General features: G+C 36.8%; 2 protein-coding genes across 2 annotated transcripts; one reads left to right on the top strand and one right to left on the bottom strand.

Annotated features, from left to right (window-relative positions):
- Nucleotides 1-37,024: 37,024 nt before the first annotated feature.
- K441DRAFT_60373 (uncharacterized protein) lies at nucleotides 37,025-40,314 on the bottom strand. The gene is made up of 2 exons (XM_067645315.1): nucleotides 39,816-40,314; nucleotides 37,025-39,770 (listed from the first exon to the last, which is right to left on the bottom strand). Exons 1-2 carry the CDS (start codon nucleotides 40,197-40,199, stop codon nucleotides 37,476-37,478), a joined length of 2,679 nt encoding a protein of 892 aa, XP_067505328.1. The 5' UTR covers nucleotides 40,200-40,314; the 3' UTR covers nucleotides 37,025-37,475.
- Nucleotides 40,315-57,527: 17,213 nt separating this feature from the next.
- K441DRAFT_657772 (uncharacterized protein) lies at nucleotides 57,528-60,298 on the top strand. Its single transcript, XM_067648239.1, has 5 exons — nucleotides 57,528-57,555; nucleotides 57,614-58,802; nucleotides 58,856-59,195; nucleotides 59,248-59,523; nucleotides 59,578-60,298. The coding sequence occupies exons 1-5, from the start codon at nucleotides 57,543-57,545 to the stop codon at nucleotides 59,809-59,811; spliced, it is 2,052 nt and encodes a 683-aa protein (XP_067505327.1). The 5' UTR covers nucleotides 57,528-57,542; the 3' UTR covers nucleotides 59,812-60,298.
- The last annotated feature ends 11,791 nt before the right edge of the window (nucleotides 60,299-72,089 follow it).

The raw sequence follows: 72,089 nt of genomic DNA, 5'->3' as shown, positions 1-72,089 counted from the left end.
TTTACTAACTATATAGGTTACCTAACTCGATTACGTCCGACTAAGGTATATAATTTAACTCTAATATATAGAGACAAATCTGCTAACGCCTTAGCATCTCCGTTAAAATATCTATATCCTTCTACTATAAAACTACTAGGTAACTGGAAAACGCTAATGCTAATATAAAAGCGTACCTATAATAGGTAGTCGCCTATAGTTAAGATAACTAGGTAAATTACCTCTTACTAGGTAAATTCGCAGCGAATAACTATATCTTAACTACTATAGGACTTACCCCGTTCTTCGCAAATAAGGGTTATTACCCCTAATCTAGCATAGAGCCACCAGAACCTATTAATAAGAAACTACTATATAGAAAACGCCTTAAGATGCTACTTGCCGACTAGTATATAGACCGTATAAGAAATCTACTTAACTACTATAAGGGAGAAATGGCCTAGGCTTAAGCAAAGTAGGCCTACTTTACTAACTATTATAGAACGCCACCACCGGAGATACGTGTTAGCGACTAGGTATAGCTAAATATACGTAATATCTTTATATAAAGGCCTATAAAGTCACTTAATTATAAGAACCTTAGCCCCTATTTAATTAAACAAGTTATTAATAGGGGAGCCGTATATAAGCTAAAACTCCTACCTACCCTAGCTACCCGCGGAATATAGCCTATATTTTACCTATAGCTACTACACCTCTATTAGCCCAACCCCTTACCGGGGTAGATATAGCCTAAACCCCTACTAGTACTAATCTAAAATAAGAATAAAGATAAGAACTATAAGGAGTGGACTATTAAACAAATTATTAACTCTAAATACTTTAGCAAAGGCAAAGGATAACGGCTCTACTATAGAGCTATATATATAGGATTTGATATAAATTAGCCAGAATAGTAACTATAGGAAGACTTTAAAAATACAAAGGATCTAATTAGCGACTTTTACTACGCGAACCCACAGAAACCGGGCTTAAGTAGAAACTTTATACCTAATCCTCTATAAAAGCCCTTATAGAGTTAAACCATTATACATTACCACGTAAGGGTAAATTGCCATTAGATTGCTATTAGATTGCGGTAAAGTGCGATTATATAACCGGAATATCATTAAGATATTTAGGAACTTTAACCAACGGTTAAAGTTATCTAATTAGTCGGATTTTTAGATGCCAAGCCCTATTATATAATGTTGTTTTAAGCCTTTAGTAATACCCCCCTTTTCTTCTTTTCTATACCTTAAGTGTCCCCTTTATATATATATAGTAACCATAGCGTCGCCGGAGCTCCACCTCTATAAAAGGGGGGGTAGTATTATAGAACCCTACCGTAGGGACCTCTATAGAAGAGCCCCGTGCTCTCGCGTACACCTCGCGTACAGCTTATGTTAGCTACGCGTAGGTATATCACCTCCTTACGCCCTTGACCCTTACGATTAATCGCGTAATGTTTTGTAGACTCCTTAAATACATACGCTTTATAGCCACTGCCCCCGTCCTATGACATTAATTAATTAAATAGATTATAATTAACGAATACCTAAATAACGAGTTTATTTAAGAGACGCTTAAGCTAATCTATAATGACGTTAGACGCTTTAAAAAGATCTTTTTAAGTAAATATAAAGCTTATAAAAACCACTTATATTACTAGAACCGTCTAGTTATCCCTAATTATAATAAGCTTAAGCTTAAGCTCCTTAAACACGTATATAACCTACTAGTAGCCGGCTACCTAGGCTAAGGAAAAACTCTAAAGCTACTCTAATAGGAATACTACTGGCTAAATATATATAATATAACACGAAGGTACGTCTCTAGCTACTATATCTACTAATAAGCTAAAGCTTCGTATAAGATATATAACGGCCTTTTAAAGCTACTGCCTATTCTAGACCAAAGATAGAAGGATATCTTAATTGACTTTATTATTAATCTCCCTATAAGTAAAGGCTATATAAATATTATAGTAGTTATAGACTAACTATCTAAAATAAGACACTTAATCACCTATCATAATATATTAATACCTGCCGTCGCTTAACTCTTCCTAGACTATATATAAAAACTCTATAAACTCCCTAAAACGATTATCTCTAATAAAGGCAGCTAGTTTGTCTTTATATTTTAGAAAAAACTAACTACCTAACTTTATATTATTATTATTATTATTTATTGCTTAACGTCCGATTCGGATCCCTATTAGGCCTACGCGGACTACTCCTTATATACATATAGGGAGAAAACTCTATTTAAGAAAACCCCATAATCCATTTCCCCGTCTTTTAGGACTCGCCTATAAGGCGCCTATAAGGCGCCTGCGAGTTACCTATAGTGCTTTACTACCTTACTTTTTAACCTCCTTAGGAACCACTGCTGCCGTAATAAGCCTATGGACGTGCTAGTATCGCAAACTTTACTCTACTACTGTAGAGTTATTAGGGGGCGCCCGTTGCTCGCCCCCCCCACCATTTATTACTATTTCCCTTATAACCCAGAACTAGTTTAGTATATTTTAGCTAATAAGCTACTAGGTAACCGCCTTAAGGCCTTTTTATATTGAGAGTAGTGTATTATAGTTCTCTGTGCTAGCTACTAAGAGTATTACTTCTTAGTTAGTGCGTAAGGGGTATAATAGTATTACGTATTTTAGTGTCTGTCTTAGCTAGCTATATTTATATCTCAGGCTACCTACTAGGACACCCACCTAGTAGAGCCAGTCTTTTAGTCCTATTATTCCTATTCTTAAGAGTGTTGCTATTATATTTTCTGCCTTTATTAGGCCTTCTTGGAGCCTTAGAGTGTTTACCCCCTATAGTATTAACTATACTACGGCTTAGGTTTCTCTTGCCTTAGTTAGCCTCTGTACCTTTAACTCCTATATAACTCTTTAGTATTAGTCTAGCCAGTATTATATTACGGTAGATAGTTTCCTAGCGTTCTTTTATGCTCTACTTTGGCTCCTTTCTCTCTTTTACTGTTATCTTTACTAGCCTCTTACGCGTCTCCCTTCCTCCTCTATATGGGCCTAGGCCCTAAAGCAGCACCATTTTTCTTCTGCTTTCTTTACCTGTTTCTCTAATATATCTTTCCTACTTTAGGGTTATTGGTTTATTCTCCTATAGGGCGCCCTAGGGTCCCTCTATAGTTTATTTAGGCGTGTCTTAATATACTTTATAACATTAGAGTTATATTTATTTTACGCCCTTTATATTATAGCGGCTTTAATATATAGTTATAGGGGGGGAATATTAGCTTCCTTTTTAAGTAGTGCTATGGCCGTTCGCTTATATCCGCCTATTATACTCTAAAGGTAGGCTGTTTGGACCTTTTGGAGTGGTTTAAGGAGCGATTTAGGGGGGCCTTTCTTAGATTCTCTAATGGCCCAAATACTGGACCCATACGTCATAGTTAGCCGGATAACTACTATATATAGTAGGCGTGACCTCTAGAAGCATGGACCCTATATAGAATTGACAATCCTAGATAATATAATATACTATACTTAGCCCTTACGGGCCGCTTATGCTGCATATATGCTCTACTAAAGCTTACTATCTACCTATACTTCTAATACTCTTAGGCCCTAAACTAGTTAACCCCTAAAGCCTTAAATATAAATTATATGCTAAAGATCTGTAGATTAGTTGCGTTTTCTTATAAAGTAGATTAGCTAGTATTTCTCTAGTAAGAATTGGACTCTATATTATCTTACCCATTCTATATAGGTGTTATAAGCTTTCTCTAGTATTCTGCAATTCTTTACGGCTGTTAGCCCGTATATAATTAGGTTTATATCGTTAATAAAGCCTATCCCCTAGGTCGCCCCTTCCTTAAAGGAGTTAAGTAGGTTGCTTATAAAGAAAAGGAAGAGTATAGGTAAGAGGGGTAATCCTTATAGTATTCCTGTTATAACTATAATAGGGGGGCTCTAGTATCCGCTAAAGACTAGTAATATTTCTTTCTAACCTATAAACCCTTAAACAAATTATATAATCTATTCTAGGAAGCCTTTTACCCTAAGGATGTATAGAAGACGCTTGTAGGGTACGTTATTATAGGCGCCGCTAATATCTAGGCTAAGTATTAATACTATAAAGTCTCTTCGCATCGCCCATACGGATTTAATGGTGGTAGTAAGTAGCGTAAGTACTAATAGTGTTAAGCGGTTCTTTCTTGCCCCTATTTAGCTTTATAGTAGTAGGTTGTATTCCTTAGCCGTATCTGCTATACGGTCCGCTATTACCTTTTCTAAGATTTTGCTAAGGGTATTTTCTAAGGTAATAGGGCGGTAGCTTCCTAGGATTAAGTAATTTACTTTACCTTCTTTCTATAGAATAACCGTCGTTATAGATCTTCTGAGTTGCGGGTAGTAGCCTATAGTAAAGTATACCCTAGCTATATCTGTAAGCTAGGGTGCTATAAGTGGTCTATAGGTTTTTAAGGCCTTATTTAGAATCCTATCTGGTTCTAATGCTGTATTATTTAAAAGGCGGCTAATAGTTCTAGCTATTTCCTCTGTTGTTATATCGCTGTTAACCCTTAGGTAAGTCACTGGTATTTTACCTATAATGTCGCTGAGGTCTACCGGAGCTAGTTAGGGGAAGAACCTCTCTATAAGGATCTTTGCCTTCTTATCATTATTATTAATAGCCTGTAATTCCCCTACTCTTTATAGGGGTGGTAGGTATAGATCTTCTACTAGGCGCCCTACCTTTTTCTTTACCCATTTCGTTATAGCCTAAAGGCCCTTATTATAGGGGAGGCTCGGGTTAGAAGTATGCTTGTTTATAAACCGTCTCCAGTTATTCCTTACTTCTTTCTTTAGGGTATTCTTTAACTAGTTTCTTATATCTTTATATTATCTCTCGTCTTTAGGGTTATGGCTACTTATATATTTCCTTCTTGCTTATTATTAGCTAATAATAAGAACCGCGCATTATGCGGACCATGTATATCGCGTATAGGGGCCCGGTTTTAAGACTGGGCAGTGCTCTTTTAGCCCGTTTTTAATTACTACCTAGATCCTTTCTAGTCTTTAGTCGATTTCCTTAGGGGTGGTTAATAAGCCTCGCTTGTTTAGAATTAGGTGGATTTCTTCTAGGTCTTAGAGTTGTTGTTTAACTATATTAAGGAAACTGTCTGTCTTAAGCTTCCTTATTACGTATCTTTTACTACTTAGTTACGCCTTAATATCTAAATCTAGCTATATCTGGATAGGGATATAATCTAAGGCGAGTGCCTATTCTTCTTTAGGGTTGTACCTTTTAAGTCTCTGGTATAGGCCTTTGTTTATAAATATGAGGTTAATTATACTTTTAAAGGTTTCTTATTACTATATAGTTACTCCTAGGGGGATGGCTAACTTAAGGCCCTAGGTGTTTATAGCTCTTAGTAGGCACTCTACCTATTAATTAGCAGTAATATGGATACCTCCCTACCGCGGGTAGTAGAGGTTTATATCTCCTAATAGGATAGACTTTATACCTTTGGTTTCTAGCAAGCTTATTACTAATATAATATTCTCTGTTTATAGGACCCCTTTAACCCTAAGGTTATATACATTAATAATTTATACCGGTCCCCTATATGTCTAAATTGTTACAACTATAATATCTAAGTTAACTACCTACTATAACTATAAGGATAGGCTAATAGCCTTACTAATTATAAAGTATACGCATATAGCTGCTTTTGGTTCGTATAGGAGCTAGAATCCTTAGGGGCAGTATATTAATTATATGTAGGTATTATAGTACGGCTCTTATATAGTAAGGATATAGTATTTCTCTAGGTCTAGACTGTCTAGTAAAGGCCTTATAAGATGGTGGTTTATATTGCCGCAGTTATACTATATAATAGATAGGTAGCGGACCCCCAGCGAGAGTCCTTTGCCTCTTTTTTATTCCTTACTTCTTCTATTTCTACTTTCTCTAGGATATTTAGAACTTCTATCTCTTATATTTATACCCTAGTTACTACTTATTTTATATAGAGCTTTCTACTCCCATATCTTGTGTTCCTACTAGCACTTCTATATCTAAATCTGTTATTATTTTTAGTTCCTCCCTTATTCTTACTAGCTAGCTATACGCCCTTTATAGGTTGGCTGTAAATGTTATATTTACCGCGTTAAATCTAATTCTTAATTATCCTGGTTTTAAGCTTGCTATAGCTATCTATAGGGGTCTTCCTACTAGGCGTCCTCTCCCTTATATCCCCTGTGACCCTTATATCCCTATACGGTCTAATAATATCACGCGGCGCCGCTTCTGGCCCGTTAAGGCTTAGAATAGCTGGCCTAGCCCCCTAGTGCTAAAGGTAGGAAACGCTAGGAAGGCACCTACGTCCCCCTAGCTTATTACCTATTATTTCCATTTGTATAACCTAGCGTATAGTTATTCCTATAGCTGTTAAGCCCTTACCTTCCGCCTCCTATATTTAATACAGTTTTCTCTCTTCTACGCCTTATATATGCTTTAGTAGCAGTTTACGCATTTTATTTAGTTTTAATTTAAGTAGTGTCTTATATTGTGGGGGCCTATATAGTGGCCGCAGCACACCTATACTGCGTATGTGGATTAGGTGTGTCCCTATTATACGTAGCGGTAGCATTATTTTAGGCGTAGTTTATAATTATAAAGCCTTGCGTTATATATAAGGCCATTTATAATTATTCCTTTTTAAATAAGGAGTTTTTGCATTTCTAGTATATATATGCTAACGATAAGAAAGCTATATGTTTAACTAGCGTCTCCCTAGTAAGTCTCTAGCGACCCTTATATCCTCTTATTATTTTTATTATTTGCTTAGTTTGTATTTTCCTATTAAAGCTATTAAATTTAGGTAATCTTAAGGCCTAGTATAAGGTGTTCTATATATTTTACTATCTCCTATATAGTTGCTGTGTTATCCGCCTAGCGTCCCTTTTCTACCCTAAGGCTTATAAAAACCGCTAGGACTTTAACTAGGTAGTCTTTATAGAGCACTTTTATGCTAATATATTCTCCTAGCCTATCCCCTACCCTTACGGCTTGTTCCTTTACCTGTTAGTCCTTTAGGGTAACTCTAATATCTCCGCTCCTAAGGTGTTAGACTATAACTACGTTATAAACCTCTTTATAAATCTTTATAAGAACTTCTGTTTCTAATTATCCCCTAAGCCCCTCTACTTTTTCTATATTTAGTTATATTATAATTATATACCCGGTTATTATCTTAAGGGNGGTANGTTCCCTATACTATANAAGCGCNGCTATNGCGGCCTANGTANNGTTNNCCGGTAAGGGGGNTTTTTATTTATTTTTAATTTTGCTTAGCTATTAGAGGATTTAATTAAGGGTTTGCTAAAGGGGCGCCTAAGGTTCGCTAGACTAGCGGAGCCATTCTACTAGCTATATTAGTTCGTTATGGCTAATAGTTACTCCCCTATAATTCTAGATACTAGATATATCTAGTAGGCTTTATATTTTATTAGATGCCTTCTTAATAGAGGTATTTCCGCTTTATAGTGTAGTATTCGCCCGTCTTTATTATAGAGGGCCGTTGTTAGGCGTGGATCTAGCGGTTACGCGCGAGTGCGAGCCACCGTCGGTTAACGTGTGCCTCCCCTGCGATGTATACATCTTAGGGGGATTCTCTAGGTGTTTTTTAGAGTTCTTTTTAGTTAGTTTTAGTCTTTTTAGGCCGGGTGCAGCAAGAGCTCCTTTTATAATATTTGTCTCTATAGTTAATATATAGCCTCCCTAACTTTATATTAAAGTACTATTATCTACTATATATTACCTAGAAACGGACGGTTAAATAAAACGTATAAATGCTATAATGGAATAGTATATTCGGATATATATATTATACTTATAAGATAACTAGATTAACTAGCTTATATTTACTAAGTTTACTATAAATAATTTCGTCTTAGAAACTATAATAGTCTCCCTATTTCTAGCTAACTACGGCTAGTATCTATAAATAGGTTTAAAACCCTTTAGTAATGTTCCTCGCCCTACCTATTACGCCTTATAAGTTATAAAAGTAAATAAATTTATAAAGAAGATAGAGGAACTATAACAGTTCCTTACTAACGAAATAATATAGGCTTAATCTATTTATAAAGCCGCAGCGAATAAGAAACGAACCCTAGTACTAGCCTATTAAATTAGTAACTTTATTTAGCTAAATATAAGAAATCTAAATATAAAATAACCAGTTAAGAAGCTTAATTAAAAGAACGCTGGCCCTTATAAGGTTAAGAAGGTTATCTTCTTCTACGCCTATTAACTAAAGCTCCCTAATAAAGTTAAAATCCACCCTATATTCTATACGTTAGTCCTCCGCCCTACTACTCCTATATTAAACGCCCTACCTAAATAGATATAAGACCCTCCCCTATTAGTTAAAGTAGATAGTAAGAACAAGTACTTTATTAAAAGAATTAATAACATTAAGTATAATAAACGGAAATATTAATATATATATCTTATAAAATAGAGAAGCTTTATTAAGCCCTTATAGGAACCTATTAACTCTATAGGACTTATATAAGCTATAGAAGACTTTTATAAACTCTATTTAAAACTACTATAGCCCTACCTCGCAGAAGCTTAAGTTTAAAGGGGGGTACTATTATAGGATACCTGTTACGGACGCTTTAAGTACAATATTACGACTACTTAGAGAAGAGTTGAAAGAAGCTAGTTAGTTAATTTAAGCACGGTCCAGAATGGAGCCGATAGAGCTATGTGACGAGGAATGGTAACCAAGGTTATATAATATGCTACGTATTAAATAAGAGGAATGGGAGGAACTTACGTACCTTATATATAAGACGTATATCACGTATAAGAAGGATTTTATAAGAGTACGGTTGTGTATTTAAGGACCCTTAGTCCCTACCTAGATAGTTCCTTCCTTATAGTAATTCTTAGAATATAATTAGAGTTAATCTATTAGGCAACCACTCTACTAGTTATTATTATATTGTTAACTACTATTATTTACATTTCCTACACACCTAGCCCAATAATAGGACCCACCGTAGTTCTTGCTATAAGGTTCCGTTATATAATTACTACCTAATTATAGTATTAAATAACAGAAAGTTAGATAACATGCCACTAAAAGCAGCCACTATAACGCTATTAACGGCGGCAACTATATTAAGGTCAGGTAACGACACTAGTATAATAGACACTAACTTACAGCAACCTATAACGGTTAGACAGCTATAAGAGATAGTTAACTAGCTAATAGAAAATAATATAATATTAGAAAATAGGCTTAATGGAATCGGAGTAGCAAAGATTAAATTACCATTAATTAAAAGGTACTTAGGCGAAAAATCTAAACTTAAGGGATTTCTTACGTAAATGCACTTTAAGGTTGCGCAGGAAGGGGTAAAACTACCGACACCTATGGATTAAATAGCCTATACAGGACTATTCCTATTAGGAAGAGCACTTAAGTAGTTTAAATCTTACCTTATAGAAATATAGACAAACGGAATAATGACCACTAACTAGGATATATGATTTATATTCTTAAGCTAGGAAGGGTTTATAGAGCGACTTATATAAGTATTTAGAGACCTAGAGGTAGCAACTACAGTAAAAAAAAAAAACTCTAAAACATTACGCAACGAACCTTAGTAATTAAGTATACAATATAATTCCAGACATTAGCAATATAAGTAGAGTAGAACGATAAGGCGCTTATAGTACAGTATAAATAGGGACTTAAGGCTAAAGTCTAGGACATAATTATCCTAATAGAAGATACAGAAACCCTATAGGAATTAATAGATTAAGCAATTAAGATTAATAATTAGATCTACTAAAGGGAATAGGCTAAGAGAGGTTAAGATAAAGTTCTATAGTTATATAAGGCGTAAAGTACGCAATAACTAAAGCTAAGTTAAAAACTATAGTATGGCGTAGAGCTAATAGACCTAAATAGTACTAAAGAATTTAGAAGATGGAATAAGATATTATAGAAACCTAGAGGATAAGAATTAAGTAATTAAAGGTCTAAGGAGCAGAGGCTAAATTAGGGATTTTAGTAGCAGAAGATATTTAGGCGGACTCTATAATAAGAAAAATGGTTTAAAAAGGGAGCTTATATAAATTACGGAAAATAAGGTTACTTTATAAGGGATTATAGAGATGGTTAAAAGTACTATATAATAAAGGAAACCAGACTAATAATAGACAATATATACGTACTAAGGGATAATAATATACTGCAAGGAATAAAAGAATATTTAATTAAAAGTTTCGCGTTTTATTATAATAACGTATACCAAATTTATAAGGACGCTAAGTATGGCGTAAGCTATTAGCTATAAGAGCCACACTTAGTAGAGTATAAAAAAAACTAATAAACTAGTTCGCAGATCAGACATTAAGGATAATAAATTTAATAAAGGCGAAACATTTCGTAACAATAAGGCAATAAAGGCGGTTTATTAGGAATACGTAGCTATTAGAGATATTATACTAAAGGTAAAGGATAATTCCACTACAGAACAGGGAACATTAGTAGGGATTAAGACCCTACTAGATACGATATCTATCGCTTTATAAAACGCAAGAGAAGTAAAATAGTAAGCTACTTTAGCACTTAATAAAGGCAAAAGGCTATAGGCTTAAGATTCTTAAGATAAGATACGAGATAACTAAGATTCTTAAAACGAGATAAGACAAGCTTAAGGACCTATAACGAACAATAACCAATAGAGTAGAGTAATAGCTTAGTTTAGTAATATATGAATAAGCTTAGAATAAAGTTTCCTAAAGGCATAAGATTCTTAAGACAAGATAAATAAGATTTAAGACTCTTAGGATAAGATAAGAACACTAAGTAAGCCTAGTTAAACTAAGGCTAAAGCTAAGCTTAAGTTAGAAGCAAGCTTAGGATTAAAGAATATAAAGGATTAAGAATTTAGAGTATAAATAAAGACACCTATACGCAAAAGATAAGGGATTAGAGAATCCGCAATATAAATAGCAACTAGATTAGGAGACAGATATATAAACCTAAAGGATTTACTAGGGGAATATAGTATTTAGCCTAAAGATTAAAAAGTTAATACTAAGATTAAGAAGTAAGAAGACTTTAAGGATCTAGCAGTAAGACGCAAGCTAAAAGAAACTATAAAAGAATTTAGGTAAAGAATTATTGTATAGCAAGAACAGAAACTAGATAAGAGATCTAGTATATTAGGATGTATAAGGGATAGAGTACTAGTATAAAGAATTACTAATAGGCCTAGGGCAGGCATACTAAGAGCTAAGTGGCTTATTAAACTAAAAAACGAAGAGGATCTAGGGATTCCTACTAGGTTTAAAGAACAATATATAAAAGGCTATTATAATATAGTAATAAGAAGATACTTCCTTACGGACAAGCTGTATATACTCTAATAGCTATACTAAAAGTGGTATAGATAGCAATATAACAATAAGTGGGAAGATTTCTACATATAGTTAGATAAGAGAGTTATTTAGAACTACCCAATTATAAAAAAGGCTATAACTTATATTAAAGGAGCCTTAATTATAATGTTAAAGGATCTAAAGGAGCAATTAGAGGACTAGAAAAGCAAAAGATATATCTTAGTACCTATAAATAAAGTCGTAACGTTTAGATTAGTATAATAAAGGTTTAAACTTAAAGATAAAGATAAGTTAAGAGTTAACCTAAAGCACCTAGTATACTATACGCTATTATGGATTGTATATATAGACAATATATATAAAATGCATAAGAATCCAAAGAAAAAGAATTGGAAATACCCTATAAGGATATATTAGGCGCTAGATAAGCAATAGTATAAAAATATTAAGTATATACATAGCTAGCATCTAATAGAAGTTTAAGAGTTAGGAGACTTAATACTTTAACTAGAAAGATTCCTTATAGAAGAATGCCTAAATAAATAATAGTAGTAGTAATGCCTAGAGAATATATATCTATAGTATATTAAAGACAAAAAGTAAATAAGGCATTAGCTAAAGAATAAGTTAAGTATATAAGGATTAAGCAGCTAATAGTTAGGAAAAGTAGAGGCCAATAAGACTAGAGGAAGCTAATAGTAGAGCCTTAAACCCTTAAAGGAATTTAAGGATAACACCTAAATTTATAAGTAAAATAGTAAGATTAGTAGTTTAAAGCGCTAATAGATAGTAGAGTAACGCGAAACTATATCTTACTAATAATAGTTAAGAGAATAGGGCTACCTTATAGATAGAAGGAGTAACCTTACCTATTAGTTATAATTTTAGGAGATCTAATAGCCTACGGAGGAGGGATTATTAATCTTAAAATAGGATCTATTTAAATAACCATTAAAGGGAGACGAGTTAAGATGTCTTTTAATATCCTACTATTAGAAAGGGATAAGGCAGTATTAGGGATGCCTTAGTTATAGGAATATAATCTAAAGATTAATTAGATTATAGGTCAGGTTAATATTAAAGATACTTAACGCCGTAATAGGTAATAGTAAGCTAAGTTAGTATAGTACTAAGTTAGAGTAATATATAAGGAGACTAAGCGAGGCTTAAGTTATGTACTAAGGAGATACTATAAATATAGCAAGAAACTATAGTTACTAAAAAGTAAAAAGCTATTAGATTATATAGTATAGGACTATAAAATAGAGTTTGAACCGGGAATAAGTTTAAGGTTTGTATAATTATAGCACCTATTATACTAACCGCGTGCTTACGCGTCCGGTACACTAGGTACGCGTTTACGCGTTTAATATACTAACCACTCGCTTACGCGTCTAGTGTACTTATAAAGCACTAACTAATTAGGAGGGAGGTGCATTAGTATATAGACTACGTAGTCTGCTTAATATAATCGACAGTTACCACCATCCTAAAGAGCATATAATACTATACGTATTTCATGCCCCGGGATATAACTCGCCTATACTATTAAGTTAGTATAAACACTAATTAGTAAGCGCGCATAGATTAGCAATTACTTAATACCCCCCCTAAGCGATATATACGACAGCGACCACCTATTTAAACTCCTAGTACGACCTACTAGAAGGTTAGAAGTTAGGGATTGCGGACCTATTACTAACTCTATATACTTATTTAAGTCTTAGTATGGTTTACTAGAAGTTATAGACGTGAATATAGACCTATACGGAACCTCTATCCTTAACCCCCTTAAACCTTAAACCTCTTCGGACCTTTTACAGAAACCTTTTACCCTCCTACAAACTATTATAGACCTATTAATCGATTTTACGGACCATTATAAGACCTCCCCCACCCGTTATAAGCTGCTACCACCCGCTACGCACTATACTATACTATATAGTATAGCAGACATTAGTAAGTAAGTTAGTAAAGGTTAAAAGAAGTGGAGATAAGGAGTTGACGTTACGTCTATAAATAATATTAACAACTATATTAGTTTTAAAATCCTTAAATACAAATACTTTAAGCTTATAAATAACGACCTGTGGGAGTAATACTAGGAAGACTTTACGGACTTTATAGAAGCTATTTTTAAGGCTTATAACTCTGTTACTATCTGTAAACTACAAACCCTTTTATATAACTAAGGTGTATAGGTTAAAAGGGACAAATAAGTTACTATTGTATAGTCTTTATATAATATAATATATAAGAAAGACCAAATAGAATAGACTAAAGAGGAAATCCTAGACTAGGTTAAAACTATTAAAGAACTCTTTACTTCTTCTAAACTTAATAGGATCGCCGGCCTTATACCTAACCTACTTAACTAAATTTATCCTATAGACCTAAGCGGCTTTAGAGCTAACCTCGCTAGCTAAAATATACCCTACTCTTAAGTTATAGACCACGCTATAGACTATAATACCCCCGTAACCTTAAATACGGACTATAATACCCCTATAAACTAAAATACGGACCAAATTACCCCTATTATTTAAGTCACAGATCCGTAAGCTATATATCTGCAAACTATATATCCGTAAGCCATATATCCGTAAATTACAGATCCGTAACCTACCTAAGTAAAGACCTATAGTAAGGAGCTAGCTAACCTAGCTAAGCTTTACACTAATAAATCTAAGTATAGTGGTGAAAACGACAACTTCGACTTTAAACTAACTATCTTTATAAACCTTTACTAGAAGGCTGATATTCCTAAATAAGAGTTTAGCCAAGCCTACTCTACCATGCTACGCGGCCTAGCACTTAACCACTACTACACTAACCTTAAGAGTAACCCTCTTGGTATTCCCTTTAATAAGCTATATAAAGCTATACGTAACTACTTTAAAGGACCGGAATATAAGCGTAATATCCTTACCTAATGGAATGCGACTAAGCTATAGACCGTAATAGATAAGAACACTAAAAAATCGACTATAGAGTGCCTACAAATCCTTATTAAAGACCTTCGCCATCTATAGCACGGTCTTAATATTAAGCTTTAAACGGACAACTTTCTATATAATAAACTTATTACGGCCTGCTAGGAAGTAGAGCCCTACAAGTACGCCTACTATAAGCCTATAGATACCTTAGCTAGCCTTATTAATAATCTACGCTCCTCCATTATAACGTACAAAGTCTTAAACCCACTAGGTAGCACTTAAGCCTTTATTACGGATATTTAATATCTGTAAATAGACTTAGACGTCTACTTTACGGACTGCCGCTACCGCTAGTAGCACCTGTACCGACTAAGTCCTACCTATAACCCCTATAGCAACCCCTGTATAAAAATATACCCCTATAGATAAACTAGCCAGAAGTGCTTTGTATGCGGTAAGGAAGGATATTAGTCTATAAAGTATACCTAGGAAGAACATAATAAGTCCAGGAAGAGACTTAATAGCCGTATTAACTAGTTTATTTTAGAATACGAAGAAGAGGAAGTAGAAGAGCCCCCTAATAAGTTAATAGAAGCCCTTATAATTAACTTTAACTTAAACGCTTAGGAATAAGAGACCTTAAAGACATTCTTAACCACTTTTAGACCTTTTACGGACAGCCAAGCCTTTAATATTACAACCGTATTAGCCAACCGTTCCTTTATACACTTAATTACGCCCAAAAACTATTCCGTAAGCACCCCTGTTATAGACGTTATAAATTATAAGCAGGACCTATTTACATATATTACTACGGAACGCTATACCCCTAAAGAATTCTATAGCGTTATAATTAATATAGGTGCCTCTAAGAAGTCTACTATAGGTTACGGATAATACCTTATATATAAGACTACCGTAAATAATAATACGGATATTAATACTACGCAAACTAGGGCCGTAAACGTCTAATTCGGCATCGGCTTAACTGTATTAATTGGATTAGTTGCAGTTAAGACCCTAATTAGCCTAGTTAACTTCCACGTAGTAAAAGCGGACACCCCTTTTCTACTCTGTCTTGCGGATATAGATAGGCTATAGGTCTACTACAATAATGTTATAGACACCGTAATTGGCCCTATAACTACCCTAGGAAGTAAGCACGTTACCATATTAATTATATAACGATTCGGACACCCGTTCCTTATATAGGGAAAGACTTTACGGACCTATATTTAGGAATCTTTTAACTACAACCCGTGCTACCTTACTAGTACAGAAATCCACTGCCTATACCGCTGTTTCAGCCACTTATTAGCCGAAAAGCTATATAGAGTCCTTGAACGCTTTAAACACGACGACGTTAATAGGAAGGCAGTTGACTACCTAACCAAATACTGCTCCTTCTGCTAGAAATACGGACGTTCCTTAGGCCGATTTAAGTTCACTTTTTATAAAGACCTTAATTTCAACCACTTAGTATACGTAGATATTATATATATTAACGGCAGCCTAGTATTATATATAATTAACAAGGCAACCCGCTATTAAGCTACTCGTTAGTTGTAAAACATATCCGCAAAATATACTTAGGATATCTTACGGACCTACTAGATTAACATATATATTAGACCCCCTAAGTATATCACCCACGACGCTGGTAGGAACTTTATTAGTAAGGAATTCTAGCAGTATACTATAGCCATGGCTATATTAACAAAAGCTGTCCTAGTTAAGGCGCATTAGTCTGTTAGGCTTATTAAGCGAGCTTACCTAGCCTTATAGAGAGCTTATTAGATTATTACGGACAAGTATAAGGATATTTAAAAAGAACTAGCTTTACAGATGGCCGTAAAAGCTATTAATAACACCGCTGGCCCTAACGGATTAGTACCTACCCTCTTGGTTTATGGAGCCTACCTAAGGATAAGTAACCTAGGCCCTCCTGCCCCGTCTATTACAGAACGAGTAGCTATAATACAGAAGGTAATAGCCGAAATAGTTAAATTACAGGCTAAATAAGCTGTTAATAGCGCCCTATATTATCGCAACGGACCTAATACGACCTTAGTTTATAACCTCCCGCTTAATTCTAAAGTCCTTATATGGTATAAGAGCGGCAACTAAACTAGACCTTATTGTTTACTGGCTGTAGAAGATAAGACGTGCTGCGTATAACTTCCTAGCGGACCAACTAGCTTTAGAAGCACGTCTGTAAAACCCTACTTTCGGCCCGAAAACACCTATGACGTTAAACCAGACGAAATAAAAGCACCCCTACTTACCCTAGAAGTCCCCTAGGAACCTACTAAACCTGCTAAACCTGCCGTAAAGCGCGGTTAAGGACGCCCCTAAAAGCACCCCGTAACTAAGAACCCTAAGATAGAGAATTACCTAACCTCCGTAGGAATATCCGCAAGGCAATCTCCACCTATATATATATTAGTTCTAGTATAGGAAACCCCTTTTACGAATTTATAACGTAAAGAGATTAACGGACTACTTAAAAAGGGTATCTTTGTGGTTATAACGGAGAGAGACATTCCGCAAGGCGTCTATATATTTAACTTACGCTTTATTAACAAGATTAAGCACCCTAGTACTAATAAAGCCTTTAAGAAATTAAGGCTTATTATACAAGCTTATAACGATAAGGGAAAGGACTTAGTCCTTATATAATCACCTATAATTTAACGAGTTAGCCAACGGATTATACTTGTACTTATACTAGGACTACAGCAAATTAAACCTATAGCCCTATACTTACGGGATATCTTATAAGCCTATATACAGTCTAATACCTACCTAAGTAGGGATATCTTTATATAACTACCCCTTAAGCTTAATCTGCAACTAGGAATAATTTTATAGGTTATAAAACCTCTTTATAGAGTACCAGAAGCTAGAAACCATTGGTTTAAGATATACTACTAGCACTACGTTAGTAAACTTAAAATGGAACAGTTAACCTATAACCCCTGCCTCCTATATAGCCTATTAAACGGCCTTGGTATTATTAGACTCTAAATAGATAATACCCTATTTCTAGCAGACTAGACCTTTATAGACGCTAAAGAAACTAAACTATAAAAGGCCAAGTTCTTAGTAAAGCCGTAAGAGTAGTTAACTGAGTAGAATCCAATTAAGTTTAATAGAGGCCTAATTATATAAAAGGGCAACCTAATTAAGCTAACTTAGGAACGCCAAGCTTAAAACCTAAATCCCATTATAGTAAAGCCTATAGACCTTACTAGCTCCCGTGGAGAGACCTATAAGACCGTAAATATAAAGGACTAATACGTTGCATAGCGTGTAAGAGGCGCCTATATTACCATAGTCTGTTAACCCAAATCTGCCTATGATTTATTCTTTATAGCCCAGGCAGTAGATCCGCAAGAAGAAAATATTAAGCAGCTTAATAAGCGCATTTAGTGGCAAATTAATAATGCAGTAAGGGGACTTACTTTTGTACCACTAGACCTAAGTTCCCTTAGCTTACTAGCATTTATAGACGCCTCCTTTGCTAATAATAGGGACCTATTATCGTAAATTGGCTTTGTAATTATACTTACGGACCGTAATTAGGACGCAAATATACTATATTAGTCTTTAATTAAGTGCAAATAAGTAACCCGCAGTGTACTAGCCTCTAAACTATATATACTAGCTTATAGCTTTAATATAGCAGCCGTAATTAAATTAACGGTCTAGAAGATTCTACAACTGGAGTAGTTACCCCTAGTTTTATATACTGATTTAAAGTCCCTTTATAACTGCCTAGTTAAACTAGGTATAATATAAGAGAAGAGGCTTATAATCAACCTGATGTGCTTATATTAGGCCTACGAACAACGTGAAATTGCGGAGGTTAAATGGATTAGTGGCGGAAATAACCTAGTAGACGCTATAACTAAGGCAAAGCCGTGTTAAGCCCTTAAAACCCTAATTAACACGAATAAGCTTAACCTAAAAGTTATAAAATGGGTAGAACGAGACTAACGGAGCACTTATAGTTCGTTTATGATCCGTTGGAAGGCCGTACGGTTCATTTTACGGACCGTAAGTAGAACTTACGGCCAGCTTGGGGCACCGTTTGGAAGGCAGCCTAGACGGCACCTCGGGGGAGATTTCCTATGTATTTTCCTTTATATCTTATAGTTTTATTAAAGCAATTATAGAGGCTGTATATAGGTGGTTTCATCTTTCAAGTACTGCTAGTGTATAATTATAGCACCTGTTATACTAACCGCGTGCTTACGCGTCCGGTATACTAGGTACGCGTTTACGCGTTTAGTGCACTAACCACTCGCTTACGCGTCTGGTGCACTTATAAAGCACTAACTAATTAGGAGGGAGGTGTATTAGTATATAGACCACGTAGTCTACTTAATACAATTAACAGTTACCACCATCCCAAAGAGCATACGATACTATACGTATTTTATGCCCTGGGATATAACTCGCTTATACCATTAAGTTAGTATAAATAAGGTTCTTTCTAATCTATAAGCTTACCGAAGAGAAAGGTAGAGCATTAAAAGAGTTTATCTAAGAAAACTTACGAAAGGGATATATTAAACTATTGTAGTTATTAGCGGGTTATTTAGTACTATTTGTACTAAAGAAGAATAGTAAACTAAGGCTATATATCGACTATAGATAGTTAAACAGCATTACTAGAAAAGATAGGTATCCTTTACCCTTAATTAGCGAAATTTAAGATAGGATAGGCAACACGCAAATCTTTATAAAGATAGATCTAAGATAGGCGTACTATTAGATTAGAATTAAGGAAGGCGACAAATAAAAGGCAGCCTTTAGATTAAAGGAAGGACTATATAAACCATTAGTTATGCAATTTAGGCTTATAAACGTACTAGCAACGTTCTAGAAGTATATTAATAATATATTAGGAGAATACTTGGATAAATTTATTATATTATATCTTAACGACATTATTATCTACTTAATGACTAAGGAAGAACACGGGGAATACGTTAAATGGGTCTTAAAGAGATTATAAGAAGAATAGATACTAATAGCAATTAAGAAATGCGAGTTCTTTACTAGGAAGACCGATTTTATTAAATTTATTATTAAACTAGGCTAACTTAGTATAGATCTAAAGAAGATTAAGGCTATAGTGAATTAGTAAAAACTAGAGAACGTTATATAGTTAAGATTATTCCTAGGGTTTTGCAATTACTATAGGAGGTTTATAGCGCAATAGTTAAAGAATATTAAGCTATTTACGCAGTTAATAAAGAAAGAAGAATTATGGGTATAGGGAAAGGAATAATAAGAATTGTTTAAGAAAGTTAAAGAATTATTTACCTAGGAGCCAGTTTTTAAAATCTATTAACTAGGACTAGAGATGGTTATAAAAACAGATATATTAAACTATATACTAGGGGCGTACTTTATATAATAATATTAAGATAGATAGCACCTAGTGGTATACTATAGTTAAAAAATAATACTACTAGAGTTAAACTATAACATCTATAACAAGGAGTTATTAGGTATAGTTACAGTATTAAAGAAATAAAGAGCATTTTTATAAGGTATAGAGAAACTATTTATAGTTAAAATAGATTATAAGAACCTAACGGGATTCCTAATAATAAAGGAACTTAATTAAAGATAGGTTAGATAGGTAGAGATACTTATAGAATACTATTTTAAGATTTAGTATACTAAGGGCACAGATAACACATGGGCAGACGCTCTAAGTTAAAAAGCTAAACTATAGAATAACGAAAAGCTATTAGGGGCTTTACTACAAAAAGATATAGACGGATTAATTAGGTATAATTATCTAAAAATTGTAGCAACTTAAGAAGATAATAAACTAGGGAAAGTTTACGAGATACTAGAAAGCTTTTAGGTATAAAGAATTCTAGAAGTATAACTAGAAGATCTACAAACGGATATATATAAAAATTGAGAAGTAAAGTATATCCTAAAAAGTATAGTAGAGTAATTTATAGAAGAGTTCTATAAGGGATTAACTTAGGGATATAATAGAGCTACAGGCTTAGTGTTAAGACTTTAAGAAGAATATATTATTAATAAAATCTAGAATATTGTAAGAAAGGTTATAAAGGAGTATTTAGATTGCTAAAGGAATAAACTAATAAGGTATAAGCCGTATAGAGGGCTATAACCTATTAAAATACTAGAAAGACTATAGGAGGTTATATTATAGAACTTTATTATAAAGTTATTAAAGTTAAAAGATCCTATTACTGGACAAGATTACGACGCGATTTTAGTAATAGTAGATAAGCTTATAAAGTGGGGATACTTTATAGCATGTACAGAAGAAATATTAGCGAAAGATATCGCTAAAATTTATATTAAAGAAGTGTTTATAAAACATAGAGCACTAAGTAAAATTATATTAGATAAAGATCTAAGATTTATAGTAGTATTTTAGAAAGTATTCTTAGCAGAGTAAGGAGTTAGAGTAGCAACTTCTACCGTATATTATCCGCAGATAGACAGTTAAATAGAAAGATTAAATTAGACACTAAAATAGTATCTAAGGCACTATATTAATTATATACAGAATAATTGGGTATCGCTATTACTAGTTATATAGTTTGCATATAATGTAATACCTTAAGAAGGGATAGGCATATTACTATTTAAGGTAAATTATAGATATAAGCTAAGAACATTATTGTTACTACGGTAAGTAAAGAAAATAAGTAGTATAGCTAAAAAAAGAATAAAGACGTTAATAAATCTTTATATAGACCTTATAGAATTAGTAAAGAAAGTATAAAAGAGAATAAAAAAGTACTATAACGCTAAGAGATCTAAGGGACTAGATCTTAAGGAGGGAGATAAAGTATAGCTACTATATAAAAATTTTAAAAGTTAACAATTAAATAAGAAGTTAGACTACGTTAGACTAGGACCTTTTAAAATTATATAGAGAATTTTACCGGTTACGTTTAAGTTAAACCTACTAGCTAAGATAAAGATCTACCCTGTATAGTATATCGCAATACTAGAGCTAGTATACGGGAATGTTAAGCCACTAGTTTATAAAGTAGACATATATAGAGGATAAGAAGAAGACAAATAGTAAGTTTTAAAGATTATTAGTTATAAGGATATTGACAATAAAATATAGTATAAGGTTAAGTGGATAGGCTATACTAAGACTACCTAGAAACCCCTAGAGAATTTAAAGAATGCTATAAGAAAGGTATAGGAGTATTAGAAGAGATTAGGTTAGGTAGTATTAATAAAAAAGGATTGCTAAAGAATAAGTTACCTAAGGGGGACCTAAGAAGAGCAGTTGCCGAACTACTTAGATCTATTTCCTTCTCTGTTAAAAGAGAATCCGTTTTTTTATTACTAAGTTCCTATAAACCTTATTCTACTAGTTTCTACTCCTTAAAATAGACCTTCTTATAGACCTTCTTAAGATAAAGTAAATAAGTAGACGCCGCAATGTAAGTATTTAGGGCCTTTTATTCCGTATTATAAGAATAATCTAACTTAGTAAGGGCTTAAGATAGTTTACTATTTAGCCGCGTAGCAGTAGATTAAATATAAGACCCTAAAATAAATTAATTAAGGAACTAGACAACTATTAAGAGTAATAGGTCGCGTATATTTAGTATTAGAGGTAGAGCAAATATCGTAGGACAAATAAATATTCGCTTTAGTGCACTCTAAGTAAGAGGATGGTTATTGCGAAGATGGATTTGCTAACGCAATATAGACTAACCCCTCTTTTAAATAACAAGAATATAAAAATGGTATAATCTTACTAAGAGATAATATTATAGTAATAGTATAAGCACAACGTTGGGCGTATAAAGAAGAAATTGCTTTAGGTATAATAAGTAATAATATTAACCAAATTAATTAAACGGATATTATACCTCTAGTGAATAACTTAGAGATATTTTAAATCTTTAAGGACGAAGATAAAGAGGAGGGAGATAGTGTTATAGACGCTTTAAGTATAATATTACAACTACTTAAAGAAGAGTTGAAAGAAGCTAGTTAGTTAATTTAAGTATAGTCTAGGATGGAGCCGATAGAGCTATATAATGAGGAATAGTAACTAAGGTTATATAATATGCTACGTATTAAATAAGAGGAATGGGAGGAACTTATATACCTTATATATAAGACGTATATTATATATAAGAAGGATTTTATAGGAGTATGGTTGTGTATTTAAGGACCCTTAGTCCCTACCTAGATAGTTCCTTCCTTATAGTAATTCTTAGAATATAATTAAAGTTAATCTATTAGGTAACCACTCCACTAGTTATTATTATATTGTTGACTACTATTATTTATATTTCCTATACACCTAGCCCAATAATAGGACCCACCGTAGTTCTTACTATAAGGTTCCGTTATAATACCCCTATAATACCTTATATACGTCCACCTATTTTTACTAACTTAATAACTAAAGACTAACTATAAGACGGTAATTTAATAGCAATCTACGGCAATCTAACGGTAATCTGCCGTATTTTACTATATTCTACTAAGTTTTACTAAATTCTACTAAATCCTACTAAGTTTTACTAAATCCTATTAAGTTCTGCTAGGACTACTACCTAAATCCTATTCTACTTTATATACGTATTAACTAAGCAACTAAGTCCACAATATATACCCTTTCTTCCTATTTTCTACCTTTTTTCCTTATATAACGTCTTAACCTCCTTATATAGTTTATGTATATAGCTTAATAATATCTACCTTGCTATATATTATCGCCGCTTATACTTACTTTATAACATTAGTATACTAAATAAAAGCCACTATTTTAAAAACAGGTTTGCTAGTTCTATTGCTATAATCGTTATTATAATAGTAAAGTACTCTAAAAACTTTATATATCTGTTAATAATTACTAAAATAGTATTAGTAACCTCTTCGGTTCTTATTTTAGTAAAGAGTAAGCCTATAATAAAATCTATTATTAATTTTAATATAGGTCCCTATAAAATAGGAAGCACTAATAACTTACCATATAGGTAATACCTTAATATTTATACCCTTTGGCATGCATTATATCTTAATATATAGTCCTTAACTTCTTTAGATATTCTATTCTAAAAGTATTTCCTTTAAACGGCCTTAAGGGTTCTATTAGTACCGTAGTAACCCTTAAAAAGGTTATTATAAAAAACCTTTAAAATTTTATCTTGGACCCCTTAGTCCTTTAGGATATATATAGCACCTTTAAAGCGTAATAGACCCTTTTTGTTACGGGACGCCTCCGTAACACCTTATACATATCCACCTGTTTTTACTAACTTAGCAACTAAAAACCAACTATAAGACCGCAATTTGCCGTAATCTATGGCAATCTAACAGCAATCTGCTGCATTCTGCTATATTTTACTAAGTTCCACTAAGTTCTACTAAATCCTACTAAGTTTTGCTAGGACTACTACCTAAATCCTATTCTGCTCCGTATATATATTAACTAAGTAACTAAGTCTATAATATATACCCTTTCTTCTTATTTTCCTACCTTTTTTCCTTATATAACGTCTTAATTTTATTATATAGTTTATATATATAGCTTAATAATATCTACTTTACTATATATTATCGTCGCTTATACTTACTCTATAATACTATATTATATTAACTTTATATACTACTTCTAAAATATAAAACGACCCTAAAACCCCTATAATGGCCGCTAGTATTATATCTACACTTTAAAAACAACTAGTAGAGATACAGAAGTCTTTTATAAACGCCTTTATATAAAACTAAGCCACTTTAAATTAATAATAAGCCAAATAAGAAGTATAACACTAGTAACTAATTAAGGACCTCTAAGAAGAAATCCGTACGCTTAAGATGCCTATATTAGGGCCTTAAGACTAAATACTATCCCTAAAGATAAATATACGGAACGTAAGCCCTAAACCTATAATAGCTATTTACCCCAAACCGGCTACTATACTATAATAATCCAAATAATTACCTAACCCCCTAGTATTTACTGGTAAATGGTAAGAGCTTTAATTATTTCTAAGTGTTCGTACTAACTTAATAGCACGAGTAAGTTGTATCCAGGGGCACGAAATACGTATAGTATTGTATACTCGTTTGGATAGTAACTGTCGATTCTATTAAGGTAGACTACGCGGTCTATATACTGTCGCACCTCCCCCTAATTAGTTAGTGCTTTAGGGGTGCACTAGACGCGTAAGCGGGTGGTTGGTGCACCGAACGCGTAGACGTATAGTTGGTGTACTAAACGCGTAAGCACGCGGTTGGTACAATAGGTGCTATAATTATACACTAGCGGTACTTAAAAATAAAACCACCTCTATACAGCCTTTGTAATTACTTTAATAAAACCGTAAAATATAAAAGAAATACGTAAGATATAAAACTGTAAAACATAAGAAATATATAGGAGATTCCTCTGTATAGTAGGTGCTATAATTATATACTAGCGGTACTTAAAAATAGAACCGCTTATATATAGCCTCCGTAATTTGCTTTAATAAAACCATAAAATGCAAAAGAAATATATAGGAAATTCCTTCCCAAGGTACCGGTGCTCTAAGTTAGCCGTAAGTCCTGCTTACGGTCCGTAAAATAAACTATATAGCCTTTTAACGGGCTGTAAATAAACCGTACGGCCTTCTGATGGGCTGTAAATAAACTATAAGTCCTACTTATAGTTGTAAAGTAAACCGTATAGCTTTCTAATGGGCCATAGACGAACCATACGGCAATTAACTAACTTACTTATACCATTTTCCTTATCTCCCTTTCTCTTTACCCGTTTGGTAACCTATGGCTTAACTATATTTAGCTATTACCTTCTATATTACAGCTACTTAATCCATAATAGATAGGGTAGGAGGGTCTAGGTTACTTATCCTTGGGTAGGCTCTGTAAACCAAAAGGGTAGGTACCAGTCCATTTAGGCCAGCGGTGTCGTTAACGGCTTTTACGGCCATCTGTAAAGCTAGTTCCTTTTAAATATCTCTATACTCGTCTATAATAATCCGGTAGGCTCTCCGTAAAGCTAGGTAAGCTTACTTAATAAGCCTAACGGGCTAATACACCTTAACTAGAACGGCTTTTATTAAAGTAGCTATGGCCGTAATACAGCTTTTTGGCTAGTGTGTAGCCGAAGTAGTGGTGTAGGCGGTGGATCTTAGCACTAGTAGGGTAGCATAGGTTATAGTTAAAAGATTCTTAAATGTAGGTTAAGCTTAAGGGGTAGTTAAAACGGCGGTATAGGCGGTGGATTTTGGTACTGCTGGCGGTAGCGGCGGTCCGTAAAGTGGGTATCTAAGTCAGTTTGCGGGTTTTATAGGTCCGTAGTAAAGGCTTAAGTACTACCTGGCGGGTTTAAGACTTTATACGTTGTAATAGAGGACCGTTAACTAACTCGTTAAATTGTAGGCGATTACTTAAGGACTAAGTCCTTTCCGCCTTGTGGAACGTCTCTCTCCGTTATAACCGTAGGAATATCCTTTTTAAGTAGTCCATTAATCTCCTTGGGTTATAAGTCTGTAAAAGGTTTTCTTTATACTAGAACTGATATATCCGTAGGCGGAGATTGCCTTACGGATGTGTCTGCGGAGGTTAGGTGATTCTCCGTTATAGGGTTTTTAGTTATGGGGTTCTTAGTTATAGGGTTCTTTTAGGGGTGTCCTTAGCTACGCTTTACGGCAGGTTTAGTAGGTTTGGTATTGGCAGTACTAGGGTAAAAATACTGGGCGGGAGGAAGACTAGGTAGGGTGAGGGCAGTTACCGCAGGTAGTGATTGCTGGGTAGGTTATAGAGGTTCGTATGAGCTTAGCTGCCGTGGCTCCTTGGCTTTGGTTAACAAAGAGGATAAAGCTGGCGGAGCTTGCGCGGATGTAGCTTGTATAGGCGAAGCTTGCGCTGATAGAGCTTGCGTGGGCGGAGCTTGTACGGATGGAGCTTATATAGGCGGGGCTTGCGCGGACGAAGCTTGTGTGGGCGGAGCTTATATATGCGGAGCTTGCGTAGACGGAGCTTGCGCGGGCGGAGCTTATATAGGCGGAGCTTGTATATGCGGAGCTTGCGCGGACGTAGCTTGCGCGGGCGGAGCTTATATAGACGGAGCTTGCGCTGACAGAGCTTGTGCTGACGGAGCTTGTATAGACGGAGGTTGCGTAGACGGAGGTTGCGCGGACGGAGGTTATGCAGGCGGAGCTTGGGGTGGAGCTTATACGGACGTAGCTTATACGGATAGGGCTTGTACGGACGAGGCTTGTATTAACGGAGCTGTTGTAGTAGCTAGGGTAGGTAGGTTGGGTAGAGGATCGTTCTTCGAGGCTTGCGGGCTTATTGTATTCTCTTAATCGTTCGCTTGGTCTTGATTTCCGCTGGAGTCTACCTATCGATTTTCACTGGAGTCTACCTATCGATTTCCAGAGTCCACCTGTATCTCGTCCTCATTTAACATTTTAATGATCTCTTCTTTTAACGTTATATATGGCAAAAGTCCTATTTCTCTAGGTAATGGTAGATTTATATATATTGAAGGTCTTATAAAGATCCCGTTAAGTTTACAAGAGGTAAAGAATCCATTGGTATTAATGTGGTCTAGGACTTCCTCTTTAGTCTATTCCGTTTGGTCCTCCTTGCATAGTATGTCGTATAAAGACTGTGCAATGGTAACTCGCTTATTAACCTATACACCTTAGTAACGTAAAAGGGTTCGTAAATTATAGGTAGCTATATAGTCGCAAGCCTTAAAAGTAGCTTCCGTAAAGTCTACAAAGTCTTCCTAGTATTACTCCTATAGGTCGTCATTTATAAGCTTAAAGTATTTGTATTTAAGGATTTTAAAACTAATATAGTCGTTAACGTTGTTTATAGACGTAACGTCGACTCCTTATCTCCACTTTTTTTGACCTTCGCTAACTTGCTTGCTAATGTCTGCCATACTATATAGTGTAGTATAGTGCGTAGCGGGTGGTAGCAGCTTATAACGGGTGGGGGAGGTCTTATAACGGTCCGTAAAATTAATTAATAGGTCCGTAATGGTTTATAGGAGGGTAGGGGGTTTCCGTAAAAGGTCTAAAGAGGTTTAAGGTTTAAGGGGGTTAAGGATAGGGGTTCCGTATAGGTCTGTATTCGCATCTATAACTTTTAGTAAACTGTACTAAGACTTAAATAAGTATATAGGGTTAGTGATAGGTCCGTAATCCCCGACTTCTAACCTTCTAGCAGGTTGTACTAGGAGTCTAAATAGGTGGTCGCTGTCGAGTATCGCTTGGGGGAGGTGTCGAGTAATTACTGATCTGTGCGCGCTTACTAATCAGTGTTTGTACTAACTTAATAGCACGAGTGAGTTGTATCTAGGGGCACGAAATACGTATAGTATTGTATGCTCGTTTGGATGGTAACTGTCGATTCTATTGAGGTAGACTACGCGGTCTATATACTATCGCACCTCCCCCTAATTAGTTAGTGCTTTAGGGGTGCACTAGACGTGTAAGTGGGTGGTTGGTGCACCGAATGCGTAGACGCGTAGTTGGTGTACCGAACGCGTAAGTACGCGGTTGGTACAACAGGTGCTGTAATTATACACTAAGCTAGCTTAAAAATAAGCTAACTAGTAACGCTAACTGTTACCTAACTAAAGTTAACTAACTCTACTACGCCGTAAGTTAACTAAGAAAAGAGGTAGCTAACCTTATTAAACCTTTTTAACTAAACTTAGTATAAAGACTAGTTATACTTTTTAAAGCTATATATAGGGATCCGAACCGCTAAGCTATTACTTAAAAAAAGATAAACTATATAGCTTAAGGAACAAAGAGTTTCCTAGTATATTTTTCCAAATTTAACCATTACGTAAAGGAAACTGGCTAGAATAACTCTATACTAGTTAATAGCCTTATTAAATCTCTAAGCCCTAAACTAAAACCCTCCCTAATAGGTGTAGACTTACTAGGAGCTCTTAATGCCTATATAAACGTTATTAATAAATGGTATAATAATATACTACGCCTAACACTAAAATATGCTCCTTAATATAATATAACAGCCCTATAAACGTCCACTAAATTATCTTAACTTAAGTACCTTAATGCTATAGATATTAACACTGGGACCCTAGGATATATCCTATTAGGGTCCTCTAAATAAGAATAACGTATTAAGTTAGGCCTTTATTTTAAATATAGAAGTAACTTCTACTTCTCTAACTACTACTCCGTCCTTATACCTAAATATAATTTATAAACAGCTAATACTAGCAATTGTTTACCGTATTAATCTTCTAGTTACTGTCCCTAATCTTTACCTAGTTCCAGCCCTCTATTTAGTAAGTACTACTTATAAGGATAAAGCTATAACTAACGTTCTATAGGAACCCCTTTCCGCTCGCCACTAAAAGGTATATTTTAGAGTTAAGTCGCTTTCCGAGACGGTTCTGCCTTAGGATTTTATTAAATACTTTAAATATTATAAACTCTAACTTTTAGAACCGTAGCATAACTGTTAACTATTATCTTTAGCAGAATAATTAATAGGCTAATACTTAAGTCCTAATTAATACAGGAGCTAGTAGTAGCTTCTTTTCTTTATAGTTTGAATAGACAGAGTCCTTATTCTTTACTTACTTATCGGTGCACGGACTACCGATCGATAGGTTCCATATATTATCTGGTCGAGTTACTTGAGAATGTCGCGGATGTACCCCAAAGAGTCGCTGGAGGTAATTTGCTTAGCTTCTGCGACTATAGTTCTAAGAGTGGCAGAAATAAGGCTTAGCTTATCGCAGAAAAGCGCTTTACGCTAGGGATAGTAGTCATTTAAGCGTGGAATTTTCGCGAGGCATGCCGGCCCATTCTATATATAGCCTTTTAGACGAACCTACCTGGTAGTCCGCGCAGGTATAAATACTAGTATGTTTTCTTGGAACTCCCGCCTAATACACCGTTAGTAGGATGTCGCATGTACGATTTGCTTACTACTTCCTTAATTAAGCCAATATTCTCATCTTTGGCATAGGCCTTAATTCTCTCATAGAGTAGGGCGACCTATTCTTTTGTTATGCCGGTCTCCTTAACTTTTTTAAGGCGACAAATCAGCTGCTTAGCTTCTACTATAACTACGACACCGAAATTCTCCAGGAAATCCCAGTTAGCAGCATCGGGTTTATAAATAAGAAGCACCCGCGGTGTAGACTTGGCCGAGGCAGACGTACGTGCGTACTTAGGTATGTCGAGAGCTTCTAATATATCCTTGCGGGGTAGATAAGTTTGATCTAGCTGGGCAGAGAAGCCGTTACGGCACTGAACCGTTATTGATGAAAAGAGAGCTTTTATCTTATTGTAGGGCCGTTCCTTAGCTACCTTCTCTAGGTTAGGTTTACTAAAAGACCCTAAATAAGCCCGGCCACGGGCCCCGGAAGGGCTTTTAAAAGGCACTCCTGTACGACCCTTTAGAACCTAAGTCTTCCTAGGGACAATCTATGTGTGGTAAAATGCCTAATGCGCTCTAAAAAGCTTTAGCACCTCTAATGCGGAAATGTTGTTAATAAGGAAGCGGAAGTTATTATTGAGCTTGAATATATCTGGTGAATCGTCTGGATTAACTAGGCGTGGTATAATAGATAGCATTAGATTCTCTAGGAGCCACTCCTAATAATCCTGTGTATGAAATATCTTTAAATACTCCCTATATAGGAAAGTGAATCTTGCCCTGTGTTTCCCAAAGACCTAACTTACTAAGTTGAGGTCTTAAGAGTCCAGATAGATTTTAAGGCTAAGGCTGCGTTTGGTTGTAAAACTTTAGATTAGATCTAAACTAAAGGTCTGGTAGAAAAGGACGCGTTCCTTCCTCATTTGGTACGCGTTTGTGGCTTTATAAAAGCACGGGTATGTATAATCCTAGATTGAAACTAGATGGGGTCTGGAACTTATCCCTTTATATAGCAAGTTTTCTAGGACTTTTTGTATATGCACGCCTTATAAGCCAATCTAGAGGCTCTATACTGTATAGAGCTTAGTGTTAAAGTCTTGAGTTAGTTAGTAAGGGTGCTAGCGCCTTATTTTAACGCTTAGATATTGCGGTAAATAGCAGCGATATAGCTAGGAAGCCTATAATATTTAGTATAGTTAATTAAAAAGCTTTAATATTGTCGCCGTCTATTTAATCATTAAATTATTAGTAAAATATCGTCTTTATGCCGCCTAAAAAACATTATATATTTTTAGCTCTAAAGCCTCTAAGGCCTTTAAAGCCTCCAAAAGCACCTTAAGCCTAGAAGTCCTATTTACAATCCTTTTAAGCGATATAGTATATATATAATAGCTTATTAGCAGTAGCTATACAGCCTCCAGAGGCTTTAGCGGCTTTAAAAGTGTAGGTAGTAGTGCAGATTAAGGATATTAAGGAGGACGAATTAGGAGCCGTTTTTAAGGCCTATGGCGAAACTGCTAAGGATAAGGCAGATAAGGTAGATAAGACTAAACTACCGGAGCTATTAGCTAAAGAAGTTATAAGAATGGGCCTTTCTGCCGTCCCTACTTTATAGGAGCCTATGGCCGCTATTCCTGAACTAAATCTTAAAGTTATTAACCTTCTAGATAAGTTAATATTTGCCGCTTGGCGTACTAGTGAGCCTATTAGCAGCTTTAACGCGGGCGCTAAATCTAATAATTAAGATAATTAAGAGGGTAGTAAGCGCTCTGCTTATTATATACTAGTAAATTAGATAGGTATAGCGTCTAGTAGGTATAGATCTAAATAGGACCTGCCAATTTAAGTATTTCTACTATTCTTTAGTGTTAGTGTATTTAAGAAGCTTATGGTTAATATAAACTTATATATAGCGTTTTAAAAAGCTAGCGGATATTACTAATTAGGACAATATACTGGTAAATAATTACGGACGTAGAAGGAGACCTCTGCTGGCGAATTGATAATTTAGGTAGGACTTATTATCTATATAGGCGTCTTTAAAGTCACTTAGGTGCGAGACCTTTGGGCTATAGATCCTAAATATCCTAAATATTTAATTAGCTTATTTATGGGCCAAAAAAAATGGGAGCAACTTAAGCGCTTCTTCTATACCTCACTACCTCTACTAGAGGGCGTTAAACGTCAGGTTTTTAAGAAGATTAAGCCGTTAATAACTCCTTTAGGTAAGGCGTTTAGGAAGTACGTTATATTTAGATCTATAGTTAGCTTTAATGAGATAATAATAAGGTTTACTAGACAATCTATAGCTATAATTAAATTGCCTAGTAAGCCAGTATCTAAGGGCTTTAATATATTAAGCCTTTGTTAATATAGGTATTGCTATAGCTTTATATTTACCTTACCTAGCTACTTTTTTAGGCTTCCTTCTAAAATAGATTATTAGGATATTGTCCTCTTAAAGACCTCTAAGTATATCCTCTACCTTACCCAATAGCTCCCTCTTTAGGCTCGTCAATTTTGTCTATTTTTAGATAACTACTTTATAAATATTCCGTTGCTCTAGGTGCTTTAATAACTTAGAATTACTACAGCTAGCACAGCTTGATTAAACTTAAAGGACTATTTAAAGGTGCATAAAAGGGCTAATAAAAGGAAGGAAAGGCTACTGTTTAATTTTATTACAGAAGTAGTCGTTAGCGTAGTTAATTTGGTGCTTTTAATTGTATAGCAGGACAAGAATTTGGTATAGTTTTTAATAATAGCTTACTTATATAGTAATAAGGACGTTAATGAAGTTAATTAGCGTCGGCCGCGGGTATATAATTTATTCCTTAAGAAACTGGTAGCTCACGTTTAGGGCGATCATTTAATTAAGAAGTTAACGCTTCCTAGGCTCTTTATTGACTACAATAACTAAATAGGCGGCGTTAATATTCACGATTAACTTTAAAGCTACTATACCACCTAGATTACTACTATATGTACCTAGCTGCCTTTATTCTTCTAGGCGCTTAATACGGCTATAATTAACGCCTATATTATTAGTAAGAAGATCTTCTAGACGTTAAGAAAGCCCTTCTAAACCCACCGCCGTTTCTATATATAATTGGCATAAAACCTTGTTATTATAGGCAGTTAGTGGATAGGCCTAGATAAGCATAATACTAAGCGTCTTCTTTATTAAAGCTTACTAAAATATAGGCAATATTAACCTGGTATTGGGTTTAGTTATAAAAATATTAAAATAAATTAAAAAAACTACCTATATTACTGCCAAAACCCTACTACTTATAATTTAACGGTGTAAGACGCGAACTTACCGTTCTATTAAAAGCTTTATAAGGAAGTAAGGCTATAAGACCCTACTAAGGTGCTAGATATATAGATGGAAAGAGGTAAAGAAGCTTATAGTAAAAATGAGGCAAATAGTATATAAATACAAGGCCTATAGGCTTCCTCTATACCTTTGGTGTTTTAACAACTTTTATTTAGTAGGCGATGACTAGGTAGGTCCTCTACTTTCTTATACCTCTAATATTAAGACTCTAAAGCTAATTAAGCCTTTACTGCAGCGTCCTTTTTAGCGTCCTTTAAGCCCTCCTCTACTGCCTTTAATTGATCCTCTATATTAAATAACCGCTAATTAAACCGTTTAACCACTTGTAGCACTTAGTATACCTTATTTAATATATATAGTATATTTTCCCTTATAACCTTAAGCTGGTCCTTTACCGGCTTATCCTTATTAACGTTAAGAACGCGTATAAAGTGGATAGGTAGCAGTAATTTGGGGGAGGACTCTAATAGAGGATTTTCCTATATAATTAGCAGCTGGTTAATATAGGAAGAATAGAAACCTACAGTTATAACGTCATATATTAACTTTTTGCCCAACTTCCTCAAAAAATATATAGGTGTTTTTTGTGGTGGCCTTCTACAGCATTTCATGGGCATCGCAATATTGACGCGTTTTAGTGAGGCTTGCTAATAAAATCACGCTAGCTAGGGTGCCTGCAGCATGCTAACCCAGGCAGGAGCGCCCAAAGCGCCCAATACGAAAAGTCTCTTCTGCCACACAAAGGGATTAGACCTCCAGATTAAACTAACGCCAAGACTTTCAGTTCAGAAGCCGTATACGGTAAAGTTGCCAATTTTTTAGCAACTTTTAGCGTGTTTTTTGGGCGGTCAAAGGAACATCCAAAATTTATGGCTGAAGTCAAGTTGAACTAGAATTCAACCGAACGGTCGCCTCAGAATCAGATTGGAGCTCCAGATCAACTCTATTCTGAAGCCCTCATTTTAATCTGAACTTGCAACCGAACGCACCCTAAGACAACGCGATTCATCTTCCGACACCATCCAGAAATTATCTATGGGCTGCTGGCGCTTCCAGCCCGCGCCGTAGAGGAATACCGCGTGGTGGATTAGGTTGGTCTTGAAAACGGCTTTGGGATCGAACTCCTTCGAGNCATGTATTTATATAATAGTGCGGCATACCTCCAGCTTGTTGGAATCTTGAGCCCCAAGCTTACAAAGCAGAGTCTTTCACGTATGGTTACTGGCCGCGTCCAAGTGGACAATAAAAGGGCCAATCTTATCAGGAATAACCAGGTTATCAGATACGAGAGGAAACAGAAGGGGCCCGGCTTGGGGCGCTATCCATATCCCGTCCCGTAGAGGAATAAAGCGAAGGGAGGATATTAGCTGTTAATGTTTGGCAGTAAGAGAATTAAGAACTTTAGAGAGTCGTGAATACTATTCCTTAGATATGCGCCGAAACTCGTCTAAGTGGTCAGTAATGAAGTTAGAGAGGTTGTCGAGGAAATCCTCAGCTAAGAGACACTTGACTCCGAGGCTCTTAAGCGCGTCCGATATCTCGACCGGATATTTAGGTGACACGTAAGTAAACTTGGAGCATCCAGATGGGATAAGAGGTTGGCGGTTTATATTGGTAAACTCTATGGGAACGAGCACCAGTGCCGAGGGGAACATAAGGTTCCCTCCCGTCAATTCCAAGACGGCCTTTTCGGACAGTAGGGTTTTTATATTCTACCAAAGGCCTTGGAAGAAGTTATCCCTCTTAACTCTTACTGGGAAAAAATGAGGCCAGCAGTACCGAAAGTCCGAGGCATTGAACTTGGTAATGGCCTTGAGCAGTGCACTAGGAATACAGTTACGTAGCGCTTTGTTCCACTTGGAAGTATATTTAATTTCCTTACGGTTCGCGATAAGGACAAAGTCGGCTTAAAAGACAAACTGCACTAAGATCAGCCCACTGTTTCTAGATTTGGTGGCGGCCCTACCTTGAAGCCGTAGTCGCGAATAGGAAGGAATGAATAAACTTTGTGGGTTTTCTGGGAGACCGCTTTCTGCTCTTCCTGCTGCTGACCGGGAGGCGAGGCGACAATTTTTAGGAATGCTAAAACGATTTCAGACTTATTGCAGTTTCTCCGTTTCTCTTCTTTTGGGAGGTTTGAGACCGGATATCGAAAGATAATATAGGGTGAGTTATCGTCTGGCTTCAGAATCCGTAATTAAAGCCCGCTGTACTCGCTCATGAAGTCCTCTCTTCGCAGTGTAAACTTTATGCTACGAAACTGGTTCTCAAATACGCTAATTTCGACCTCCTTTAAGTTCTGTAAAAACATCAGGAGTCGCGCATCAAGCTTTTTCATCTCCCTAGCTAGCATCCAGTGGTCTACCTGCTGTCGAAGCCTGAGCAAAATGGAGGTAAATCCAGTTAGGCGCTCCTTGGGAAACTCGGCCCAGACCAGAGCGAGCCTACCTAGAGCCTCTTTATTGGTTCCAAGTGACTTCTTGTCAGTAAATTTGAATAAGTAGTGGCCGGAATTAATGAACACTTCATCGGCCACTCGGAAGACAGCCTTAAAGCCGATGCCCTTCTCACCAATTCGCCTCCCCTCTCGCTGAGATTTATTCTTCGGGCTGTGCGCGATGCTACAGATTGCCTCAACATCGGCCCTGCTAAAGCCGATTTTATTGGTATCGAACCGAAGAGTGCTATTCCAGTAGGTGATCTTTATTATGGGAGTGGTGGAATCCTTATACACGTTGTTATCGGCGTTCTAAAGCAGCTCTAGAAGAAAGTGTATAGGCTTCTGATACAGCTCGTTGGATAATCTGGTGTCATTATTAGTCAGAGGCAATGGCAATTCGTCTGGGTATGCGCTAATATGTTAAGGGCACCCTCTAGATCCTTCGCATTCCTGCTACGGTAGTTCTCGCGCTTCTCATCTTGGATTATTTTGATATGGCGTTGAGCCTCTGCTTCTGTCTGGGGAATACCTAAGGAATCTACCTTAGGTTGCTGTATGGGGTTTTCTAGATTCTGGGAAACAGGACTCTTGTTTTTATATTTAGCTCCCTGAGTGTATCTGCTGCCCTAAGGATCGCGCATGGATGTATCCTGTTGAGACACCGCACTGCGTCGAGACACGGGTTGAGGCGCAGGGTACGCTGCTTTCGGGGGAGGCCATCTTACGCTGTCACGGCGACTGTAGGACCGATCGAGGCGCTTGTTGTCGAAATAGCCAGGCCTATCGTGTGCCAAGTGTTCCGTCTGCCGGGGTGCATGCGGCCCAAGAGAGGGTAGAGGTTCAGATAGATATGCTGAACTTGCAGCGCGAGGTGAAGGCTAGTTATATTGGTCGGGAGATTGGAGGGGAGGCAGATATTGGCCATATGGAGTGGGATGGTACTGGAGATATGGATCCGGAGGTGGAGATTAATCAAATCCATTCTTTGCCTCGGCAACTATCTGAAAACTATCTAGCATCAAGGACACTCCGCCTGCTTCGTCCGAGAAGCCCTGCTCATCCTTCACGAAGAGGCGTGTCAGCTCTACAGATTGATGGTGGAATAGATGGACCTGTCCGTCTGCTTACTTCTTCCTGTTGGCCGTAGCATCCACCACCAGCCAGCGAATCATCGTTATGGCGATTGTCAGTCATTATTTCCGAACCTAAGGCTTATTTTGTGTCGTTGGTGTACTACTTTTTGCGAAAGGTTGCGAAAAATAAGCGAGCCACCCGCACGCATACACCTATTTTGCAAAACGCTTCTACAGCTTCCAAAAGTAAGCTTTATTTTATAAACTAGTAGCTAGAATAGTAAAATAGATATTACTCTATAATTGCCTTTCCTATGACTGTTGGCGGCCATATTTATGCCTATTTCGATGAGTATTGTGACACTCATGTATTTTCGGGGGGCCCAAGTCCCAATGCTCAATGTGCTTTTGGTGACAATGGTTCCGGAATCCAATCTCTCCGCTACGATACAAGTTAGTTGAGCTGGTCACATTCAGGAGCTTCTTTCTCAATTTGAACTGCTTTTACTCTGCGCGAGAGCATCACTTTAAGAAAGGAACATGTCAGAAATTGCAGTACAGTATCTTTGCAATAAGTGACCCAGTTCTAAATTATCTCGACAATTGCGTTTACTACTTCAGCTATCAACAGAAATCGATCTGTGCCTTACAATGGGAAGAGCCATGAAGCACAGTACTCGCCCAATAAACAGGGAAACGGTACTTATAATCGTATTTAAGTTCTTTGACAGCCTCTTGCAGCGCCACTGCCCAGTTGATCAAATCGCCATCTTTGCAGTCCGGCACCTGGCCATAAAATGATTTGACAAACTCGCGACCAAATCCCGAAGCGATCGGCCACATTGTCCCTACAACAGATGGTGCCCCGGCGCACAGCATGGCACTGACTAAGCCAAGTGGCTCGTCGCCTTGGTTGATAGACTGGGTGACGGATCCGCACGCGATAAGTGTGACGAGGAGGGCGTTGATGCGAAGACTGAAGAGATCCCGGGCTGCGAAGTCTCCGTCCGCTAGGACCAATGCTTGATCAAGCATCGACACGTCGTTGACTTTACAGTGGCCGTGGAATTGGACGAGCGACGAAAAGCCAAGGGACTGGGTGAGTGCATCTCTATCGACTGCAGTGCCTACTTTCACATTACCTTTGACATCTTTGCCCAGCTGCTCAGCTGATTTGTAGATCTCTTTTTGCTCGATGGCGCTGAAGTCTTGCTCGCCGGGTTCGTAAATGGAGAGGATTGCCCTGGAAAATAGCTGAGGACCGTCGAATGCCATTGCTCTCTCCCAACACCGAATATATGTGGTAAGGCTAGGAGCATATACAATAGGGTAATCTTCAATGACGGGAACACCATCAACTCATAGTGCATGGAGGGGGATAGTGTGCAGCACGTCACTCGGAGAAAATACAAGTACTGCGTTCTCCGGTAGTAATTCTTTCAGAGACTGTACCAGTTTGTCGAGTTTGCGGAGCGGATTATTTTCATTGTCATCTGATCTCATCGACTTACGGAACCCTTCTGGTGTGTCGAAAAATTGTGACTTCCAATTGACAACCTCTGCGTGAGTTGTTTGGCAAAACCGGTGCACCGGAGGAGAATCAGGGGAGACAACGATCATGTGTATGTTGAGCCCCTGGAGAAACCAGTCGACAAATACTGTGGGACGGCGAGACTTGTCCTTGCTGATCGATTGAAGTCGCTCAAGTCGCGCAGCCTCTCCTCTTCTGAGGCCTAGAATTCTCTTTAGCGACGGATACGCACTCATTTGCTGTTGAAGTCTCCAGATCTCTGTCCTCAGTGGCATTCGAATATGGTTTGGAGTTGATCGCAGCTCCTCCAACATTGCTTTTTCTTTATCGTATAACTCGAGTGCTGAAGTGCCATTCACTGCGTCTGATTTCAACTCTGCAAGCAATTGTTGGGGCAGAAGCGCACCTAATCCAAGCATGTCGGATATACTCCTGGCTTTTGACCTTTGCACCCACTCCCACAGAGTGTCGATGAAATTGCCATGCAGGCAAATAGCAATGGCGTAAAAGTATATCAGTTCACCCCTGGGGTCATTTCGAAGCTTTTGTTTTTCAGATACTGCGTCCAAGGTGTTCAAGGTTGACAGGTCGTCCCGCATCCTGTCTTTCAATACTTCTGTTTCGGCTAGGATCCGCATGACGTCTACAACATCCAGCCAACCTTTAAGACAAGCTTTGAAGGCCAATCGGGCTAGTGCGGAACAGCAGTCGATCATGCTTGACAGCTGATTCACTTCTTCAAAGTACCTCTTCGCGGTCTCGAAATGCTCGATTGCCGCTCGAAGAGGTTCTACCCCCTGAGTCTTCTCGAAAATGCTAAAGTAACACCACCCGATCATCCCTTGAGTATTTGCCCATTCAAAGTGAGCGCCATGGGACTGGTAGAGTGGTGCGGCTTCTTCATATAGAAAGAGTGCCTCCTTTTCCTTCAGTGTATCTTTTCGCTTTTGTGCTTCGCTTATTCGCCAGACTCCGCGCAATTGCTTCACATTAGCGCGTTTTATAGCTTTTTGATCTTCGGGGAGGTGTTCGACCAGCCCATCGACAAGGCTGGCCCATTTTTCGCGGTCTAGCTCTGGATGCTCGACTATCAGTGGAGACAGAATCGATTCTGCCTTCATAACGGCGACGGACCAGAGCTCTGCTTTCTGATCTTCTTGGATTTGATCCCAAGTTGATTGTTCGATTGCTACCGCCTCTTCCGCGCTAGGACGACCGCCAACTGCCAGTTTCGATGTGAGCACAACATACTCTGCCATGCCTTTGTCTTCGGCAGTTAATCCGCACCAGTGATCGTAGCAGATTTCTGCCCAATGCATGGTCTTCTCTTTGTTCTTGTGGGCCCCAAAGCAGGATGCCATCGACTGAGCCGCCATGCCCATGAGATACTCACAGTCCGAGCCGGATCTCTTCAGTTCGTTGTACACTGCCTCTGCCGTCTCCATCGCTTTCGACGCATGGCCCGACTGCAAGTTCCAAAACATCAGAAGAGTGATGCTATTGAGCACCCACGGGACAACCTCATTTTCTTTCAGTACAATCGTGTTCATGTAAAGTCGACTACTATGCCTGACTTCGAAAAATTTCGAATGAGCCGTTGAGTTACTCGCTTCGAAAATTTCTCCGAGAGCGAGACGGAGTTTGCTGAACGCATCAAGTGCTTCCAGTGCATCGCAGCTGTCTTGAATTGTCTTCCATACTGACGGTGAGCCATCGCCCGATTTTAGTTGCAAGTATGCGTGGTGAAGGTCCAGTTCAACAATACCAATGGCATGCCCGTACTTCATGAATATGAACCGTGCTGTCTTCTCTAGTTCTGATATGTTTTCCAGCACCAGCGGTGGCTTTACGATCAGAAAGTCTCGGATAAGACGCGCTTGGAGTAATTCGGGGCACTCGGGATGATGAAGAACTTCTCTCATTAGAAGTTCATCACCACCAGCCTTGCGCGCAACCTGAACGCTCCAAGCGACTTCAGCTGCTTCATAATAAAGCTTCTTCTGAAGCAATGATTTGAAAAGTTGCCTCATGATGTTTACAGCATCCTTTAAGAACGAGATATCCGCACATCTGTATTGATCCGCGAGAACGATTGCGCCGAAGTAGTAGAGTTCCATTTTGATCTATATCTAATCAGTAAATGCCACGGTTGTACTAGGAAAACAAACCGCAACTGGATTTCCAGAGTCCCAATCGCTTTCAAGAAGCTTGGAATATTTTGCTCGAATCTCAATCGCCGACCGAAGACTCGGGCCAAATATGGCCGTGTTCCAGGGTGTCAAGAAAGCAAGTTGCATATTCATAAGATCCAAACGCATGTTATCTTCAGGCGAAAGCTTCGTCTTGTCGACTTTCGCCAGGTACTCCGACAAGACCTTTTCTGCCCTTCCACGATAACCTTGCCGGCTGAGCACGTCTGCAAGAGTGAATATGAGCTTCGGGGTTGGTCCATCTCGTTCCAGCTCTGCGTTTACTAGTGCAATGGCGTCCTTGCACTTGTCTAGAGCTAGCAGGTCTTCGATCCGGCGAAATATATCTTTGGTCACCGTCATCGTCAAGAGTGGCACCACAGAGCAGGCTGTTCAAGAAATTTGGTGCACCGGCTGACCAGAGCCGGACATTAGTACCATTGCTATCGCCTTATCAAGAGTCCGGGCGATGGGCGATGCGAAGACCACAGACTGTTAGACGAAGGTACACCTCATCCTATAGATAAACGGGTAGGCTGAGGGGCTGTATGCAGGTAGCGGGATCGTAACTGTGACCGGAATTCATGCAGCTGCATGATAAGTGCCACTCACGTGGCTGAGGTACTGGCAAGATCTCGCATCGCAACTCAGCCGGCAAACAGGCTGAATTACACCCGTTTTACTTCATAGACTCGGTTGGTTGGTTGGTTGGTTCTTTCATTAGGCTGTCTAGAGGCCCGAAGGGCCACGTAGCCGCTATCTATCGGGCCGAAATGTCCCGGTGCCATAGACTCGGTACTACAGTCGTTTACGAAATATCGGTAAAAATTCGCCAAGCCGAAAAATTCGCATCGCACCTCACCAAAATTTTGCGGAGGGAGTATAATTTCAATTTTACCACCACAATACGCTGAGCCTTAATTATAACTGCCTAAAATTAAAGTTAGTGACTTGCCCAATTAAGCCAATTATATACAATTCTTGGCGTTGCCCTCTATGCTACCGCTACCTGCCCGTTAGTTGTCTTCTACTCTAAAACAATCTAGACAAAAGCGAGCTTAGTCTATACCTATTCCTACTACTCCCTAGCCGTCTAAGAAGGTTAAAAGGAAGCTAAAGCTAAAGCCGTAGCCAAAGCTATATATAGTAAGGAAGGTAAGGAGGCCAAAATCACCGTTACCGTTACCGTTACCAGAGCTGCCCCTATCCCCGCCATTAGCTTAACCTATATTCGCAGATTCAGATTTAGATAAGGGTGAGGATAAGGGTAAAAATAAGGGTAAGGATAAGAATAAGAATAAGGATAAGGATAAGGATAAAAATAAGGAGGATAAGAAGGATAAGGATAAGAATAAGGATAAGGAGCCAGTAGAAACTAAGCACAAGGATTTAAACACGTCGTTACTATTACCACCGCCGCCCGTACGCTTTATAAGTATTTAAAAGGCAACTATTAGTAGTAGAAAAGAGACTCTACCTAGTATAAAGTTAGCTATATATAATACTAATAATCTATACCTATTCCAGCTAGAGAAGTAGAGAGAGTAGATCTTACTAAATCTATTACTATAAAAGTTTAAGGTTAGCCAGCTTAAAGCTATCGCATCGTACAAAAAGGCACGGCGAGTTAACTACTACCCCTAAGAGATTTACTCTCGCGATAATCTTAAGTAAGCTATTAATATAGTTAAAGAGTGGCACTAGCGCTAGCTAAAATGTTACGGACGCTTTAAGTACGATGTTACAACTACTTGGAAAAGAGACGGAAGAAGCTAGTTGGTTAATTCAAGCACGGTCTAGGATAGAGCCGGTAGAACTATATAACGAGGAATGGTAACCAAGGTCATATAATGTGCTACGTATTAAACAAGAGAAACAAGAGGAACTTACGTACCTTACGTATAAGACGTACATTATATACAAGAAGGATTTTATAGGAGTACGGTTGTGTATTTAAGGACCCTTAGTCCCTACTTAGATAGTTCCTTCCTTATAGTAATTCTTAGAATACAATTAGAGTTAATCTATTGGGCAACCACTCTACTAGTTATTATTACGTTGTTAACTTTTATACTTGCATTTCCTATATACCTAGCCCAATAACGAGCCCACCGTAGTTCTTGCTATAAGGTTTTATTACACAATTACTACCTAGTTATAGTATTAATATAAGAAGTCAAACAATATGCCACTAAAAGCAGCCACCATAACGCTATTAACGGCGGCAACTATATCAAGATCAGGTAACGACACCAGTATAGTAGATACTAACTTATAGCAACCTATAACGGTCGGATAGTTATAAGAGATAGTTAACTGGTTAACAGAAAATAATATAACGTTGGAAAATAGGATTAACGGGATAGGCGCAGCAAAGGTTAAGTTACTATTAATTAAAAGATACTTAGGAGAGAGATTAAAGCTTAAAGGATTCCTTATATAAATGTACTTTAAGGTAGCATAGGAAGGAGCAAAGCTGGCAACACCTATGGATTAAATAGTATACGCAGGATTATTCTTAATAGGAAGAGCACTTAAATGGTTTAAGCCTTACCTTATAGAAATCTAGGTAAATAGAATAATAACTATAAACCAAGAGGTACGGTTCATATTCTTAAGCTAAAATAGATTTATAGAACAACTTATACAAATATTTAGAGACCCGGAGGCAGTAACTACGGCAGAAAGAAAACTTTAAGACATTATATAATAAACCTTAGCAATTAAGTATACAATATAGTTCCAAACGTTAGTAATATAAGTTAAGTGGAATAATAGGGCGCTTATAGCATAGTATAAATAAGGACTTAGGGCTAAAGTCTAGGATATAATTATCCTAATAGAAGATGCGGACACCCTAAGGGAATTAATAGATTAGGCGATTAAGATTGATAATTAGATCTACTAAAGGGAATAGGCTAAGAAGGGTTAAAATAGAGTTCTATAGTTATATAAGGCGCAGAGTACGTAATAACAAAAGCTAAGTTAAAAACTATAGTATGGCGCAGAGCTAATAGACCTAAGTGGTACTAAAGAAGCCTATAAGAGATAGAGTAGAAAACCGTGGAAACCTAGGGGATAAGGATTAAGTGATTAAAGGTCTAAGGAGTAAAGGCTAAACTAAGGATCTTAGTAGCAGAAGACGTTTAGGCAGACTCTATAGTAAAAGCAATGGTTTAGAGAAGGAGCTTATATAAATTGCGGAAAATAAGGTTACTTCGCGAGGGATTGCAAAGATAGTTAGAGGTACTATGTAATAAAGGGAACTAGACTAATAGCAGACGACATATATATATAGAGGGATAATAGCGTGCTGTAAGGAACAAAAGAGTATTTAATCTAAAGTTTTACGTTTTGTTACAATAACGTATACCAAATTTATAAGGACGCTAAGTACGGCGTAAGCTACTAGCTATAAGAGCTAACACCTACAGAATATAGAGGAACTAATAAACCAGTTCACAGATCGGATATTAAGGATAATAATTTTAACATAGGTAAAGCATTTCGTGACGATAAGGTAATAAGGGCCGTTTACTAGGAACGAGCAAACCTTAGAGATATCATACTAAAGGTAGAGGATGATTCCACTACAGAATAGGGAACATTAGTAGGGATCGAAACCCCACTAGATACGATGTCTATCGCTTTATAAGACGTAAGAGAAGTAGGATAGCAAACTACTTTGGCACTTAATAAAGGCAAAAGGCTAAAGGCTTAAGATTCTTAAGATAAGATAAGAGATAACCAAGATTCTTAAGACGAGATAAGGCAAGCTTAAGGACCCATAATAGACGATAACCAATAGAGCAGAGCAGTAGCTTAGTTTAAAGATATATAAATAAGCTTAGGACGGAGGTTCCTATAGGTATAAGATTCTCAAGATAAGATAAGTGAGATTTAAGACTCTTAAGATAAGATGAGAACACTAAGTAAGCCTAGTTAGACTAAGGCTAAAGCTAAGCTTAAGTTAGAAGCAAGCTCGGGATTAAAAAACCTAAGGGGTTAGGAATTTGGAGTACGAATAAGGACACCTATAAGTAAGAGGCAAGGAGCTTCTTTATAGATTAGAGAATCTGCAGCATAAATAGTAATTAGACTAGGAGACGAATATATAAACCTAGAGGACTTACTAGTAGAACATAGTGTTCGGACTAAAGATTAAGATATTAATACTAAGATTAAGAAGTAAGAGAACTTCGAGGATTAGAGCGTAAGACGCAAACTAAAAGAAACCATAGAGAAATTTAGGCAAAGAATTATCGCATAGTAAGAATAGAAACTAGATAAGAGATCTAGCACATTAGGACGTATAAAGGATAGAGCGCTAGTATAAAGAATTACTAATAGGCTAAGAGCAGGTACACTAAGAGCTAAGTAGCTTACTAAACTAAAAGATAAAGAGGATCTAGGAATCCTAACTAGGTTTAAAGAACAACATATAAAGGGCTATTACGATACAGTAATAAGAAGATACTTCCTTACGGATAAGCTATATATACTTTAGCAGCTATACCAAAAGTGGTATAGGCAAAGGCACAACGATAAGTGGGAAGATTTCTATATATGGTTAGATGAAAAAGTTATCTAGGACCACCTAATTATAAAAAAGGCCATAATATATATTAAAGGAGCCTTAATTATAATGTTAAAGGATCTAGAGGAATAATTAGAGGACTAGAGAAGCAAGAGACGCATCTTAGTACCTATAAATAAAGTTATAACGTTTAGATCAGCATAATAAAGGTTTAAACTTAAAGATAAAGATAAGTTAAGAGTTAACCTAAAGCACCTAGCANACTATANNNTATNATGGATTNNNTATATAGANNATATATANAANATANANAAAAATNNAAAGGAAAAGAATTGGAAATACCCTATAAGGATATACTAGATAATAGACGAGTAATAGTACAGGAATGCTAAATATATATATAGATAGCATCCAGCAGAAGTCTAAGAGGAAGGAAGTTTAGTACTTTAACCAGGAAGATTCCTTATAAAAGAATGCTTAGATAGATAATAGTAGTAGAAATGCCCAGAGAATACGTGTCTATAGTATATTAAAGACAAAAAGCGAACTAAGCATTAGCTAAAGAGTAAGCTAAGTATATAAGGATTAAGCAGCTAATAGTTAGGAAAAGTAGAGGCCTATAGAACTAGAGGGAGCTAATAGTAGAGCCTTAGACCCTTAAAAGAATTTAAGGACAATACCTAAATTTACGAGTTAATTGGCAAGATTAATAGTTTAAGGCGTTAATAGATAGTAGAGCAATAAGAAACCACATCTCGCTAGTAGTAGTTAAAAGAATGGGACTACCTTATAGATAAAAGGAGGAACCTTACCTATTAGTGATAATTTTAGGAGATCTAATAGCCTATAGAGGAGGGATCATTAATCTTAAAACAGGACCTATTTAGCTAACCATTAAAGGGAGACAAATTAAGATGTCTTTTAATATATTACTATTAGGAAATAATAAGGCAGTACTAGGAATACCTTAGTTACAGGAATACAATTTAAGGATTAATTAGGTTACAGGTTAGGTCGATATTAGGGATACTTAACGCCATAAAATGCGATAATAAGCCAAGTTAGTATAGTACTAAGTCGGAGCGACATATAAAGCAACTAAGTAAGGCCTAAGTTATGTGCTAAAGAGATACTATAAGTATAGCGAGAAACTATAGTTACCGGAAAGTAAAAAGCTGTTAAAGTATGTAGTATAGGACTATAAGATAGAATTAGAACCGGGAATAAGTCTAAGGTTCTTTCTAATTTATAAGCTTACTAAAAAAGAAGGTAGAGTATTAAAAGAGTTTATCTAGGAAAACTTATAAAAGGGATATATTAGACCATCGCAGTTATTAGCGGGTTATCTAGTACTGTTTATACTAAAGAAAAACAGTAAACTAAGGCTGTGTATTAACTATAGATAGTTAAACAGCATCACTAGGAAGGATAGGTATCCTTTACCCTTAATTAGCGAAATCTAAGATAGGATAGGTAACGCGCAAATCTTTATAAAGATAAATCTAAGATAGGCGTACCATTAAATTAGAATTAAGGAAGGCAATAAATAGAAGGCAGCCTTTAGGTTAAAGGAAGGACTATATAAACCATTAGTTATGCAATTCGGGCTTATAAACGTACTAGCAACGTTCTAAAAGCGTATTAACAATATATTAGGAGAGCACTTAGATGAATTTATTATAGTATACCTTAATAATATTATTATTTACTTAATAACTAAGGAAGAACACGGAGAACACATTAAATAGGTCTTAAAGAGACTATAAGAAGAACAGATGCTAGTAGCAATTAAGAAATACAAGTTCTTTACTAGGAAGACTGATTTTGTAGGATTTATTATTAAACTAGGCCAACTTAGTATAGATCTAAAGAAGATTAAGGCTATAGTAAATTGGCAAGAACTAGAGAATATTACATAGTTGAGATTATTTCTAGGGTTTTGCAATTACTGCAGAAGGTTTATAGCGCAATAGTTAAAGGATATTGAACCATTTACGTGATTAATAAAGAAAGAAGAACTATAGGTATAGGGAGAGGAATAAAGAGAACTCTTTAAGAAAGTTAAAGAGTTGTTCACCTAGGAGCTAGTTCTTAAGATCTATCAACTAGGACTAGAGACGGTTGTAGAGATAAATACATTAGACTATATACTAGGGGCGTGCTTTATATAAAAACATTAAGATAGATAGCACCTAGTGGTATACTATAGTTAAAAGATAACACTACCGGAGTTAAACTATGACATTTACAACAAGGAGTTGTTAGGTATAGTTGCAGTATTAAAGAAATAGAGAGCATTCTTGCAAGGCATAGAGAAGCTATTTATGGTTAAGATAGATTATAAGAACCTAATAGGATTCCTAATGACAAAGGAACTTAACTAAAGATAGGTTAGATGGGCAGAGATGCTTATAGAATACTATTTCGAGATTTAGCATACTAAGGGTACAGATAATACGCGGGCAGATACTCTAAGCTATAAAGCTGAACTACAGAATTGTCACGGGACACCCCCGTGACACCTTGCACACGTCCACCTGTTTCCACTAACTTAGCAATTAGAGACCAACTGTAAAATGGCAATCTAACGGCAATCTAACGGCAATCTACGGCATTCTGCCATATTCTGCCAAGTTCCACCGAATTCTGCCAAGTTCTACCGAATTCTACCAAGTTCTGCCAGGACCACGACCTGAACCCTATTCTGCCCTATGCACGTGTCAACTAAGCAATTAAGTTAACGATATATGCCCTTTCTTCCTAACCTCCTACCTTCTCTCCTTATATAACGTCTTAACCTTATTATACAGTTTATATATATAGCTTAATAATATCTACTTCGTTATATATTATTACCACTTATACTCACTCCGTGACACTACGTTGCGTTAACTACTTACACTACTACCCGAAATGGAAAACGCACCTAAAGGCCCCGTAACGGCCGCTGATATTATATCTATCCTCTAAGAACAAATAGCAAGCATGCAGAAGTCCTTTATAGAGGCCCTTAAACAATAATAAGTTACCCTAACTTAATAATAAGCCGAATAAGAAGCACGGTATTAGAAAACAATAGAAGCCCTCTAAGAAGAAGTCCGTACCCTTAAGATGTCTACGCTAGAACCCTAAAATTAAACACTATCTCCGGAGATAAATACGCGAAACGCGAGTCCCAAACCTATAGTAGCTATTTACCCTAAACTAACTACCGCACCGTAACAATCCGAGCGGTTACCTAACCCCTTGGTATTTATTAGTAAACGATAAAAGCTCCAATTATTCCTAAGCTAGCTAAAAAATAAGCTAACCGGTAACGCCAACCGTTACCTAACTAAAGCCAACCGACTCTGTTACGCCCTAAGTTGACTAAAAGGAGAGATAGCTAACCTTATTAAACCTCTTTAGCCAACCTTAGTATAAAGCCTAGTTGTACTTCTTAAAGCCTTATACGGTAACCTAAACCGCCAAGCTATGGCCTAAAGAAAGATAAACTACATGGCTTAAGGAACGAAAAGTTTCCCAGTATACTTCTCTAAATTTAACCGTTATGTAAGGGAAATAGGCTAGAACAACTCCGCACTAATTAATAGCCTTGTTAAATCTCTAAGCCCTAAACTAAAAACCTCCCTAATAGGCGTAGACCTACTAGGAGCCCTTAACGCCTGCGCAAACGTCGTTAATAAATGGTATAATAATATACTACGCCTAACACCGAAACACGCCCCTTGATATAATACGACAGCCCCGCGAATATCTACTAAGTCGTCTTAGCCTAAGCACCCTAACGNCATGGATATTAATACTGGAACCCTAGAGTACGCCTTACTAGGGTCCCCTAAATAAGAAAGACGTATTAAGCTAGGCCTCTACTTTAAGTGCGGAAGTAAGGACTATATCTTAAAATATTATCTTGTCCCCTTACCTATGCCCCGAAACGATTTACAAATGGCTAATACTAGTAGCCGTTTACCGCATTGATCTTCTGGTTACCGTCCCTAATCTCTACCTAGTTCCAGCCCTATATCTAGTAAGCACTATTTATAAGGACGAAGCTACAGCTAATATTCTATAAGAACCCCACCCTAATTGCCTCTAAAAGGAAGGTCCTAGAGCTAAGTCGCTCTTTAGGACGGCTCTACTATAGGATCTTGTTAAACGTATTTAACGTCACAAACTCTAACTCTTAGGACTATAGTATAACCATTAACTGCCGTCTTTAGCAGAATGGTTAATAGGCTAACGCTTAAATCCTAATTAATATAGAAGCTAGCGGTATAGGATTTATTAACAAGATCTTTGTGTAAGATAATAGTTTTACCTTAACCCCCCTTAACCAGTATATTAACGTATTTGGATTTAACGGCAAACGCACTGTCTTAGGCTGTATTACCTATATAGTATTCCTAAGACTTTAATACCTAAACTATAAAGAATTAATTAAACTTTTTGTTACTACCCTGGGTCACTCGGTGATCTTTAGATAACCCTAGATAAAGCTATATAAGGTAACTATTAATTAGGACAACCTTAAGCTTCTATTTACCGCCTCCTATTATAAGCAGAAGTGCCTTATAACTTGCTACTTAGACCCAGAACTAAAATCTAAAAAATCTACTAGGATCTACTAGTCTAAAATTTCTATAACTATCTACCCCGCGCCTAAAGAATCTACCAGATTCCACTAACCTAGGAATTCTACCGAATTCCACTAACGTAAGATTTCCACCGATATCTATTAAGGATCTAAAAATTCTACTAAACCCTATAAATAGACCCTAAGTACTGCACTACCCCGAGCTAAGCAGAAGCTTAAGCTTAATATATAAAAATACTAGAAGGACTAGTATTCTACTATAAAAAGGATTCTTAAAGAACCCGAACCTAAATCTAATACTAACTCCGTACCTAATACTAAACCTAAACTTAAGTAAGAAACTACGAGCAATCCGAGCGAGCTTGGCACCCTAGATATCCGCATAATTAGAGCTACCCTATTAGCGTAACTTGCTAAGAAACCTGAGTATACGATCTTCGCTGTTATAATGGCCGATATTAAGAAGGCCTTGGCACTAAAGAAGTATACTAACCCTACTATAAAGGTACTAATAGAGTATTATTATCGCCTAGGTGCGTTCTTATAAAAAGAAGCTAATAAGCTACTAGAATACCGACCATATAACCATAAGATTATACTTAAAGAAGGAAAGTAGCCTGGATTTGGACTCTTATACGGGATATCCTAAAATAAACTCTAAGTGCTATAAAAGTATTTAGACGAGAACCTAAGTAAAGGATTTATTAGAGCAAGCTTATCGCCTATAGCTACACTAGTGATCTTCGTTAAGAAACCTAGCGGCGGTCTACGCTTCTGTGTAGACTACTAAGCTCTTAACGCCGTTACCGTTAAGAACCGATATCCGATCCCGTTAATACAAGAGACGCTAAACCGACTAAGTAAGGCTTATTACTACACGAAGCTCAATATTATCTCTGCATTTAACCGTCTCCGCATTACAAAAGGGGACAAATAGCTTACTGCATTTCGTACCCGATATAGATTATTTAAATACTTAGTAACACCCTTTAGCCTCGCAAACGCTCCGAGCTTGTTTTAACATTATATAAATAACACCCTGCGCCCCTACCTGGACATCTTCTATACTACTTATATTAATAATATCCTAATATATAGTAATAACCTAACCGAATATTAAAAACACGTTGACTTTATCCTATAAGCCCTGTATAGAGCTAGTCTATAATTAGATATAGATAAATATAAGTTTTATAAAACAGAAGTCCTATACCTTAGACTCCTTATTTTTATAAACGGTATATAAATAGACCCAAAGAAAGTTAAAGTAATTATAAACTAGTAAGAACCTAAGAACGTTAGGGACGTAAGAGCCTTTATAGGATTTGCTAATTTCTACTAACGGTTTATTAATAACTTCTCCGCCCTAGTTTCACCCCTTATAGCCCTAACCCAAAAGGATAAAGTCTTTATCTTTGATAAGGAATATAAGAAGGCCTTTACCTATCTAAAGGTTATATTTACTACTGCGCCTATGCTCTAATACTTTAACCTAAACCAAATAAGTGTTATAGAAGCCGACTTATCCAACTACGTTACTAGAGGCATCCTGTCTCAATATAACGAAGATAGAGTATTATACCCTATAGTATACTTCTTAAAATAACTAAGCCTAGCCAAATATAACTACGAGATCTACGATAAGGAATTGTTAGCTATTATTAGATATTTTAAATAATGGCGACCCAAACTAGAAGGCGCTAGATTTCCAATTAAGGTCCTTAGCGACTATAAGAACCTATAGTACTTCATAACTACGAAATAGCTAAGTCATCGTTAGGCCCGCTAGTTAGAATATCTGTTTTGTTTTTAATTCTTAATTACATACCGCCTAGGCGTCTAAGGTTAGAAGCCTAATGCCCTAACCTAACGCTTGCAAGACGCGCCAGCCCTAAAAGAAGCGCGCTCTTACTAAAATTAGACCCTACTTTGCCCTAAACTATTTAACCCTCCCACTAAAGATCTTATAGTACTCGTCCTTAAAATAACTGATTAATCAATTAAATAGATTATAGTTAATAAATACCTAAATAACGAGTTCATCCAAGAGACGCTTAAGCTAATATAAGATGGCATCAGACGCTCTAAAAAGATTTCTCTAAGTAAATACGAAGCCTGTGGAAACCGCTTGTATTACCGGAACCGTCTAGTTGTCCCTAATTACGATAAGCTTAAGCTTAAACTCCTTAAACATATATACGATCTACCTATCGCCAGCCACTTAGGCCAAGGGAAGACCCTAAAACTACTCTAACGGGAGTATTATTGGCCGAATATGTATAATATAACACGAAGGTATGTCTCTAGCTGCTATATCTGTCGACGAGCTAAAGCTTTATATAAGACGTATAATAGCCTTCTAAAGCCACTGCCTATTCCAGACCGAAGATGGAAGGACATCTTAATTGACTTTATTATTAATCTCCCCGTAAGTAAAGGCTGCATAAATATTATAGTAGTTATAGACCGACTGTCTAAAATAAGACACTTAATCGCCTGCCCCGATATATTAACACTTACCGTCGCCCGACTATTCCTAAATTACGTATAGAAACTCCACGGACTCCCTAAAACGATTATCTCTAATAAAGATAGCTAGTTTGTCTTTATATTCTAGGAAGAACTAACTACCTAACTCCGCATTAAAGCACTATTATCTACAGTATACTACCCGGAAACGGACGGTTAAATGGAATATATAAATGCTATAATGGAATAGTATATCCGGATATATACGTCGTACTTATAGGATAACTGGATTAACTAGCTTGTATTTGCCAAGTTTATAGTAAATAATTCCATCTCAGAAACTATAAAGGTCTCCCCGTTCCTGGCTAACTACGGCTAGCATCTATAAATGGGCTTTAAACCCTTCAGCAACGTTCCTCGTCCCGCTTATTAAGCCTTATAAGTTATAGAAGCAAATAAATTCATAAAAAAGATGGAGGAACTGTAATAGTTCCTTACTAACAAAATAATATAGGCCTAATCTGTCTATAAAGCCGTAGCGAATAAGAAATAAACCCCAGCACTGGCCTACCAAGTTAGTAACTTTATTTGGCTAGATATAAGAAATCTAAACACGAAACGACCTGCTAAGAAACTTAATTGGAAGAACGCTGGCCCTTATAAGGTTAAGAAGGTCGTCTCCTCTTACTTCTACCGATTAAAGCTCCCTAATACAGTTAAAATCTACCCCATATTCCACACGTCAGTCCTCCGTCCTACTACCCCCGTATTAGACGCCCTACCTAGATAGATATAAGACCCTCCCCTACCAGTTAAAGTGGATGGTGAGAACGAGTACTTTATTAAAAGAATTAATAATATTAAGTACAATAAACGGAAACGCTAATATATATATCTTACGAAATAGAGAGGCTTTACTGAGTCCTTATGGGAACCTGTTAACTCTGTAGGACTTATATAAGTCGCAGAAGACTTTTACGAACTCTACCTAGAACTACTATAGCCCTATCTTATAGAAGCTCAAGTTTAAAGGGGGGGTACTATTATGGGACACCCCCGTGACACCTTATATACGTCCACCTATTTCTACCGACTTAGCAATTAAAGACCAACTATAAAATGGCAATCTAACGGCAATCTACGGCATTCTGCTATATTCTGCTAAGTTCCACCAAATTCTACCAAGTTCCACCAAATTCTGCTAAGTTCTGCTAGGACTATAACCTAAACCCTATTCTGCCCTATATACGTGTTAACTAAGCAACCAAGTTAACGATATATGCCCTTTCTTCCTGACCTTCTACCTTCTCTCCTTACGCAACGTCTTGACCTTATTATACAGTTCATATATATAGCTTAATAATATCTACTTCATTATATATTATTACTACTTGTACTTACTCCGTGACAAGAATAATAAAAAGCCATTAGGGGCTTTACTGCGAAAAGACATAGACGGATTAATTAGGTACAATTATCCGAAAATTGTAGCAACTTAGGAAAACAATAAACTAAAGAAAGTCTATAAGACACTAGAAAGCTTTTAGGCATAAAGAATCCTAGAAGAACAGCTAGAAGATCTATAGATGGATATATATAAGAACTAAGAAGTAAAGTACATCCTAAGAAGCATAGCAGAGCAATTTATGGAAGAATTCTATAAGGGATTAACTTAAGGACATAACGGAGCTATAGGCTTAGTGTTAAGACTCTAAGAGGAGTATATTATTAATAGAATTTAAAGAATAGCTAGGAGGGTTATAAAAGAATGCCTAAATTACTAAAGGAATAAACTAACGAGGTATAAGCTATATAGAGGGCTATAACCTATTAAAATACTAGAGAGACCATAGGAGGTTATATTATAGGACTTTATCGTTAAATTACCAAAGTCAAAAGATCCTATTACCGGGCAAGATTATAACGCGATCTTAGTAATAGTAGACAAGCTTACAAAGTGGGGATACTTTATAGCATATACAGAAGAAATCTTAGCGGAAGATATCGCTAGAATCTATATTAAAGAAGTGTTTACAAGATATAGAGCACTAAGTAAGATTATATTAGATAGACATCTAAGATTTATAGCAGTATTCTAGGAGGTATTTTTAGCAGAGCAAGGAGTTTAAGCAGCAACTTCCACCGCATATTATCTGCAGACAGACGGTTAAATAGAAAGGTTAAATTAGACGCTAGAGCAGTATCTAAGGCACTATATTAATTATATACAGAATAATTAGGTATCGCTATTACTAGTTACACAGTTTGCATATAATATAATACCTTAAAAAGGAATAGGTACATCACTATTTAAGGCAAATTATAGATATAAGCTAAGAACATCGTTATCACTATAGTAAGTAAAGAAAACGAGTAGTATAGCTAAAGAAAGAATAAAGACGTTAATAAATCTTTATATAGACCTTATAGAATTAGCAAAGAAAGTATAAGAAAGAATAAAAAAGTACTATAATGCTAAGAGATCTAAGGGACCAGATCTTAAGGAGGGAGATAAAGTATAGCTACTATATAAAAATTTCAAGAGTCGACGACTAAGTAAAAAGTTAGACTACGTTAGACTAGGACCTTTTAAAATTACGCAGAAGATTTTACCGGTTATGTTTAAGTTAAACCTACTAGCTAAAATGAAGATCTACCCTATACAGCATATTGCAATATTAGAGCCAGTATATAGGAATATTAAGCCACTAGTTTACAAAGCAGATATATATAAAGGATAAGAAGAAGATAAATAGCAAATTTCGAAGATCGTTGGTTATAAGGATATTGACGATAAAATATAGTATAAGGTTAAGTAGATAGGCTACACTAAGACTACCTAGGAGCTACTAGAAAATTTAAAGAATGCTATAGAAAAGGTATAGGAGTATTAGAAGAAATTAGGTCGGGTAGCATTAATAAAGAAGGATTACTAAAGAACGAGTTACCTAAGGGGGACCTAAGAAGAGCAGTTGCCGAGCTATTTAGATCTGTTTTCTTCTCTATTAGAAGAGAATCTGTTCTTTTATTGCCAAGTTCCTATAAACCTTATTCTATAAGTTTCTACTCTTTAAAACGCACCTTCTTATAAACCTTCTTAAGACGGAGTAGATAAGCAGATGCCGCGATGCGAGTATCTAAGGCCTTCTATTCCGCATCCCAAGAATATTCTAACTTAGCAAGGGCTTAAGACAGTTTACTATCTAGCCACGCAGCAGCAGATTAAATACGAGACCCTAAGATAAATTAATTAGGGAACTAGACGACTATTAAGAGTAATAGGCCGCGTATATTTAGTATTAGAAGTAGAGCGAACGTTATAGGACGAATAAACATTTACTTTAGTGTACTCCGAGTAAAAGGACGGTTGTCGCGAAGATAGACTCGCTAACGCTATATAAACTAACCCCTCTTTTAAACAGCGAGAACACGGAGATGGTATAATCTCACTAAGAGATAATATTACAGCAACAGTGCGAGCACGACATTAGGCGTATAAAGAAGAAATTGCTTTAGGTATAATAAGTAATAATATTAACTAAATTAATTAGANNNATATTATACCTNTAGTAAANNACTTAGAGATNTTTTAAATCTTTAAGGANNAAGATAAAGAGGAGGGAGATGGTGTTACGGACGCTTTAAGTATAATATTACAACTACTTAGAAAAGAGATGGAAGAAGCTAGTTGGTTAATTTAAGCACGGTCTAAGATAGAGCCGGTAGAACTATATAACGAGGAATAGTAACTAAGGTTATATAATGTGTTATATATTAAATAAGAGGAATAAAAGGAACTTATATACCTTATGTATAAGACGTATATTACGTATAAGAAGGATTTTATAGGAGTACGGTTGTGTATTTAAGGACCCTTAATCCCTACCTAGATAGTTCCTTCCTTATAGTAATTCTCAGAATACAATTGGAGTTAATCTATTAGGCAACCACTCTACCAGTTGTTATTACGTTGTTGACTTTTAAACTTGCATTTTCTATACACCTAGCCCAATAACGAGCCCACCGTAGTTCTTGCTACAAGGTTCCGTTATATAAAACATTCTTTAGCCTTAAACTTTACCTTATATTTAGTTAAGGAAAAGAAGCTAGAGACTTAGGCTCCTGCCGCTACTTAAAGTTAGCAATTAGGTAAGAGGCCTATAGGTAAAAGGATAAGTATATAGGCTTAACTCGCTACTCTACCTGGTGTACTTACCGCTAAGGAAGCCTCTAGTAATTAAATACCTATAATTACTAATCGGTAGCCTTATATAAACGCTTACTATTATAATAAGGGTAAGACTTATTAGCAGAATAAGAAGTTGCCTAACTCGCCTAATTTAAAAATTAATTATTATCCTATTAGTACGGATAACTTCCTATAGTAGAATAAAGAGCTACTTAGTAGCGCGTCTACGGTTAAGCAGCCGTTGTAGAATATTATTGTTAACTTAGTAAACTAGAAGGAGAGGAGCTAGGGGAGTCGCAAGGAGTAGGTAGTAGGAAAGGAAGATTTTATACTGTTAACGAATAATCTTTTTTAGGCCTTTATAGCGTCTTACTTTAGGCTAGCTAATTACCTACCTCCTTATCCTTATTACCCCTACCCTCTACTATATATAGGCGTTGAGCCGCCCTATATAGGCGTTAAGCCGCCCTAGAACTCTAGCCCTATTTAGTTAGAAACAGACCTAATTAAGCTACTTAACCAGTTCTTTAAGTGGCTAGTATATAAGCTAGGCTTTTATAGTAAGCAGTAGAGGGTAATTTTAAATCTAATTAAAGATAAGTTAGTGGAGGAAGAGTAGAATATTAATATACTAAATTCAAAGAAGCCAGGTAAAAGCATAATATTAGATTTATAGGAGCGCTATAACTTTAAAATTAGCACGCTGGCTTAAATTAGAAGTAAGATCTTGGCCTTTAAGCAATCTAAATAGTAGCTATTTATTAATCTATAATATATCCTACCTCTTAGAAGTATTGCCCTATATATATCCTATATACTTAACTAATAGTAAAATATAGAAAGGCGTTAAAGCTCTTAAACTCCCTAACTAGCTGCTAGTTCCTTCTAATCTAAGCCTTAATATTATTAAATATCGCCTTAATTGGATTATAATCTAGCGAATATAGCGGTAGAAATTTTAGCTTAACACTATGCTGCTTATAGAGCTTATAGAGTTGTGCTAACTTATAGATTAATACGTTATTAAGAATAAGGACTAAGCGCGGCCTTAGGTATAGTAAACAATAAGGGGGCACTTACTCCTCTATAAAGGATTTAAATATCGCAGAGGTAATAGAGCCTTGGAAGATAATATAGCTTAGATATCTATCTACTAATAGCACTAGTAGAAGGCTCCACCTCTCTAATCTCTTAAGTGGGCGTACTACTCCGTAGTTAGTCCCTTTAGGTAACTAGCCGTACTTTCTATCGCTAGTCCTCTTATTCGCCGCTAACTTATTAAAAAACACTAGCTAATCTACTATTTAGCTCTTTTAAATACCAATCTAGGCGTTACAGAGGGTGGTGCTCCTCTTAGCCGCCTAAGCTTTAACTGCCTTCTGTAACTAGCAAGCTCTCTTAAAAGCGCAGTATATACTTATAAGAGAGAGTAGGGCATCAAATTCGTTAAATAGGAAGGTCTGTATCTTATCTAGATACGCTATTGGCTAGTCTTTAAGAAACTCGAGAAGCTTCTGTATAATAAGTTAGCAGAAGACTTAACACTATAACATTATATATTACCATTTCTTGGTAAGGCAGCAGAAATCTATATTGGCCAAGAGTAACTATAGGTGGTGCGTACGGCTCGCCCTAAATATTAAGGTTTAACCGCAGCTTATAAATTGTCTTCTTAGACACCTTTACTGCCTCTGCAATAGCTGCTATACTTTTATTAGCTTTAACACGAAGCCTAATTCTGTGAACAACTTCATCTAGAAGGCGGCGGCCCATAATTACGACGATTGTGGTGGTAAAATTAAAATCATACTCCCTCCGCAAAATTTTGGTGAGGTGCGATGCGAATTTTTCGGCTTGGCGAATTTTTACCGATATTTCGTAAACGACTGTATCCATGGCAGTTTCGCCACCAAAATGACATTTTCAGGTACACATCGTCATGCAAGTACTGCTGTGACCCATTCTTAAGGCTGACCGATACACAGCAGCCAGCGATCCGCCTTCCACGAGTAAAGTCTTCCAATCCTACGAGCCGCGCGAATTCGATCTTCTCGAAGATTCTTCCGAATCCGAACTCGGCCAACGCAATGACGACCGCGACATCCGCGATATCGTGACAAGTCGGAAGCTGGGAAACGTTGGATTAAGGATCATTGGCGAGGTCCGGGGCGTTGATTATGGGACTTGGAACGGGGCTAGAGCATGCGCTATAAAGCTGGGGTTTCAGTTCCGGAGAACTCGAGATGATGCCCAGGTGGAACAGGTGGACATTCACTTTGCGTTCAACGCCATCGGTAAGCGGCCGGGTGCTGGGGCAAGGAATCCTGTTGTGCGCGATTTCATGCCGGGAAAAGCGGATGTATACTCCATGGAACAACCCAACGTGTGGAATTGTGATCTTATACAACCATCGTGGTTAAGTGCATCCAATACTTCTAGCGTGAAAGACTCCGCAACACAGGTAGCTAGCGTCAAAGGCGAAGTCTGGCCTCAAGGGGGCCGTCGAGAGCCGTGGGCAGCTACTTGGAAGCTGTTTAACAATTGTAAAGACGGATCGTGGCGGTTCGAGGATGAAATCATGATTTGTGTCGTTGTGGAATGGGAAGAAATGTTTCAAGGCGCTATCCAGGTCTCCGCCGTCGGGGAAGTCCCCGGACGGCCCAGTTTTGTCAGCACTGTCCAAAAGATCTGGTCTAGGGACGATCCTCTCTTCTTCAATCAAAAGACAACAAAAGGCAAAGCTCTGCCGAAAAGCGATTGGAAAGCTTTAGATTGGTCTGGATCACCGCAAGGCCAATGCGTTGCCACTGCTACTTCGACAATGGCGGCAACTAAATCCGAAAGCCCAAAGGTGAAGAAACGACCGAATAGCACGACATATCGCGTGAAAGGCATTCCACATGGTTTCTCTGAAGACCAAGCAAGAGATTTGATTGAAGAAGTCTGCAATATCAACCCGCCAGATGTTATTGTTGCCGTCCATTCTTTGGCGAAGAATCCCCACCGACAGGAAGCCGTCGCTACCGTCGTGTTCAGCAAGACTCCTCCGCAATTCGAAGATGAGGCCAAAGACGAATGGCGGCTTAGAAGCTCCAAGAGCGCTCATGACGTTTTTTTCGATGTTCACTTTCAAGGCTTCACCCCGGTAGCAGATTCTTCTCAGGCTAGCGTAGAGTGAGTTCTCAGTTTTGGCATCTTCACAGGTCGGACTAGAGCTGATTTGTTAGTGTTATTACCGTGTCGGGACTTGGTGGTCATGCCTTTGGGTCCTTCAAAGAAAGAGGTGGACCTCATATGTGGATCAGGGACTCTTTACTGAAAGATCTTCCAACTGCTCGGATTTTGCTATATGGCCATGATTCTCATCTTAGTAAAAGCTCGTCTTTTCAGACGCTGTCGGATTTGGGGAAGCAGTTGCAAGTAGCGATTCACAGCATTCGAAACTATAATACAGTGGGTCGACATATAACTAAATTCGACAACTATGGCTTACTGATGAAGGGAACGAGCCCTGAACGGCCAATAATCTTCTTAGGCCAAAGCCTAGGCGGCCTACTTATCTCACAGGTATGATGTGAAACAAATGGATTTGAATCCAAGTATTCCTGACTGTCGCTAGGCACTTGTACTTATGAGCGGAGGCGATGCGTCAGACCAGGCGAACTTCAAAGCTACATACGGTATAGTTTCTTTCGGAACGCCTAACCGTGGTCTGAATGTTGAGAGTCTGGTTGCCATGGTCGAGAACCAACCAAACCGATACTTTCTAGAGACACTTCGTCCAAATTCCGAAGTATTAGACACGTTGCGCCGAAATTTTCTGCAGAAGTTCACCTTCCGTGATTCAGAGATTCTCTCGATCTATGAACTACAAGAGTCGCTAACCGCGCAACAGGCAAGTCGCAAGTCAGATATGTGAAAGTGCAAGCTTGCTGATGTTTCGTGACAGGTTGGTGACTCTTGGAAAATGACGGGCCCACCTGCAATTTTGGTAGACCGACACTCGGCCATGCAAGGCCGTTCCTGGGAGCAAGATGTCAACGGGCTTGGGTTGAACAAAGATCACTCTGGACTAGCCAAATTCCATCGCTATGAAGAAGAATACGAATGGATTAGCTCACGGCTTCAAACATTCGCCGCTCATGCATCTAAAGTTATCGCAAAACGCTTTTCTACAACATGAAGGAATAAATGAAGCAAGTGTATATGAATTAAAATTCATTTTCAGATTCAGCGTAATTCCACTTCTTCCAGAAGTAGTTTCTCTTCTTGAGGTAAATGAGCGTCTGCACGAGATGAAATCCAAACAAGTTAACGAATAGCGCCAAAGCGATGAGCGCGATTGTGAAAGGAAATGCCAGCGTGGTCAAGGTAACGGCGTACGAAAGATCTTGGAACCAGTGTGGCCAACAGTCAGCGTCCAGCGAGCTTCGCTGACTGACTGTACTAATTGAATCGCTCGCTGTCCGCTCGCTGGGTATATGTATACGCTGACTGCACCGCTGTCAGCGCGCTTTCCAAATCGGGTAATTTATATAGATCTAATAGAGTCATAGAGCCAAATTTTAGATTTTTGACAGCACCTCTGTATGTACAAATATTGGCGTTACCCGATCTTAAATCTACCCCAATTAACCTCATATAGTGTTCGGACATTGTTTAATTTAGTCGCCACGCCACGCAGGCTTTAAAGAGGTTGGTAGTAACGTTAGTGGTAAGAATTTGGGTTAGGTAGTTAAGTAGGCTCTGCAAGCTTTATTTTAAAGTTAGATTCTGTTAGGTAGAGAGCTCTAGTAAACGTACCTCTCTTATCTAGTGTTTCTACCTGTCGACCTGAATCAGGTTATCTTATCACCGACTCAGCAACCTCCCATCGACTCAGTCATTGACTCAATCATTGACTCGGTCATTAACTCGGTCACCTACCCCTTGTTTCCATTGCCACCCCCTTACCCCCTTCTCGTTCTCATTTCCTACACCTTTCCTATGTATATATAGAGGCTCTAGAGCCACCATTCAATAGACAGAGTCATCATTCTTTTCTTATAATCGGTGCATGGACTACCGATCGACAGTTATAAGCCTAGGTTGCTTGCCGTATTGCCCCTATTTAACTATTTGATTTAATTAATCTATTTAATTAATATACCCCTTATTAAATTACTACTTATTACCAAATCCTTTGACCTTTCTGTAAGCACCTTTTTAAAATGACTTCTTAACCACCTACCCAAGCTATCACCATGACGGTGATATTATTGAGCCAAGCTGATTGGGACAAATGGATCGACCTTATTAGGCTCCGAGCCCGAATAGAAGACGTATGGGAATACGTCGACCCCTCAACTAAATGGGATAAGTTGCCCCTATTAATTAAACTAGTCTTTCCTAGGCCTTAAGACGTGAAGTTAGGAATAACCTCCTATGTAGCTCTCTCTAAGGACAAAAAGGACGAGCTTTGAATTCTCCGTAAAAGGTATAAGATAGTAGAGAAGGAGTATAAGAAGCAGAAGGTAGCTTTAACTTCTCTACGAAGCTATATTACTGGTGTAGTAGCCAGATATCTAAATACCTATATACTAGGTATTTGTTACGGCACTGGTAGAACTTGGCAGAACTTCGCACCGGCAAGTTGCCACAGATTGCCGCATATTGCGATCACGTGACGCGAAGATCTTATAAAACACCGAACGGCGCTGCTCTTCTTCTCCTTTCTTTTCCCTAGCTTTAGATTCTCGTTTATAGATAATCCAATCGTATAGGCTTGCGCGTCCTTTTTGCCGTGCCTATGTGTAAGGGATATTATTGCGGACACCTCGGGTTGCCCTTAGGACAACCCCCGGACGCCCCTCGGATGGTCGCCGGTCACGTGCCGGAGGCACGTGCCCGTAGTATATAGTCTCCACGATCCTAGAGGCCTTACCTCCTTAAGGATTCGTCTCTCTCACCAATCTATCCTGTTCCATATTCGTGTCCTTATAGCCCCCTATCTACAAGATCCCCTCACATTTAAATTCTTCCTACTCTTTTTTAGAAGGGTAGTTGGCTTTAAGGACTAGATTGTTTATTTACATCTTTTGTTTATAACTACTATCCTCCCTTAAAATCTTGCGATAACCTAAACGGAAACTCCATAGATACCTTATGGAAAGCTATCGCGTAAAGGCAGAAAGGTCCCTCCGATAGCAAGAGATTGCGATAATATAACCCTTTGGGTAAGATGGCTAAACGAGCCCTAATACCTAGATACTCTAGGAGCTCGAAGACTTTTATACACCTATAGTTACCGCTAAAGAAAACGTAGATACCCTTTATAACGGTTATAATGCTACTAGAAAGCAATTAGAACCCCTTTAGCCCTACCTAAGCCAATTAGAAGATTAAGCGCTAGAGGTAACCCTAAGATCTTCCCTTAAGCTAGAAATGCCAGAGGAATATACTAATATATCTAACTAGGGACCTAACTAAAACCCTCTTAGAAGACTACTAGCCTATAATTAGTATAGTGGTAGTATATAGACTGCTTATAAGCTAAGTAGGCCTACCCCTTTAGGAAACTAAACCTAAATACTAACTTAAGACCTAAGGCTTATTGGGAAACCCGCACTAGCTACTAGTGCTAATACTACCTCTATAGTAGGAGCTTCTTTAGGCCTAAGTTTAGAAGGTTAAGAGCTTTATACTAATCTCCTTTAAGATAGATATTAGGAAGCTGTTATAAGGCTCTTAGAAGCTATATAGGAGGAAGCTACTAATAAATATATTAGAACCTTTTAAGGGTAAATCTATATCTAGTAGGGTTTAATTTAAGCTAGGCAAATTCTTTTATAACCTAGTTAAGGCTAAGGGTTTCCTAGGGGCTACTTAGTACCTACCTAAGGAGGTATAGAAGACTTAGAGAGGCACCTATATAATAAATAGAAAAAGGATATAGACCGACTAGCTAAGGCCTTTAGTAGTTTAGAACTTTGTTATAGACCTAACGCCTAATAGCTGGACGATTAGGTTCGCGAGGTAGATAACTTCTTTAAGATGCTGATAATATGAGATAATACTAAAGAGCGTATACGCTAGATTATTAGCAAGATTAAAGACTAATTGCTAAACTAGATTGCGCTTAATTAACTTAATAAAGAGTAAATTATAATATGGCTATAGCTATAGACCTTCCTAAAGGGTTAGACCTAAGATCTATATATTATATAATATAATAATGCAGAATAATTCTGGAATAGTATGCAGCTAGACTGTTAAGACTTCCGCTAGTTTATAAACTTTATAGAAACTTATACTTAATAGATAGATTTAGAGCCCTTTAAAAATAAGGACGGCAGCGTTTATAAGAAGAAGAAGATTGGATTTATCTAGGCTAGAATTAAGCTAGTAATTTATAACGAAATAAAGCGTATAGGAGCCCTACTGCGGATTACCGTATATGCGGATTTTAAATAAGCGGTTCTAAACGCTAAGGATATAGTAAGGAACTAGACCTCTTCCGGTAGGAAGCTGGGGGGTTACTAAAAGCGTAGGTACTTTAGTAGTAATATAGGGCAAACTTAACCTTTAAAGAAGCCATTTTTAAAGAAAACTTTAAAAGGGTTAAAGTTAGGAACCTTAAATAACGGAAAAGACTTCTAGGGTTAACTTAATACCTATCTAGCACCTTTACGGGAATACTCTAAGAAGTTAAGAGAAAACTCCAAAGGTAGATCCTATTAGAAAAATAAGTAGGGCGACAACCGCACTAATAATTTAAAAAAAGAAAAGCCTTAGTCGTGGACCTCTCCTGGCTATAACTAGGGCAAGATATAAAAGGAAAGATTCTCTGTATTACTGTTAAGCTAGAAATAATACTCCCTATAGGTAAGGTATAATAGTTCTAAGCACTATATAATAGCGGCGCCGAAATTAATCTTATATAATATAATTTGGTAAAAGAGCATAAACTTATTTTATTGTAAAGGTGGCGGAAACCTATTATAGGCTTCCTAGATAAGTATTAGATTAAGCTATATAGTGCCTATAAGCTTATAGTGTTAGTGGCTAATATATATAACCGTACTAAGGTAGTCGGCCTATAACCCTTCTAGGTGGCTAACTTTGTAGGTTATAACCTTATCCTTAGATACCCTTAGCTGGTGGAAGTAGATCCTAAGATATACTTTAAGACTAGAGCCTTTAAATAGTGGAACAATAAAGATTTGGAAGGGCGTATATTACTAATAAGCCTAAAGGATATCCTAGAGAATATAGCCCTAGGTAAAATAGTATACGCTTTATACCTAAAGGAGTATTAAATCTAACCCCTATTTAATAATAAGATGGGTATAGAGCCTAGTATAGGTAATAACCCCTTTATAATAGAGACCCTATAGGGAACTGCCGAATAGGTTATAGAGATATTGTAGGGAGGCGGCGATCTTAAAGATCTTATGAGATACTTTAACCGTTATGGGTTACTCTGGCTTAAGCAATATATAGAGAGTATACTATAGCATCTTAAGTGCTGTGTTAAGGATTTCCTTACCCTTTACTAGCTATTGTATAAAACGGTATAATGTACGGTGTTAACTATATACGAGTAACTACTATAGCGTATAACGCTGCCCGCGAGTATTTTAAGGGAGCTCTAAGACCTACCTAATAATGATGTGGAGGATGAACGCGACCCTGATTTGTTAAATATTCTAGTAGGCCTAAGGGATTTACTAAGGGTATTTTTGGGTAGGAGAGCTAAAGTCCTACCGCAGAACTTGGAGTACGATTATATAATTAATTTAGAAAAAGATAAGTAACCGCTAAACCTTTTTATCTATAACCTCTTGTATAAAGAGCTTAAGATCCTATGGGAGTACCTTAATGGCTTACTGGAAAAGGGATAGATCTGGCCTAGTAAGTTGCTATTAGGCGCGCTAATTCTCTTTATCCTAAAACTAGATAGAACTATAAGGCTATATATAGACTATCGCGGTCTTAATAAGATTATAATTAAGAACCGTTACCTACTACTACTAATTAGTAAAATGCTGGATTAACTATTTAGGGTAAAGATCTTTATAAAGTTGGATTTATAAGACGCCTATTATAGGCTCTGTATTAAAGAAGGGGATAAGTAGAAGGCCGCTTTTAAGACCTAATACGGCTACTTTAAGTATTTAGTAATGCCTTTTAGGCTAGCTAATACGCCTATAATATTCTAATTGTATATTTACAGAGCCTTAGGGGGATTAGTTGACTATATATACGTTATCTATTTAGATAATATCTTAATCTACTTAGAAGATAAGGATTAATATGAGTAATATGTCCACGAAGTGCTGGAACGTTTAGATAATTGGGGCCTCTACGCTAAGGCGTTAAAGTATATCTTTAATACTAAGTAGGTTAAGTTTCTGGGGTATATTGTAACGCTTATAGGTGTAGTTATAGACCTAGTAAGGGTGTAGATAATTTAGGAGTGGCCGGAGCTAGAGAGCTATTAGGATATTTAAGTGTTTCTAGGCTTTGCTAATTTCTATAGGCGTTTTATCTATAACTACTTAGATGTTATTTAATACCTATCTAACTATATTACGGAAGCTTCCTAAGATCTAACCTAAGGAGTAAAAAGCTTAAAGGCGGTAAGGAAGAAAACTAAGAAGGGACTAACTAAATAGTATAAGCTATGGTTATGGCCTAGAAAGGTTTAAAAGGCCTTTTAGAAACTTTACACAAAGTTTATAGAAGCTCTATTGCTATGGCATTTTAACCTAAATTAGCTATTAATAATAATCACTAATATATTAAATTTTACCCTTACTAGTATCCTACTATAACCTAATAGGTATCTAGATACTACCTAGCTCTATTAGAGACTAGTAGTATTTTATAATAGAAAATTCTAGGGACCTAAAGTTAGGTATTATACCCATAATAAGGAACTACTAGCTATAGTTAACTGCTTTAAACAGTGGCAATACTACCTTAAGCACGCGAGCTATACTACTTGTGTACTCTTAGATCACTATAATCTACGCTATTTTATAACTATAAAGGAGCTTATACCTTAATAAGCTAGATAGGTAGAGGAGCTCGTGTGATTTAATTTTAAGATTGAATATAAGCTAGGGGAAAATAACCCTGCTAATAGATGGTTATAACGGCCAGACTATGCTAAAGGCTTTAAAACGGGAGAAGGAAAATAGATAATAGATATTTTACTCCCTATATTATAGAATAAGCTCTAGGTGTGGGATGCTTAAGTACCTATAGCTTTATGCACTGAGTCTTAGGTAGTGTAAGCCCTATTAGTTTCTACTAATATTTTAGCTGGTACCTGGTTTATTACTAATGAGGGTCTAAATATACCTAGATAGGATATCCCTAATATATTCTTGGAACTTAGTAATATACTATTTCTAATTACTAAGCTATCCCCTTAAATAAATAGTGAAGCTATAGAGTAATTGGAACTCGGAGCCCTATAATAACTAAAGGATTTTAACCTTATAGCGGCCTTTCTAACGCACGCGTATTAAAGAGTTATAAGATCTATGGTACTATCTAGTCTTATACTTAGAGTAGTATAGGATAAAATAGCTTTTACTTAGGAACTATTTAAAAGTTTAATGGATTTTATCCGTAAGGTGAACTGTCCTTTGCAAAAGATCGTGAACTCGCTTAGGGCCGAACGTCGCGCATCTCCCACCCCATCAAAACGATACACCCCCTATAACTTTACTAACATAGCTCTAAGTTATAGAAATAGTAGCTAATTATATAGCTTTATTCTAGAGCTATAAAATAAGACTTTATTTTTAAAATATAAAGCCATATTAGTGGAGCTGCAGGGGGTGTCTTAATAGAGCTATAGAAACTCAAATTGAGGCTCTGCGCTGATTAATTTTAGCTACCCCGCCCCAAAAACCAGTATCCCATAATACCCCCTATAGCCCTACTAATATAGCTCTAATTTATATAAATAGAGACTAGTTTTATAGCTTTAGTAAAGGGCTATAAAATAAGGCCCTATTTATAAAATATAAAGCTATATTAGTAGAGTTATAAGGGGTGTATCGTTTTGATAGGGTGGGAGGTGCGCGACGTTCGGCCCTAAGCGAGTTCACGATCTTTTGCAAAGGACAGTAATGGAGAGACGATTTTTATACTATCCTTAATGCGGAAGTAGACCGGAAATGTAATGGAAAGGAAGCTGCTAGGCGCTATTATTAGGAACTGGACCTAATGGGCCTACTGCGTAAAGGTAGTAAGGTTTAGGTGCTATAAGAAGTAAATCTACGATAGAAGATTCTTATAAAGAATTACAATAATTCTCTAGGCGGCTACTATAGTTAAGCAAAGATAGTAGAATTACTTTAGCGCAAATACTATTAGCTAAGGCTTAATTAGGAAGCAAAGGAGTATATTAGCTATTGTAAGAAGTGTTAAGTATATAAGATCCGCAGGCATAAGCTATAGGGTCTACTTAAATTAGTTCCCCTCGCTAGTGAGCTATAGCAATATTACGCTATAGACTTTATTACGGATCTCCCGCCATCTAAAGATGGCTAAGGACAAATATACGATTTGGTCCTTATACTTATTAATAGGTTTTTAAAGTATGTTTAATACCTTCTTGTTAATAAGACGATTAACGTATAAGAGCTCGCCAACCTAATTAAGGAGAAATACTTTCTTAAAGTAGATTAGCTATACTCCATTATTATTAATAGGGGCAGCGTCTTTATAAGCTAATACTGGTCGGACCTATACTTCTATTTAAAGATAGACTATTAGTATAGTATGGCTTTTTACCTATAGACAGATGGGTAAACGGAACGCTAGAACTAGGAACTAGAGTCTTACCTACAGATGTATTTAAATTACTAGTAAGATAACTAGTGCGAGCTACTTCTATACGCGGAGTACGCTTATAATTTAAAGCAATATATATTATATAAGTATGCACCAATCTAGATTACCTATAGCATTTAACTATTTAGGTTTAATAGTATACCTAATAATCACTAGCTAAGGCTGTATAATTAGTTATAGGATCCTACTAGGAAGTTAAAGGATATTTATTGGAGAGTATAAGGATACCTTTAGGAATAGAAGGAGTAATAGAAGTAAGCGAAGTAGAGCCTATAAGATGCCTAAGAGCAGTAGAGACTTTAGTATAACTGTAAGCACTAGGATAAGCATTTCGGAGTAGGCGATAAGGTTTTATTACGTTTAACGAATATTAAGACCTGTTAACTATTAGAGAAGCTTAATATAAGATACCTAGGTCCCTTTTAAGTTAAGAAACGAATTAGTAAGCTAGCTTATTATCTTTAGCTACCCCTATTTATAGCCTGTATACATCTAGTGTTTTATATAAACCTATTAGAGCTATAGCATAGACTATTACTAGAAAATAACTTCCGTCTAGGCCTAATTAAACACCCTAAGGTAGTGGGCGAGCGGTACGAGGTTAAAGCTATACTACGCTATAAGTCTATTTTTTTTTTTATTTATATCCATTGTATTGTACTACGTACAATACTGCGCATGCAGCCTCTGGGCTATGGCGCTATAGTTCTATATACATGAATCCTTTCTAGGCAGCTTAACATGTACTAGTAGCTATGTCCTAGTAGTTTATAAACCTCTAGACTAGAGGTTTACCGCTCCCTAGTAAAATACTAGGTTACGACAACTATTAGGTAATATTAAAACAGTAGAAAAACGGTAAAAGAAACGGTAAACGAATCCCAACGCCTGCCCCTGTACATTTTATAGTTTATTTCTGTCCTTTTGCTCACTACTGTCTATTTACTAGAAGTCTAGTAGGAGTTACCTCCTTCTAAAGCTTCTTCTTCCATTAGCCACTCTCTAGTAGCTATTTTTGTCCTACTTAGAAATAGGAAAAGCGCCCTTCTTCCTTTCTCTGTACAAAAGAGCTTCTCTAGGGAGAGAGAAGAGTTTAGTTGTCTTTGCATTTCTTTTCTCTCTTCCCTGTATAGTCTGCATTCTAGTAATAGGTGCTTAGGAGTCTGTATAGCTCTACAGCCCTTAAAGCATCTACCTTCTTTATCCTTCCCTATTGTCTTAGAGAAGGATTTAAAGAAGCCTTTTCCTAGTTTTAGTTGATAGAAAGCTGATTGTAACCTTTTAGGATATTTATCCTTAGGGGCTTTAAGAGATAAGGAGTAGTTTCCTCTAGAGATCCTAGTATAGTGTTTTCCTTTATTTTTTTTCTGTTGCCAGCTGCTTTTCCACTGTCCTAGTATTTTTTCTCTTGCTGCTCTCCCTATATAGGCTAGGGATGTATAAGAAGATTGTATTTTTCTTCTAGAGAGGCCCTTTTTAGCTAGCTTATCTGCTATTTCGTTTCCGTAGATTCCTAGGTGGCTAGGAACCCAATAAAAGTTAATAGAGATACTCCTACTAGCTAGATAAGAGCAGCTTTGCGTAATTTTAAAGACTAGTTCTTATCCCCCTGTAAGAGAATTAAGCTGTAATCTTTTAATAGCTGCTTGGCTATCTATAAAGATATAAACTTGTTTCTCTTCTAGTCTTTGTTGTTTTAGATATTCTAGGGCCCTATAGACTGCATAAAGTTCTGCGTCCATAATTTCCATATAAGGCCCTAGATTCCAATTTGTTGCGTATTTAATCCTATTTCTCTCCCCTATTTTACATACGGCCGCTGCACTTAATTTACTGTCTTTAGAGCCGTCTGTATAGTATATATCTACTAGGTCCCATTCTAGGGATTCTTGTAGATTTTCTACTAGTCTTAAATGTTCTTGTACAGCTTCTTCTTTACTACCCCTAGAGATAGAAAAGAATGCAGAAATAGGGGGAGACCACGGTTTTTGCCAATCTAGAGAGATTCTCTCTATTTTCCAATTTTGAATTAGTTGCTGGACTCTAGAAGCTAGAGATAGTAGTTGAGTTTTTGGCTGTAGAAGGTTATAAGTCTATTAAGAATAAGCTTTAATTTAAAGTTAAATAGCTAGGCTAGCCCGCTAAGGACTCTATATAGGAACTAGAGGATTACCTTAATTATTGCAAAGATATTCTAAAAGAATATTAGGACTAAGGTCTATAATCTATAAGTTATAGAAAGCGCTCTAATATTATGGTGTTATCGCGACTTATAAAGAAAGCTCGCGAAAAGAGTAAATAGGTTAAATTGGATATAAAATGAATAGGCTCCGGAAACTATAGGAATAGGGCTATAGCCTAAGGCAGAATAGGTCCTTAGCCTTTTTATATATATAGCATAGAGTTAATAGGGCATTTTGCTAGAATTGCATTCCTATTTATTAATCTATACCAGGAATATTATTTTTAGGGCTTTTAAGCCCTTTTTAAAAGCCTTATAAGGCCTTTTTAAGCACCTAATTAAGGTCCTTGATTGCTACTATATATAAGAACGAATCCTAAAAGTTTAAACCATAAATGCCTAATCTGAAAAGTTACTACGCCTTATTATTATTAGGAGTAGGATTAGTGTCTATCGGGCTACTAAGTGATGGCTAATAAGAATGGGATCTAGATGCCTTAGTAGGTATATAAGTAGGTATAAAAATAGGGGTAGGATAATAAGGTGTAGCTAGAGTAGAGACTCTTAAACGCTTAACACTAATATTAGGTCCAAACTAATACTAACGAAGCTCTTGGGGAATAAGCTTATAGTTAATAAAGACACGCTTAAGCCTAGAATAAACAGAGATATTGGCTAGCTAGTATAGTTTAGAACTACTAAGACCTTGCTATGGTAACTATTAGTTACTTATCCGCTAGGTACCTAAAGGGTAACCTACCTAATACCGTATTATGTTATACTCTTTTAAAACTTAACGCGTATACGTAAACTCCTTTTTGTAGTAGACAGCGACCTTCTTCTTATTACCCCTATCTTGTACCCTATTCTTAGTATACTAACCTTACTCTTATATTAGGCGTTACTAGCTAGCTTGCTAAGAATTATAGGCGGTATAGATGGCTGTAGTATAGTCTTAAATGCGACTAAGATGTTTAGTATTAGCGCTGGAATGAGATAAAGCCTAGGTAATATAGTAGTTAAGGACATTAAAGGATTGTCGCTACTTAGGCCCAGGCTATTAAAGCTTAAAGTTAGTAATAGAAATCTATTAAGAATAGAAAAACTTACCTTAATATAACTGCTGCTTTTAGTACGTATGTATCGATTATAAGGACTAAAGGTATTAGATTTAACGCAGTACGTCTTATTATAAGCCTCTAGAATCCTATTATTAGATTTCTAGTCTTTTAAAGACATATAGGTAAAATTATTTAGGCAGGACTAGCACTAGTTGTAAGTTAGCGGAGGTTAGGGTTTTATATATAAAGGTAGGGCTAGGATACGCTATAGAATTTACTTAAAAGAGCAGTTAGTAGGAGAATGAAGAGGTATATTGAATTAATAATAAAAAAGAAGAAAATCTTAATAATATATTAAAGATACGTCTAAATTAGACAAAGGTTAATAATGGGAAGTAAGGTATTAAGGAAAAGGATTAAGCTCAATAAGCAAAGTATCTTTATACTTTACCGTCTAATACCCTTTTAGTAAATAGCCGCAACCTTGCCAATATAACTCCGTTATAATAGCGTTATTTAAAAGGAAGGAAACACGCGTATAAGTTATTTAACTATCACTTCCTTATAAAAACTGACTACGCGGCTAGGGGAAGGCAATTAAGATATTAAATTAAAGACGTATATAGGTTAAATTAGACCTAAAATAATACTATAGTATTAAAGAACAACGTTATAGACGTTCTTAACAATTGTATAATAGCTATAATTGCTATTACGAAATGTCCCTAATTGCTAAGCAGTAGAGCTACGCTAAATATATAGTATAGGACCACTAGATTTAAAAGTATATACACTAAATCTTAAGAGATAAGTCTCTTTAACTAATTAATTAATACCTTAACCGCATTTAATAGCCTAAGGGTAAATATAGGAGTAATGTATTAGTAACGCAGAGGATTATAAGAAAAGGATTATAAGAAAGAATTATAGACTATATCTTAGTAGTTAAAGACAACGGCAAGCCAAGGCTTTATATATTAAATCCTATACTAAAAGGTTCTATAGAACTATACTAGAACACTAAATTATCTATAATACTTATAATTAATTATAGACCGGTATAAAGGCTTAGAAGTAGAGTTGTATAAAAATCCCTATATTAGCCTAGGTAGTTACTAGTATACTTCTAGTAGGCTTTTAATAGGTCTTCTAGCAATCCTTATATCTTTTCTCTAGTTATGTTTTTTCCTTATTAAGGTTTTTTAGGAGTTTAAAGTAGGGGTTAGATAGATAGATAATATATAGCGGCATACCAACACCTCTCTAATATCTCTCTAAACCCCTTCCGGGACGAGCCCTTATAATCTCCCTACTGTAAGGTAATAGCGATTGGGGGCCGACTGTAGGAAGGGGGGGGGTAATATA

The sequence above is a fragment of the Cenococcum geophilum genome (genome assembly GCF_001692895.1).
Source record: "Cenococcum geophilum 1.58 unplaced genomic scaffold K441scaffold_15, whole genome shotgun sequence".
Lineage (NCBI taxonomy): Eukaryota > Fungi > Ascomycota > Dothideomycetes > Gloniales > Gloniaceae > Cenococcum > Cenococcum geophilum.
Note: the sequence above shows the minus strand (reverse complement) of the source record. Positions and strands in the feature narration are given on the sequence as shown.

Excerpts from the sequence above, each read along its gene's own strand:
- K441DRAFT_60373 (XM_067645315.1), bottom strand. The coding sequence starts at position 40,199 with ATGACGGTGACCAAAGATATATTTCGCCGGATCGAAGACCTGCTAGCT. Across the intron at positions 39,771-39,815 it reads ACTCTGGAAATCCAGTTGCG|ATCAAAATGGAACTCTACTA; the intron begins GTTTGTTTTCCT and ends GATTAGATATAG.
- K441DRAFT_657772 (XM_067648239.1), top strand. Across the intron at positions 58,803-58,855 it reads TCTTCTCAGGCTAGCGTAGA|TGTTATTACCGTGTCGGGAC; the intron begins GTGAGTTCTCAG and ends CTGATTTGTTAG. Across the intron at positions 59,196-59,247 it reads GCGGCCTACTTATCTCACAG|GCACTTGTACTTATGAGCGG; the intron begins GTATGATGTGAA and ends GACTGTCGCTAG.